This window comes from Malus sylvestris, chromosome 7 (genome assembly GCF_916048215.2).
Source record: "Malus sylvestris chromosome 7, drMalSylv7.2, whole genome shotgun sequence".
Taxonomy (NCBI): Eukaryota; Viridiplantae; Streptophyta; class Magnoliopsida; order Rosales; family Rosaceae; genus Malus; species Malus sylvestris.
Window position 1 is genome coordinate 18,845,087 of NC_062266.1, and position 72,089 is coordinate 18,917,175.

At 36.4% G+C, this 72,089-nt stretch overlaps 3 protein-coding genes and 1 pseudogene across 3 annotated transcripts; 2 read left to right on the forward strand and 2 right to left on the reverse strand.

The window, feature by feature from the left end:
* Positions 1–27,799: 27,799 nt before the first annotated feature.
* On the reverse strand, positions 27,800–29,158 carry LOC126630147 (uncharacterized). The gene has a single exon (XM_050300280.1). It carries the CDS (start codon positions 29,156–29,158, stop codon positions 27,800–27,802), a length of 1,359 nt encoding a protein of 452 aa, XP_050156237.1.
* Positions 29,159–29,224: 66 nt separating this feature from the next.
* LOC126630148 (uncharacterized) lies at positions 29,225–30,425 on the reverse strand. The gene is made up of 2 exons (XM_050300281.1): positions 29,703–30,425; positions 29,225–29,599 (listed from the first exon to the last, which is right to left on the reverse strand). Exons 1-2 carry the CDS (start codon positions 30,423–30,425, stop codon positions 29,225–29,227), a joined length of 1,098 nt encoding a protein of 365 aa, XP_050156238.1.
* Positions 29,818–29,924, forward strand: LOC126630863 (small nucleolar RNA R71; annotated as a pseudogene).
* Positions 30,426–47,354: 16,929 nt separating the features above from the next.
* On the forward strand, positions 47,355–51,224 carry LOC126629702 (1-aminocyclopropane-1-carboxylate synthase 1-like). The gene is made up of 4 exons (XM_050299804.1): positions 47,355–47,619; positions 47,751–47,882; positions 47,986–48,146; positions 50,019–51,224. Exons 1-4 carry the CDS (start codon positions 47,449–47,451, stop codon positions 51,064–51,066), a joined length of 1,512 nt encoding a protein of 503 aa, XP_050155761.1. The 5' UTR covers positions 47,355–47,448; the 3' UTR covers positions 51,067–51,224.
* Positions 51,225–72,089: the final 20,865 nt, after the last annotated feature.

Below are 72,089 nucleotides of genomic sequence, written 5' to 3' on the forward strand. Positions count from 1 at the left end.
TGAATGAAAATATATGGAGAATGATGACTAATGTTAGTGTATTAAATCTTTACTTTGAAGATATGTTTTGACATTTAGAAAAACATGGATAGTTTTGTATGGAGCTAAATTGTTCGAAGTAAAAAAAAAAATGTAATTAGTGGTAATAAATTAACCATGATTCTAAATTGGGCCTATCATCGAAATTAACTCTTGAAATAAATTTATTTTGGGGCGGGGCGTGACAAAATGGTATCAGAGCAAATGATCCTGCTCTATAATATATATGTCTCACATATACATATATAGGTTTTGCATAGTGGTTGTGGTGCAATTTACTTGGTAATTATATCGTTAATGGGAATTATGAGTTGTACTAATATTGCATATATTGTGAATTATGATGCTTTGAATTGAATTGAATGGGAGTAGGAAAATTTTAAAATATCATATTCATGTTATAGCTTTGAAGATAAGCATTTGATTAAAGTTTTGGATTAATCTAGAATTGAGTTGATATTATGCTATGCATTATGATAATGCTGAATGTTAAGATGATTGTGAGGTGGTGATAAGTAGGTGGAGAAGTTGTATTATACCTGGCACTTGAGAAATTGAATTGGGCAAAGAGGCCCGTTGATATAAGGGTGGATATGTGAATTGGGCAAAAAGGCTTGTGAATCTGAAATGGGGCGAAAAAGGCCCGTGAATGTGGAATTGAGCGAAAAAGGCCCGTGAATGTGGAATTGAGCGAAAAAGGCCCGTGAATGTGAAATTGGGCGGAAAAGAAAGAAGAAGAATAAGAGGAAGAACAACAACAACAACAACAACAACAACAGCAACAACAAGAAGGGTAAATAGCCAAAATGGTCATTGAGATTTGCATAATTCATCCCTTTGGTCCCTAACATCAAAGTGGTCCCTGAGATTGTCCACCATCCATCATTTTGGTCCTTCCATTAAAAACTCCATTAAGTGTCCTGGAACTCTTGGCCGGAAGTTTGGGCAATTTTCAAAGCTTCGTAACTCAATCGTTTCTTAACCAAATTCAACCCATAATATATCAAAATGAAGATAGTAAAGTGTAGAATAATATTATACATATTTGGAAGCCCAATGGTTGCCAAAGATAGCCAGAAAATAGCCTTAAAGTTGACTGGTCCGAGAGAAAACTGGAAAACTCGCCGGAAACTGGGTAAACTTTAAACATTCATAACTTCTTCAATACTCAACGAAATCAAGTGATTCAAAAACAAAAATCATACTTCTAGATGAAACAAAGAGAATGGTATCTTCTTAGATGGCTAACTCTCCGTGGTTTCGCCGGAAAATGGCTCGAAAGTGGCTGTCCATGGCCACTTTCGAGCCATTTTCCGGCCAAACCACGGCGAGTTAGCCATCAAAAAAGGTAAAATTATCTTTTTCTCATCGAGAAGTATGATTTTCATTTTTGAATCACTTGATTTTGTTTAGTATTGAAAAAGTTATGAACGTTTAAAGTTTACCCAGTTTCGGCGAGTTTTCCAGTTTTCCCTCAGACCAGTCAACTTTGAGGCTATTTTCCGGCTATCTCCAGCAACCATTGGGCTTCCAAAGAGGTATAATATTATTCTACATTTTCTTATCTTCATTTTGATATATTATGGGTCAAATTTGGTTAAGAAACGATTGAGTTACGAAGCTTTGAAAATTGCCCAAACTTCCGGCCAAAAGCTCCGGGACACTTAACGGAGTTTTTAACAGAATGACCAAAATGATGGATGGTGGACAATCTCAGGGACCACTTTAATTGATTTGAAATGTGAGGGACCAAAGTGATGAGTTATGCAAATCTCAGGGACCATTTTGGCTATTTAGCCAGAAAAAGAAAGTGTGATGTGTATTGACCAGGTATATTACAATCTTTTCCAGCCTACTAATCACTGATTGAAATAAAAGAAAATGATAGTGAAATCATTGTTCTGTCAATGATAAGTGTGGATAGAAATTTTAAAATGTTACAGCCAACAATAAATGTAGTTGGAAATGTTAATATTTTTGGAAGATATGGTGATTTGTTGAAGGGGAATGGAATTATAAACTGTGATTATGGTTTGCCATTATAATGAGAATGGTGGGTGGATATGAATGAAATTATGGAATGAAATTTTTGAGTTCGTTTAATACAAATGATTTCCCAACTGAATTTCTTCGTCTGATGAAAAGAATTGACGGGTAAAGTTGATAATTATAAACTTGATTGGTTTGGTTTTCCATTAATGCATTATGGTGTGAAATTTTGATATTTTGTTAGCCACGTTAGTCATGGCTTGAAATTTGGCATGTGACTTTGTCAATGTGAGATAAGTTAGTTCTATGACTGAGACTATCTTTAAATTGATACATGAACTGATTGCATAATCTGTTTTGGTGAGAAAATGGGAACAAATTGGTTGAATTATTACTATCTTATTCATTGTGTTGGAGTATGTGAAAGTTTATAAAATTGATGTTGCACAATTCAGCCAATAAATGATCTTAATATCGATGCTCGTCTTACCATTATAACCTTGATTCAAAACAAATTGGTTGAATGTGGCATGTTGACTAAAGTTTAACCCTTCATTTGTAAGAAGAAATAATTGTTGCCATGATAGCTATTCTTGATTCAAAGATTGTTTTCACAACATTCACATTGATACCTATAATCTCGTTCCTTGTGTAGTAAAATATGACATAGGTATGCTCTGAAAACAAAACTAAAGGAATGTCAAATTTTTTTTTTTTGACCAAAAGTAAGCATATAATAGATGATATGGAAATCATTTGAGTCAAATTTGATCAATGACTCATAATTCGATTCATTTGTGATCACTTGGTATTCTTCTTTCCATTACCTAGTGATGTGATTGGAAATTCCAATAATTTTGGTTGGAATTTTGGAACTTGATTTGTCAATTTTAATGGTTGTTGATATTATTTTGCCAATGAATGTGGCTAGAAATTTTGAGAAACAATCGTAGTTACGGCTATGTATAGCCAATGATGGTGGATGGTTTACCAATGATTGTAATTATTATGTTAGTATCCGTCTAACCAATAGTAAATGTGGTTTGATAATTTAGTAATTATTTTAAGTTATGAGGACTGTGGCTTCATGTGGGTTCTTATTTTTCCCATGGGAATGGCTAAATTTTTTATATTTATTATGCCAATAAATGTGACCGGAAATATGAGACTGTGAGTAAGCATCACGATTACTATTCTTTGGTTTAAATATTTACGGAGCTTGAATAAAATTGTAGACTGAGATTATAATTATATTCACCATAAAAGAAATAGTGGAATTAGTTTTAATTTCTTTTTGTAACTTGGTGGTTGAAATCTCAAGAACGAGATTTATTTTAACGGGGGGTGAATGTAATACCCTGAAAATTTAAATATATGTATATGTGAAGAAAAAATCAAAATAAATCAATTTAGGATTATGAAAAAAATTGAATTGAGAACGTTTAAGTTTTATTTCTAGGAATTTTTATAATTTACATTGGATTTTCCTTGTTGATAAGTGAAATGACGAAAATGCCCTAGTTGGCTATATTGAAATATATTGTCCTCGTATATTTCATCATTTTCTTGGCATATTTGGATAGAGTTCGATCTCACGAGCGTGTAGGCGAAAATCGTTCGTGAAACGGAATTATAACAAATAAAATAGAAACAGACGAACGTAGCGGCAGAGTAGTCATTTTGCTATGAATCTAGAAGGCTCCATAATTTTGGGAGCTTGTCGTGGAAAAGAGGGGAGAAAAAAGAAAGATAAAAGAAGAAAAAGAAAAAAAAAGGAAGGGAGAAGGAGAAGGAAGAAGGAAGAGAGTTGCAGGAGGGAAAGGAGGAAGAGGGAAGGCGAATTAGGAAGGAGAACAGGGAGGCAAAGGAGGGAGTGGAGAGGCACACAACCAAATCCATTTTTCCCTTCACCCATCTCCAATCTGTGACCCGTTTCCAAAACTGGTCACCTCGAGTTGATTCCGGTGCAATATTCATTATTTTTCCCAGCGAATTGGGACTTCCCTCACGATCAAGCATCATCATGCTCCTCCTCCTTAGTTAATCACCCATAGATTCGAAGCAAGGGTGTCCTTTTCATGGGGTATGGCGGCGACGATTCTGCGGGACTCTTGGGAAAAATTCACCAAATTCTTAAAGAAATCCCATCAATTTCCTCCACCATTAAACTCTTCTTGAGCCCTGGAACAAAGCCCAAGCATTGGTTGGGGCGTTGGAACGGTTTTGGAGTCGAATTTAAAACACCCTTTTCTAGGGTTTTGGTGGGTTTTAGTAAAATTGGAGCTTTTCCCGGCCAAATTGGACTTGGCCACAAGTATAAAGTTTGCTCTACTCTTTGAGATCTTCATTTCTGTAATTTTTGAGAATTTTTAGAAATAGTTAAATTTTCTGGCGAGTCGAGGCGGCCGACTGCCACCCGAGGGAGCTAAAATTGTGTTTTTATGCGAGTTTCGTTATTCTAATTATGCCTTTGAGATCCATCTGTTGTGGTTTGAATATTAACAAAATTGTGGTATATATTGGATTAATTGGATATATTAGGATTTGGTTTCAATTTTGGAAATGTGAACTATGAAAGGCTTGATCCCGCTCAAGGGTACGTAGGCAGTCTAAGAGAGTTTAGATGCAACCTTAAATATTCGAGAACTAATATTTAGATGGAAATTTTGATCTAAGAGAAGGAAATGGTTCTAAATTGGAAGTGAAATTGTATGTTTTGGTAAATGATTAATGGTTATGGATTAGATGTGGGATGAATGAAAACATATGGAGAATGATGACTAATGTTAGTGTATTAAATATTTACTTTAAAGATATGTTTTGACATTTAGAAAAACATGGATAGTTTTGTACGGAACTACATTGTGACGACCCATACTCTCTTGCCCTTGAGCGTTGGGTTGTGGTAGTATTAATGGATTAAGAAAATGGGGGAAAAAGGGCTAAAAAATGGACCAATTATCTAATTTCCTAAGTTTTGGGATCCAATTGAAATTGTAGTGTTGTTGCGACCAAGTTTGAATAGCCCAATTAGAACTTAGGGATATTAGGTGGGTGCCCAATCCAAGTCAACACATACACACACTCACACGTGCAACCTTTCCCGTACTCTTTCTTTAGTTCTCGAACCCTCTCCCTTTCCGTACACCGGAAACTAGCCTAAATCCCTTTAAACCATTGCAGATCAAGCTAATGGTAGTTACCTTCGAGTTCCTTGCAAGCTCAGGAGTCTAACCGTACCATTAGTTTGACGTGAGGACTTTGGGAACCTGAGAACCTATGAGCTCCAACGAGTTGCCCTGTTGCTCAAGCTTGATCGCCAGTGTTTCACGGGGTTCTAAGGTATGAGAAAGTCTTAAAACGACTTTACGAAGTTGTTAGAGGAATTTTGGAAGGTTTTGGACGGCGGCACACTCGAGTTCATTGAGTTGCAGACTTAGCCGGTTTCCATGAAATTATTCCAGCTAAATTCCATTGGTTTTAGGACTCCAAAGTGTTTCCAGCGAGTGTAGCAATGACTGGCGCCGGACTCCGACGAACCAAGGAAAGAGAAGGGGAATATTCCGTCAATTGCCTCCTGAATTATCTAAAGTGCATAATATGTTTCATGTTTCTATGCTTCTTCATTATGTCTCAAATCCATCACATGTGATACCTTCTCAACCATTGGAAATTAATCCAGATTTGACTTATGACGAGGAGCCGGTGACGATTTTAGATTGGAAGGATAAGGTTCCGAGGAATAAAATCGTGTGCTTAGTGAAAGTTTTGTGGAGGAAGCGACCTGGGAAACGGAGGATCGTATGAGAGATATGTATCCACACTTGTTTTACGAATATTAGTGGATACTAGGGGTTTGTATATTATTGTATGAAATTTTAGGGACAAAATGTTCTTAAGGGGGGTAGGTTATGACGACCCATCCTGAATTTATATTTATTTATCCCCGATAGCATGGAAGTGACTATTTTGCCCTTGAGCGTTGGGTTGTGGTAGTATTAATGGATTAAGAAAATGGGAAAAAAAAAGGGCTAAAAGAATGGACCAATTATCTAATTTCCTAAGTTTTGGGATCCAATTGAAATTGTAAGGTTGTTAGGACCAAGTTTGTACAGCCCAATTAGAACTTAGGGATATTAGGTGGGTGCCCAATCCAGATCAACACATACACACACTCACACGTGCAACTTTTCCCGTACTCTCTTTCTCATTCTCGAACACTCTCCCTTTCCGTACACCAGAAACCAGCCCAAATCCCTTCAAACCATTGCAGATCGAGCTAGTGGTAGTTACCTTCGAGTTCCTTGCAAGCTCAAGAGTCTAACCATACCATTAGTTTGACGTGAGGACTTCAGGAACCTGAGAACCTACGAGCTCCGAAGAGGTGCCCTATTGCTCGAGCTTGATCTCGAGTGTTTCACAGGGTTCTAAGGTACGAGAGAGTCTTAAAATGACTTACGAAGCTGTTAGAGGAATTTTGGAAGGTTTTGGACATCGAGACATTCGAGTTCATTGAGTTGCAGACTTAGTCGGTTCCCACAAAATTATTCCGACTAAATTCCATTACTTTTAGGACTCCAAAGTGTTTCCGGCGAGTGTAGCTGTGACCGACACTGAACTCTGACGAACCAAGGAAGGACAAGGGGAATATTCCGTCAACTTTGATGGAATATGCTAACGACGTCAAGTAAATTAAGCGGTATATTCTATTATTTAATGGAATATTCCCTAACACCGTTAGGGAATCCGTCAGTGTGCTAGGCATGTGCCTGCGCATGGGCGGCGCGTGTAGCCATGCCTTGGCTGGCGCATAAGGGTGCGTGGAAACTTCGAAATTTTTTCTAAAAATATGAGGATGTTCATGGGGTTGAGTAGGCCACGATGGTATATTCAAATACCCCAATTGAGCAACGTATGAGAAGTTATTACCTAGTTTTGATTATGTGCTTAAAATAACGTTAAAATAGTTGTTTCACATATAGGTGAGACTTTTCCTAAAAACAAGCCCAGTCAGGCAAGGCTCGGGGGTTACGACCCTGCCGCATACCAGTGAGTGGGCTTTTGGTTTTCAGTATATATATATGCTTGGTATTTTTCCCAGAAAACTTATTTAAATGGTTTGATGCTTTGAAATGGCATGTCAAATCTTTATTATTTAGAATATGCTTGTAGTAGTGGCATATGTTATTGTTGACGCTGCGAACACTCAGGTAAGTTGTAGGTGAGTTTATAGATTGTGAAGGTGAGTTGCATGGTTATAATTACGTTTGATGCATTTATAGCTCATAAACCTACACCCTGGTATTAGTGCTCCCACCCATGGCCAAGGCACAGTCCTTCACGTGATGTTCACCTCCCGCACCGCACGCTCACCTTGGATCCAAGTTGGTTCATAGTCCTGTTGTGCAAACTACTATAGGTGGTTCCGACTAGTAGGTGACCCGCGATTATTCGTACAGTCTTTACGTGATCGTAGCACTTGAGTGTATTTATTTACACCCAGTCCTGTCGTATAGACCACTTTAGATGGTTCCGGGCATATTTGATGAGCTATAGATTCAGCCGTACATGCCACCTTAGATGGATCCGGATGACATATTACTTTTCATTGAATTACTTTACCTGATTTACTTACCTCATTATATTGAGATATTTGGCATGGTATACACATGGATTTGGCTATTTCAAGTGTGGTTTCAAAATAGATATGTAGTCTATTTTCTGGGAAATTATACAGGTTTTACAACGATGGGTTATTACTTTGTTAAGTGAAATGATTTTGAAAAGCTTTGTTTTTTCCCACTCACACTTTTTGTTTTAAGCCCCTCCAGGTTCTAGGTAGAAGCATTCTTGTTAGTGGCTTACAAGGAGTTTATGGCAGTTCTAACAGATGGTATCTAATGTAGAACCATCCCCCTGGTATTGTATAATTAGTATTTATCTTGCTGGACTACACTTAGGCTACCTATGCTCTAATTGTGTGTATTTACACTTAAATCTCGTCGCATGCACCTATTTATTCGTCTAGTGTAAATTAGTTAGCTTGGTTTTTATTTACTCACATTTTTACATCTATATCACTTCCGCACTGCGCACATGGTTATGTCACCTTCACGTGACAGCTAGCACAACTTGATTTAGGTCGGGGTGTGTCATAAATTGTTCGAAGTAAAATGTAATTAGTGGTAATAAATTAACCATGGCTCTAAATTGAGCCTATCATCGAAATTAACTCATGAAATAAATATATTTCAGGGCGGGGCATGACAAGGACACTAGCCATACTTCATTGGCCATCATTCCCTCCCTTTTTTTTAATGTTTAATTTATTTTTGGAGAAATTAGTTTCCTATCTCTATTTTTGCTATCCTTTTCAATTTTTGATCAAGGTCCTTAGGTTTAATAAACATCATTAATGATTTTAATAATAAAATATTTTTTTTATTTCTAAATATATTCATTTAGTATTATAAATGTTACATTTGGTTTATTTATATTTATGGCTAAATGTTTTATCATATTTTTATTTTTAGTTTGTACACACTTTTAATTTGCAACCCTTTTTTAATTTATACCAATTTTTTTTTCAGTTTTAATTTGTACCCATTTATTAATTTCTTTTTGTGCCCATATTTTTTTAAAAAGTTTTATTTGTATTTGTACCCATATTTTTTAAATTTATTTGTTCCCATTTTCAATTGTGCTAAATGTACCCATGCTAATTATATGTATTTATTTTATGTTTCAAAATATATTAGTAGTTTTTTTTTTTTAAATATGTTAATAATTATGTGGGTACATTATTTTCTTGCTATAATTTTGTGAAGGACAATATTAGTTTTGTTGTAACCTATATTTAACTAAGGGGTGAGGCATAGAGAGAAAGAGAGTGGAGAATAGACTTGAGGAATTGTGTGTTAATTCCTTAGTCCTTCTGCCTTTATTTATCATAATAAGGAGGAGATAAACTTTCTCTCCAAGTAATACAAAGTCTATTAGGAAAGATCTTCTAGATCCCAAAGGATTCCTAATCTATCTCTACTTAGGATTTACACAATTACAATATTGATAAGAACATATGTCACAACACTCCCCCTTGAGTGTGCAAATACTCAAGTAGATGGTGCATCAGGTCTTCAGGCAAATGTAGAAGCAATTGATGAAGTCGTCTCGTCTAGATGCCACAAGTAGCGAATGCGAGTATCAAAACAAATGGAAGAATGTGTGGGTGGTAAAACTCACAAAACCTCACTATGGCAAAACCCAAGGTAGGACAAAAGCCCATAGTCAAAGGAGAAAAAGTGAGAAGTTGCATTAAATCAAAACTATCCATCTTCGGGATGCAAGTGGAACGTACACAAGGGTATGACCAACCCAGGATAGGTGCCTTGTCAAAATCTAGTCAGGTAGCAAAAACCCAAAGGGGAAAATGCTCATAATCGTAGGGAAAAATTATACATTAAGGTCAAGTGAGTATACTTATGGATACTCCCCCTAAGTTTGACAAAACTTCCAAATGAAACTACAAGCATCGCAAGTGAGAAAGTTACGCATACCAACTCCTCGACCATATCTCCCACGTGATGCGATACAATGAGTCTTGGAACGATTCAAAGGTTTCGCAACAAAGGTCTATCTGGTTGACCTCCAAGATATTTCGATGTTCCTTAATGGTAAAGACATAGCCATTCGGGAACATACCTTGTGAGGTCAGATAGGTAATCGGATTCAGCGAATCCCACAAGGTAGACATCATTCTGAAGATCAAGGGGGTGTGATCTTATTCTGAGATGGATAAGGATAGATAAGCCCAAATCCGTAGTAACGGAAAAAACGTCTTTAACACCAAATTTGGTGGTGGCGTGTAGGTGTAGTGTTGCTTTATGCCAAAAGATTATTAGCACATAAGATATCTGATTCTAGTGCATTGAGCTAAGTACAACAAACACCAATGGTACTTAGATATGGTTGCCTCACGTTCCAATATGGAACCTTATGCTTTATACCCTTCATAAAGATCTCATTTGCATTTACTGTACAGAGGATCAGGGTATACTTAGACGTAACACCTTCTAGGTCTAGTTCGACTAGTGGACCAGAATACCATTAGAACTAGCTGATGCTTAAAATAACTAAACACACAAATTAAACCCTCTTTTTGTCAATTGTAGTAAAGTATGCAAGTAGAGATCGTTCTAAACCGGGGATTAGGAGGGATTGCTAAACACTTGAAAACTGACTTAAAAACGTAAAAACAAAGTTTACAACACTAAACTAGACTCAAAGAATGCAAAACTAAAATTTAAAACACTAAAACAAACCAAAAACTCAAAACAGCAACCAAAAGACTCAAAACTGCCTTAAAAACACTTTTTGGGCAGTTTTGAGCACAAAGCACCAAATTGGACGAATTTGGGTTTTAACTTGTACCAAAACACTTAAAAACATAAACCAAAACATTTTCTAACTAATCTAGGACTTCAAAATAAATGGGGATTTGATTTGGACGAAAATAAACTAACAAAACAGATTGCAAAGTAAAACAGATTTGAAAACGATTTTGGGGTTTTAAATGGATGATGGATTAGTTAGAGGCTCTTTCTCCACACATGACAAGTATGCAAACGACTCGATTTCCAGTTATTCCTTCATTGAATTATGAATGACAATGCCCCAAATTAACCGTGACATCACTAGTTAATTCTCAAGTTTTCCTTGTGTTATTGGATTGGATGACATCATTCGACAACCCAAAGCATTCCTCAAAAGTTCCCTACATGACATCATGATAAAGATACAATCAAAGATCATTACGTTCAATGAAAACTATAAGCATTGACAAAGCATTTGCAACTATGACATCATGTCACTCATGCTAGGAATTGGACTTAACGCGATCGTGACTAGCGACCTTCACTACACATGAATATAAGTGTGTGACGATTATGTGAAACAACCTTATATTCTAGCATCATATTCATGCAAGCCAATTAAGTGTCGACCCCTAATTAACAAACACAAATAAGTTATTACTCGCACAGTTAAGCCAATTGCATTCACGATTCAAGAACTCATAACTGGAATTTATCAAATCAAATTGCACACATAGTCATGGCTTCGAAATCACCCCTAACCAATAAGGGTTTAGCCACTCATGTTCATAGAAAAACGAAAGGAAAAGAAATTAAACATTGAAATCATAAAATGAATTACACCTAGAATGCACCAACGATGAAGCTTGAGCATCCAAGAGTCCTTCCTTCTTTCTCCTTGCTACGACACAAAGGTGGGTGAAGTGTTTGGGATGTGTTTTAGGGTCAGAAGTTATGGAATTGGGTGAAGGATGGGCACGGCAAAGGTGTAGTGATGGCTGAAAGTTTGTAGAATTGTGTAAGGTTGTGTGAATTGGTGAATGGTCCCCTTAAGGCTGCGGCAAAGCTTGGTATTTATAGAACAAGGCTCCAAAATAAATTAGGTAATCAGAAATTAAACTAAAACATAAAGGAAATAGGAAATTAGAACCAAAATACTAAGGGAAATAGGTGAAAGGGTGCGGCAAAGGCTTAGGAAAGGGGTAAGTGTTCTAAAACTAAAGGGAAAGGTGATTCCTTGTGCGGCAAGGCAAGGAAATTGGTGGGAAAGGTGCGGCTGAATCCTAAGGACTAAGGGAAAGGATTTTTCAAAGTCCTAAGGGGAAAAGGAAAGGCTTTTACATGGTTTAAGGATAGGGAAACATAGCAAGGGGATTTGTTGCAACAAGGGAGACAAGGAGGGAACACAAAAGGGACAAGGCACCACCCTTGTAGGGATGCTTCAATTTGTATCTTTCTTTGTCTTCCAAGCTTCCAAACTGATTTCTTATGTCTTCTAACACCTTTCTAGCCTCATTTGATCTTCAATTTCGTCCATCCTTCTTGCTCTATGCATATGCAATCCATTTCAATCCCATTTTTGCTCCTAAAAGCTCCAAAATGCACCTTTTTGTATACTTTGACCATAAAACCTGAAATTGCACGAAAATGACTTTAAACACTAAACTAACTAAGGAAAAACAACATAAATGCATGAGAACAAGCCAATTAAGTCGCATAAAAATGCTCCTATCAAATTCCCCACACTTAGCTTTTGCTAGTCCTCGAGCAAAACAAAGAAATAAAACGAAACAAAACAAACAAAACACATCCTAAACCTTCCAACGATTGCCTCAGGGATTTCCAAAGCACATGACATGTTAAAGATCATCATTCCCACAGATTTGAGTCAATTTAACACTTAAGCACATACTTAATCATAGTCACTACTTACTAGTTCCCATTTAATAAATTAAAACAATGTTGTGAATGTAGTAACATGCCTTAGAGAATTCCCCCAATTCCTTACAAGATATGCACTCTATTTTCACTCAGATTTTCTAACTACACACCCTATACTAGTTATATGTGAGAAGATTGATGTAGATATGAAAACGAACACTCACATATATGTATCACAAAGAACGCAATTTCTGGAGTTAATAAGCATGTTTAGATATGATCTCATGAATGGAATGCTACTACTTAGATGCGAGAACCAGTGACACCATATGCTCATACCAAATTCAAACTCCACAAATTGAAACACATAACACTCAAGATTGAAGTCAAGGGTTGTAATGGGGCTTGGGATATTGGTTAACAAATAAAGGATAGGGAAAACAAACGTTCTTAAAGCATTAGCAAGCAAAGTAATGAAATTGAGACTTATAATTCACTTTAGAATGCAGAAATTAACTTTGAACACAGAGGGAAGAATTAAGCAACACTTAGGGTCAAATACAACTTTTTGGACCCTTTCTTCAACAAATACTACTTTAGAACTCTTTTTCACATCTTTTCTTTTTTTCTTTATATTTTCCACAAATTTTTTTTTTCTTTTCTCTTTTTTTTTTTTTTTTTTTTTTTACCCGTCCCTATGGCACACAAATCCACATAAAAAAACACTTCCCCCACACTTATTTTCTGCCAAACATTAATCAAAAGGAATTCAATTTAAATCATGCTTTACTATGCTTTTAAGAACAAGGGTAAGGATGGTCCTAATCTAGGCTAGGTGAGGGTAATGTGGGTTAACAAAGAAAAGGCTAAACAAGGCTCAATGAGGTTAAAACCTACAAAACATAATGACATAGGGGATTCACGGCTTTTTGGTTATGGTGGTGGTCACTACACAACTTTATCTTGAATATGTGTTATGCAAATCAATAACATGCTTTGAATGAAATGGGCATGAGTTCTAGCATTTGGAACTAAGTGATAAAACGCCTTCTAAGTAGCAACCAAGCAAAGAATAATGAGATCATGCAACGACTTAGAAAACAATAATGCACAGATTATAACTCTCCAAATAAACGTTTAGGCTCAATTCTCACAAGGTTGTAGCGTTAATTCGAGTTCCTTCCTTCAAGCATGTTACAAAAACTGATTTTTTTTTTCTTTAAGATTGCATGCGAATTCATAAGTTATAACCACAACCAAGCATGAACAAAGAGTAAATCAAACTTTCATCCATGTTTATAACTCTCTTTAACAGCCATGTAATTACAAACCAAATCCTCATCATTGTGTTGGAAGGTACCCTAAGACACAAACAAACACACAAAAACAACTTGAAAACAACTCTTTTTGGGTTTTTTAAAACAATTTTTCAAATTTTTATGTGATTTTCGGATTTTTACTTCAAAACACACCAAAACTGCTTAAAACCACTTAAAAACAGTAAGGAACACGTCTTTAAGTAAAGGGTGATAAAATCCCACGAATTTGCATAAAAAACACTTAGTTACCCCCCCCACACTTAAATCAAACATTGTCCTCAGTGTTTCAAGCATAAAATCACACCAAACAAAAGGAAACACACAAACAGCAACTAAAACAACTAAATAGGCAGATTCGAAATAAACAACAAAGTGAAGAGTTTAGGAACGCAAATCTGGAATTGGAGTGATTCCTTGGTCTTCCTTTGTTGAATTGCATGGGTTGCCTCCCAAGTAGCGCTTTCTTTAACGTCTTGAAGCCGGACGAAGAACACAATCATGCCCCATTGGAGCCCACAGTATGCAGTGAGATCTCCTCCACAACATGCTCAACAAAGTTCTCATACTTTGAATCCTTGAATGGAAATGGATAGTGATGTTTGCGGATGAGTGCGTTGTGTTGCCTACGGTTCATGTAAATGCGCCCACCATCGTGGATTTGCTTGGGTACCTGCACCAAAGAAGGGAACCACCTATCAACTTTAATGGGAATTGGATTTGGATTAGGTGGCTTACCTATGTGTTGTGATGAAGTGGCAGCAATGTGAACATTCTTCCCCATGGTGCTTTCGGCCAATTTGAGCACTTTGAGGGCAGTGGCCGTATGGTCCTTGTGCTCCACTCTAATTCCCTCGTCTTGCATGGTTCTTGATGCATCCTTTGTGCTTGGTGCTGAACGGTTCGATCCTATCTTTTCTATTTTATCAATGGCACAACAAGAATGAACAACATTAGGAGTCTCAATGGATTCAGAAATTTTAAAACTAATCATGTCACCACCAAATGCCATAGTTACTAATCCTTTGGCCACATCAATCTTGGTTTGAGCCGTTTTCATGAAAGGTCATCCAAGTAAGAGCGGTGATTGTGAAGAGTGACCTAAATCCTCCATATAAAGCATATAGAAATCTGCAGGAAAAATCAAGTGGTCTACCTGCACCAAAACATCTTCCAACATTCATTTTGGATATGCGTTAGATCGATCGACTAATTGAATAATCACACCATCATGTTTAAGTGCTCCTAACTTCATAGATGCATAAACAGAATATGGCATGACATTAATTGATGCACCTAAATCTAACATAGCATGCTCAAACCTTGTATTACCAATTATGCAAGGAATTGTGAAACTACCCGGATCTTTACATTTAGGTGGCAGCTTCCTTTGCAACATTGCGGAGACATTCTCGCTTACATGTACCACTTCTTTCTCCCAGACACGTTTCTTTGTTGTACAAAGCTTCTTTAAACACTTGGCATACTTCGGGATTTGCTTTATGGCATCAAGGAGGGGAATGTTGACATGCACCTTTCTAAACGTCTCTAGAACATCTTTTTCCTCCTCTTCATTCTTGGATTGCAAAAATCTGCTAGGAAAGGGTACATTGGGTGGAATAACATTAGTAGGAACCGAATTGGACACATTCTTACCTTTGTTAGACAGATTGGATGGTATTTGTGCCATGGGAACCTGCAGCAAAGGTGTTTCTACCCTTGCCGTGGGTTGAGTTGCTTCCTCCTCCTCCATTTTCAACATTTCATCATCTTTGTGACCTGTTTTTTGATGAAGAACCTGCTCCAACCTCCTTGCCACTTCTTAGGGTGATTGCTTTGGCTGATTCAAACCCTCCCTTCAGATTTGGAATGGTAGAACTAGGAACCTTTCCTTGGTCTCTAATCTGCCCAACAACTTCAGCAATCTGCCCCATTTGTTTCTCTAGTTGGTCCACCCTTTTGTTTTGATTTTCTTACCCCTGAGTCAAAGTGGTTAGTAACTTAACAAGTGTATCATTATCCAAAGCATTACCTGAAGTAGTTTGGGCAGGTTTTGGAAGAGCTTGAGGGGGTGTGTATGGTTGAGTGTAGAAGCCCGGGGGTTGTTGCCTAAAGCCTCCTTGTGGTTGGGGTGGTTGTGGCTCCCTCCACTTGAAATTTGGGTGGTCTCTCCAACCGGGATTGTAGGTATTGGAATATGGATCGTTTCTTGGTTGATTTTGGCTTTGAAACCCAATGGTATTCGCGCTCTCCCATCCACCATTCTCAATGAGTTGAGGACACTTTTCGGAGGCATGTCCTTGGATAGAACATATGCCACACACCATTGGTCCTTGAATCTTCATTCCCTCGGCCATCTGTGAAACAATGGAAGTAAGATTAGCTAACTGAGATTGAATATTGGATGTGGAACTTACCTCATGCACTTGTTGCCGTGGGGATCCTCTTTGGCCTACGCCCTCGTATTGTTGAGCGTTCAACGCTCGATTAGCAATCAAGATCTTGGCAGCCATGGGTGTTTTGTCCACCAATGCTCCACCCGCCGAAGCATCGAGCATTTGACGTTCAAGTGGTAGGAGCCCTTCGTAGAAGTATTGCAAAAGCAACTCATCCTTCATCTAATGCTGTGGACAAGAAGCAACAAGTGATTTAAAACATTCATAATAAGTGGGAAAAGACTCACCTTCCTCTTGCTGAATACCACTTATCTTTTTACGAAGAAGGATGATTCGAGAAGTTGGGAAGAACTTCTCCAAAAATGCCCTCTTCATACTCTCCCCAGATGTAACTGTTCCGGGAGCCAATTCGTATAACCAATCATTGGCTTTGTCCATCAAAGACAATGGAAAAGCCTTCATCTTCAAAATACTTCCGTCGACGTTAACCAGAGTCATACTTGAGCAAACCACCTCAAACTCTTTTAAATGCTTGTTAGGGTCCTCCATGGACATCCCATGGAACTTTGGAATGTGGTGGAGCAAACTTGACTTTAACTCGAACTCTTCGGTTTTACCTTGAGCAGCCGTGGGATATTGGATACACAAGGGTGCGGCATTATCCAATCCCGAGGCAGAAAGCTCCTTGAGTGTACGATTGTCCATGGCCATGCCTTGAACTTCTCCACCCACTTGTGCCGTGGGATCCTCCTCCTCTTCTAGAACTTGTTCTTCAAGGTCAGGTTCCGGGCTAGGTGGGTTAGACTCTTGTTGGTTCCTCCTTCTTCTCAAAGTTCTCTCAAAATCGTCGTCAAAGTCCAAAATATGCTCACGAATAGGTTGGGAACTTCGAGTCATGCACTAGTACTTAAAAACAAAGAAACAAAACAAATCAGCAACTAAGATAGAAAACAAACGAAAAATAAAAAGAAATAACAAGGGATTAGCAAAGTTGCTAATCCCCGGCAACGGCGCCAAAAATTTGATGCTTAAAATAACTAAACACACAAATTAAACCCTCTTTTTGTCAATTGTAGTAAAGTATGTAAGTAGGGATCGTTCTAAACCGGGGATTAGGAGGGATTGCTAAACACTTGAAAACTGACTTAAAAACGTAAAAACAAAGTTTACAACACTAAACTAGACTCAAAGAATGCAAAACTAAAATTTAAAACACTAAAACAAACCAAAAACTCAAAACAGCAACCAAAAGACTCAAAACTGCCTTAAAAACACTTTTTGGGCAGTTTTGAGCACAAAGCACCAAATTGGACGATTTTGGGTTTTAACTTGTACCAAAACACTTAAAAACATAAACCAAAACATTTTCTAACTAATCTAGGACTTCAAAATAAATGGGGATTTGATTTGGACGAAAATAAACTAACAAAACAGATTGCAAAGTAAAACAGATTTGAAAACGATTTTGGGGTTTTAAATGGATGATGGATTAGTTAAAGGCTCTTTCTCCACACATGACAAGTATGCAAACGACTTGATTTCCAGTTATTCCTTCATTGAATTATGAATGACAATGCCCCAAATTAACCATGACATCACTAGTTAATTCTCAAGTTTTCCTTGTGTTATTGGATTGGATGACATCATTCGACAACCCAAAGCATTCCTCAAAAGTTCCCTACATGACATCATAATAAAGATACAATCAAAGATCATTACGTTCAATGAAAACTATAAGCATTGACAAAGCATTTGCAACTATAACATCATGTCACTCATGCTAGGAATTGGACTTAACGCGATCGTGACTAGCGACCTTCACTACATATGAATATAAGTGCGTGACGATTATGTGAAACAACCTTATATTCTAGCATCATATTCATGCAAGCCAATTAAGTGTCGACCCCTAATTAACAAACACAAATAAGTTATTACTCGCACAGTTAAGCCAATTGCATTCACGATTCAAGAACTCATAACTGGAATTTATCAAATCAAATTGCACACATAGTCATGGCTTCGAAATCACCCCTAACCAATAGGGGTTTAGCCACTCATGTTCATAGAAAAACGAAGGAAAAGAAATTAAACATTGAAATCATAAAACGAATTACACCTAGAATGCACCAACGATGAAGCTTGAGCATCCAAGAGTCCTTCCTTCTTTCTCCTTGCTACGGCACAAAGGTGGGTGAAGTGTTTGGGATGTGTTTTAGGGTCAGAAGTTATGGAATTGGGTGAAGGATGGGCACGACAAAGGTGTAGTGATGGCTGAAAGTTTGTAGAATTGTGTAAGGTTGTGTGAATTGGTGAATGGTCCCCTTAAGGCTACGGCAAAGCTTGGTATTTATAGAACAAGGCTCCAAAATAAATTAGGTAATCAGAAATTAAACTAAAACTTAAAGGAAATAGGAAATTAGAACCAAAATACTAAGGGAAATAGGTTAAAGGGTGCGGCAAAGGCTTAGGAAATGGGTAAGTGTTCTAAAACTAAAGGGAAAGGTGATTCCTTGTGCGGCAAGGCAAGGAAATTGGTGGGAAAGGTGCGGCTGAATCCTAAGGACTAAGGGAAAGGATTTTTCAAAGTCCTAAGGGGAAAAGGAAAGGCTTTTACATGGTTTAAGGATAGGGAAACATAGCAAGGGGATTTGTTGCAACAAGGGAGACAAGGAGGGAACACAAAGGGGACAAGGCGCCACCTTTGTAGGGATGCTTCAATTTGTATCTTTCTTTGTCTTCCAAGCTTCCAAACTGATTTCTTATGTCTTCTAACACCTTTCTAGCCTCATTTGATCTTCAATTTCGTCCATCCTTCTTGCTCCATGCATATGCAATCCATTTCAATCCCATTTTTGCTCCTAAAAGCTCCAAAATGCACCTTTTTGTATACTTTGACCATAAAACCTGAAATTGCACGAAAATGACTTTAAACACTAAACTAACTAAGGAAAAACAACATAAATGCATGAGAACAAGCCAATTAAGTCGCATAAAAATGCTCCTATCACTAGCTTGAAACTTCAGGTCAAAGTAATGTCGAGTTCTCCCAAGATCATTCATCTTAAAGTCTGACTTTAGGTGCGAGTCAGTTTTCTCAACTTTAGCAATTTCATATTTTGTACATGCAGGGGCATATATCCTTAACTGCTCAAATACTCACTTAAACGGGTGTACCACATCCGCCCGGATTGTTTTGCATCTTCAAAGTGAAAGCCTATTGAGAACTGAAAAGGTGTTTTTGTGGTTTAGAACTATTTGAATAAGTACATGTAAGTCCTTTGGAAACTCCATGTAGATTTCGTATCAGGATCCCAGAGATACTACAACCATGTTTGTAATGCTGCAATCAATCACATGGCGTATAAGAGAAACCTTACGCCACAAGGCGTTATATCGCATTATTTCATTCATCTAATTTGTTATCAATTGATTCTTTTAGTTGACCAATCAGTTCTACGTTGACATTAATCAATGGAACACGATTCGTTATCGTTGCTTTTCATTTATGTCGGTAGTTACCATATAAATGAAATATCATTTATGATATTCTCATTCCAATTCCATATCTTATCCAAACTAGTATACTAGACCAAGAACTTCAGGTCTCGAGAGTAATATGGATTTAATCTTATGAGATGAAAAAGATTGAGACAGTGATTGAGGGGTGGATTTGTTTGTGCCACGTTCCTCCACTTTTGGGGAAGTGAATCCTTGAACCGAGTGATCTGCCACGCTTCTGGCATAGGACAGATTGATTGGCTAGTTGCCAATGTACGAAAGTAGGCCACAGTAGTGGCGTTCCTGCTTTCGGATGAAGGTCCGTCGTACATTTGGTACATTCATCTTTGTAAGCATATTTGCAGTTGGTATATGTGATCTCGTCACTTTTTACTAAATCAGAGGAAGTGTCTGGTTATACTCTGATAATCTAGATTGGGATCGAGATGAGACATAGTGGGAACGTCCATGATAATTTGTGTTGATCTTTATGAACGTTGACGTTCTTATCTCCCCCTAACGGCGGGAAGACTGCCTCATAAAATTGACAACCCGCACGGTAAAGAGATCGCCTGTCAAAGATTTTAAGTAACGAATATTAGAAAGAGAATCATGACCGACATAGATTTTCATCCTTCCCTGATAACCCCTTTGTTCTTTTGTACGTAAGGGCAGGGCAAAATGGCACATAGACCGCACAACCAAAGACGCGCATATGCGATATGTTAGGTTCGTATCTGGTAACCAACAAACATGCGCTTTATAAGGTTGGGTAGTGACGGGCCTCAGGCGGACCAACATGGTTACTTGCAATATTGCATAGACCTAAACAGACATCGGGAACTTGGTACGTATAACCAATCGGTCGCACAATCATTTGAAGTGTTTAATGAATGCTTCTGCTGGGTTGTTCTGGATATGAACATATGGTATTAGATGTTCAACTTCAAAACCCAACCGACATGTAATATCCATCGAAAGTTTTCGATGTAAATTCTCCAACTTATCCAATCAAATAGATTTGATCAGATAATCAAGGTGGTGAGCCTTAAGCTTGTTAATCTGAGCCACCAGTGTGGAGAATGCAATTTGTGGACAATAGCCACACATGTGACCAACGTGTATAAACATCAACCAATACCATAAAGTATCTAAATGGTCTGCAAGGTGGTTGAATCATTCCACAAATGTCCCCTTTGAATCCTTTGTAGAAAAGATAGAAAGTGCTAAGGTATAGTACGCATCCAGGTATGATGTCTTTACTTCTGGTAAGAGGATGCCCAAAAAGGCACATCACGGATCATCCTAGATATCCCAAAAGTGAGTAGTAGCAGTATAAAGATGGGAAATTTAACCAATTCTCAAATCTAATTACTACCACACCTGTAAGAGAAAGGTACCCCAACAATTCAGCTGGGAGTTACCGAACGATATAGGCGACAATGGTGGAGATGAGCCAGACCATCCTTTAGAAGTCTGCCTCCCAGCTTCTCCTAGACACTGTTATCGAGTCTGTGGCTCTGTCTGAGGATGCGGGGTTTCAAATTTTGACTGAGACCTTGGATGCAACTCTCGAGTGGAGACTGGGGAAGTATTGTCAAGGGATGGGGCATGCTTGTTAGTGTTATTGGGGCCTCATCATCATCGCAACCATAGGGCCTTGGCGTCACTGAATTGACGCATGAGGTGGCCAACCTAAAGAGTAGCTCGCGTTGATCGTTAAGGCCTTCAGCTCGAATGGCATCATTCTCCCACTCGGTGTTGCTATCACCTCTGTTGTTGATAATTGCAAGTGTACAATATCGTCCAAGTAATATAGTGATAAGTAGAGTGTCGTTCAAACAAGGATCAGATTAACCTAAATTTACTATTGAGATTGACTTCAAACTAAACTTAAATAAAAGATGGATTACGATGACAAATTCAAATATGCAAAGAACCCAAACGAAAGTGAAAATATCAATTGAACAAACACGAAGTAAAAGTGAATGAATTATGAAAAATTAATATATTGAAGCACTAGGACATCAGGTTCCTCGTTCTCAATCCCATCTAATCCCGTTATTCATATTAAACTCAAATTATTCCCATGTTGCTAGCAATTATCCCTTGATTCGTCAATATTTCCTTTCAGAATATACTAACTGTGTTTCTAACTATCTACCCATGCTATGTCTAGCCACAAAAGTAGATAATCGAAACCCTTTACGCTAAATGGATAATTTCACAATACTACACAAGTCATAACCAGTATGTCTACTCAATTATGTAATTCATGGTAATTGTTATGAGAAGCAATCTACTAAACTCAACCTGTCAATCCCAATTTAGTTCTTCACACAAATAATGGCCAGTTATTTGATAACGATAAAGCACAATAACAATTACTCAACATGGAAACAACCGAGATCAATATGAAATAATAAGAATTAGATGTTCATGATAAGAGTACACCCTAATCCTAGCAAAAGGACTTAGTTCATGATCGAATTAAAATACACCACGCTAGAATTCAAAAACAAAGAAGGAAACAACTGAAATTCCATTCTCCACTCCACAGCAAAGCTAGAATTCTCCAATTGCTTCTTCTTTCTCTCGGCTTATGTATGTGTCTGCGCTGTGTTCTTTTTTATTTTTTATTTTTGTCTCCCACTCCCTTGTGGCTGCTGGATTCCTCTTCTTTTAATCTGCCCTCCTTTTCCTTTAAAATCCCCCTCCTCTTTTCCTTTCCCGCAACCTTCTTGATAAGGGGATTAAAAACCTTCTCCTCCTTGGAATAGTCCAACGCCAGTTTTTATGAAGCCCAAATTGGACTTAATTTGATAAAGCCCAAATTCCAGCACCACTCTCACATAGCATCAGTCCACTTCGTTATTCTTTCGTGCTTTCCTTGTAATTCTTCTAAAAATCCAGTTTTCTCCGAAAAAATAACTTCTATAAAATTCACACAAAATACATCAAATCCAACTGTTTTATATCAAACCATGACTAAATTAATAGGTAAAAGAGATACAAAATATACCTATCATATCAACCTAACAAATACCCCCAAACCTATCTTTTGCTAGTCCTCGAGCAAAACATAAAATGAAAAACAAATAAAATTAACTAAAAACAAAAACCTAATTAAGCCCACTTTCGCTGGCGAAACGATTGCACTGAGCATGTGCAACAAGCCTTTAAACCCCTAGGTGTCCCTAGTCGGAGGAGTTGTGTCTCCTGAGGGTTTACCAGTTACGCTACCCACAAACGCTTTACTAAAAAAAACAAAGGTGTTACAGTTATCACTTCCATCAATTAATGAAAACCAATGCATGCCAATCACACTTCCAAAACTAAAGTTATGCCCTTATAAATCAATGTATCACAATGGAAAGTATGAAGCCAACATCCCAAGCACTCAGGCTTAAAAACATCCACACTTGGCGTGTGTACAAATTCGCCTCGACTCTAAGCCTCACAAGATATCACTCAATTTTCTCATAGAACCTAGGCTTTCTCTCTTAACAAGCATATGTGATGAGTTTATGCAAAAGGAATCAATATATTATCACATATGATCAACATTGAAAAACAGCAATTTCTGAAAATAGATCTCATGAAAGGAATCGAATACTAAGAACATAGGTATCAACCTTCACCAAATAAGCTAGACTTCCCTATAAATCCGTTAGGTCTTTGAAACGGTTGTAATGTAAGGCTAGGTATTTGGGCTAAGAAAGAAACGATAAGGAAAAAAAAACAAAAACTTGAGAAACACCAAGACTTTTCTTATGTAGTTAGGTTGGCACCCCTTTGAAACTTGATATATGATTTGTGGCGTCCAGGACTCATGTTATAATGAATGGTACAATTTCTCTTTTTTTTTCTTTTTCTTTTTCTTAACTCTTTTTCTCTTTTATTTTTTTTTTTTTTTTTTACTCTTGAAATAACTACAAGAAATAATAATAAGAACCATGGTACCTCGGTACACGCCACTACTTTGATGTAGAACTCAACCTTGATTTCTTTTGATATCACCTTGGTATCTCTCAAGCTATATGGTATGGCTAATATAGGGTAGAGTGGATAAGAATTTATGTGGGTAATGAAAGAAAAGGCTAAGTGTTTGGCTTCAATGGGGTTAATGGAGCACACAAAAGGATAGGGAATAGGCCTTTTAGCGGTGGAAAACATGCATAGCCTAACATCGTTTCTATAGTTCCGTCTAACCCAATGGCAAGAATACCCAACATATATTAAAGTTCTTTTGTACCCAATGCAAATTAATTTTAATGAGATCATGAAAATTAAAGAAAGAAATTGGAAAGTGTTTAAGAGTAGAAACAAATTAACCCTCTCAAGAAAAGCTTAGGCACAACAACTCACATGGGTAGTCTCCACTATTTCTCCACATCATCCAAACATGGACAGTTTGTCCACCAAAGTACTTGAGACATGGCAAAATGAATGGTAAAAAGAATGTGATGCAAAAACCTTCTAGGCAACCCTTTAGCAAAGGAAGAATTCTTAGCAAGACATATACATCGCCATTAATAGAATAAAGTGATAACCTTAACAACTTATGCTTCCAAGTTCTTATTGTTTCCAACAAATTCTAACACTCAATCCCAAAATTTTAATTCCTACCTCATCCTTTAAATGTTAGCAACACAATTCATCACATAAAGATGTATAAATAAAAGCATGAAAGAAAATGAGATAAAGGAAAAGAATACACTTATTTTTGGGCATCATGGACGAGGGAATAGCTCTAAAAGTAATGAATTCCGAGCCAAAATTATTGCCTTCAACGTAGGATAAAAATCTGCAAAAATAAGCAAAATTGACTTTTACTGACAAAAATAATTCCCAGAACCGTTGCTAAAAGTATGAACATGCCTTTTGTGACAGAGAAAGTCTTTGAAGATCGTCACTAAAGCTCTTTTATGACAGAAAATCTGCAGAAATTATGCAGCAAATTTACAAGCTTATTTTCACTTTTTGAGCTTCTAAACGTCCCAATTCACAATGTAGGTCGAATTTCTGTCCCAACCCTATTCCAACACATCATATTAAACATTCTAAACATGTTGGCATCATCAAATTAACTTGAAAAACATCCAAAATTAATTTAGGTAGCTAAGTTGATTATGACCAAAAGATGAACTCAAAGTGCAATTTTGCAATTTCTTTGGCACATAACAACAAAACCACTCCAAACACATTTGAAATAACAAACTAAACATGTTCAAATCATCATGTGGGTGAAGAAATCAATAATATTAAACTTGGAACATAAAAACCTTAACTTTTGACCTTAAAAACAAAAATGCAAATGAATCAACCAAACTAACAAAAAAAACTAGGCTCTCCCCCCAAACCTAAACTAAACATTGTCCTCAATGCAAAATCACAACAAAAAGATGCACAATGAGTAGTATGGAACAGAAAGGAAGAAAATGCAAAACTAATAAACAAGGAAAGGAACGAATGAACCTGGTTGGGTTGCCTCCCAACAAGCGCTTAGTTTAAAGTCCTCAGCCCGACTTGGCATTGCAATCAATCGGGAGAAGCAAGGGTCACAACAGTCGTGTTTCGCTCAAAACTGGCAGCAAGATATGGCTTCAATCGCTGTCCATTAACTTTGAATGTAGCATCCGTTGTATGATCACGAATTTCAATCGTTCCATATGGAAACACTTGAACAACTGTAAAAGGACCAAACCATCGTGTTCGCAACTTCCCAGGGAAAAGTTTCAGCCGAGAATTAAACAAAAGAACTTGCTGGCCAATATAAAACTCACGACGAAGAATATGTTGATCATGCCACTTTTTGGTACGTTCCTTGTAAATTTTAGCATTTTCATATGCATCATTCCGAAATTCTTCCATCTCGTTCAATTGAAGAGCTCTCTTTTCTCCCGCTGCGTCCATCTCAAAATTAAGCTTCTTCACTGCCCAAAATGCTTTATGTTCCAGTTCCACAGGTAGATGACATGTTTTTCCAAACACCAATCGATATGGAGACATGCCAATTGGAGTCTTGAATGCAGTCCGATACGCCCATAGCGCATCATCCAACTTTGCAGCCCAATCTTTGCGTGAAAGTCCCACGGTCTTCTCTAAAATATTCTTGATCTCTCAATTGGAAATCTCAACCTGCCCACTAGTTTGTGGATGATAAGGTGTAGCAACCTTATGTGTGATTCCATATTTCGCCAAAAGAACATTGAAGTGATGATTACAAAAGTGCTTGCCTCCATCACTAATAATGGCGGTGCCAAAGCGAGTGAAAATATGCTTCCGGAGAAAATGAACAACAACCTTAGCATCATTAGTAGGTAAAGCAATTGCTTCAACCCATTTTGAAACATAATCCACGGCTACCAAGATGTATTGCTTGCCATAAGATGATGGAAATGGTCCCATGAAGTCAATACCCCAAACATCAAAAAGTTCGACTTCTAGAATATTATTCAACGGCATTTGATGTCTACTTGAGATATTTCCAATACGTTGGCAGCGATCACATGTAGAAACAAAAGTATGAGCATCCTTGAACAATGTAGGCCACCAAAAACCAGATTGTAGTACCTTGGCAGCAGTCTTTGTGGCACCAAAATGACCACCACATGCTAGAGAATGGCAATGTCGCAATATTTCCTCCATCTCGTCATCAGGAACACACCGTCTTATACATTGATCTGGACAATGCTTCCACAAGTACGGCTCATCCCAATAGTAATGTCTGACTAACGAAATGAATCTTTTCTTCTGTTGCCAAGTCAAATCAGGAGGCATGATATCACTAACTAAATAATTGACATAATCTGCATACCAAGGAGTGACTGAAGATTTGATGGTAAAGAGCTGCTCGTCAGGGAATGTTTCGGAGATAGGAACTAAGTCATTATCACCTTCATGATGCATAATTCGAGAAAGATGATCCGCCACCACATTTTCAGACCCCTTCTTATCCCGTATCTCTAAATCAAACTCTTGTAGTAACAACACCCATCGAATCAACCGAGGCTTTGCATCTTTCTTGGATAATAAATACTTCAAAGCTGAGTGATCAGTGTAGACAATTACCTTTGAACCAATGAGATAAGAACGGAACTTGTCTAAAGCAAAGACAACGGCTAGAAGCTCTTTCTCGGTAGTGGCATAATTCAATTGTGCGTCATTGAGAGTTCGACTAGCATAATAAATCACATGCAGTAGCTTATCTCTCCGCTGACCCAAAACTGCTCCAATAGCATAGTCACTTGCATCACACATAATCTCAAAAGGTAATTCCCAATCCGGTGCAACTATCACAGGAGCTGTCGTGAGCTTCATTTTCAACACATTGAACGCCTCAAAACATGATGAATCGAATACAAACTCCGCTTCTTTCAGGAGCAAGTTACACAACGGTTTTGTAATCTGAGAGAAATCCTTAATAAAACGTCGATAAAAACCAGCATGACCTAGGAAACTTCGAACTCCTTTGATGGAAGTGGGTGGCGGTAACTTTGAAATTGTCTCAATTTTCGCCTTGTCTACCTCAATGCCGTTGACCGAAACTTTATGACCCAAAACAATCCCTTCTTGCACCATAAAGTGACATTTTTCCCAATTTAGAACTAAATTGGTTTCTTCACATCTTTGCAACACCGAGGACAAATTATCCAGACAAGAATCAAACGATGAGCCAAAAACTGAGAAGTCATCCATGAATACCTCAATACAACGCTCTACCAAGTCAGAAAAAATACTCATCATGCACCTTTGAAAAGTAGCAGGCGCGTTACACAACCCAAAAGGCATACGCCTATACGCAAAAGTACCGAAAGGGCATGTGAATGTCGTCTTTTCTTGGTCTTCTGGTGCAATCGGAATCTGATTATAACCAGAGTACCCATCTAAAAAACAATAGTAAACATATCCAGCAAGTCTATCCAACATCAAATCAATGAATGGAAAAGGAAAATGATCTTTTCGAGTCTCATTGTTCAATTTCCTATAGTCAGTGCATACTCTCCATCCTGTTCTAGTCCTCGTTGGAATTAACTCATTCTTGTCATTCTTAACCACTGTAACTCCACCCTTTTTCGGTACCAAATGCAAAGCACTCACCCATTTACTGTCCGAAATTGGATATATTATTCCAGCGTCTAATAACTTCAAAATCTCAACTCGTACCACCTCTTTCATATTTGGATTTAATCTGCGTTGATGCTCAACTGAAGGATTGTAATTGTCTTCCAACAAGATCCGATCCATACAAATGGACGGACTAATTCCTTTGATGTCAGCAATACTCCACCCAATTGCCATTCTATGCCTTCTTAACACTCTCAATAGTTTTTTCTTCTTCAACTTCACTCAAATATGCAGAAATTATAACAGGTAAAGTCTCAGCAGCTCCCAAGAAAGCATACTTTAAATGTGATGGCAATGGCTTCAAATTTAAGGTAGGTGCGGCTATGATACTTGGCAGCGATTTTGAAGGTACAGATCCAAGGTCTTCGAATTCCAATCGTCCACTCTTTGTAACTGATTTGAAAGCATCCAAGTAAAGAGCACATTCCACTAACAGTTGATTTTCATCTTCTGAAGTAGCAGCATGAACTAGTGCAGATTCCATAGGATCACTGGGCTTCTCAACTCTGAATTTTTCAGAAATCGCGGTCTCGACTAAATCAATGCGAAAACAATCTTCCGTTTCTCTTGGAAATTTTCCAGCCTCGAACACTTTGAATGTTGCTTTCTCTTCCCCAATTCTCAATGTCAAAACCCCTTGTTCCACATCAATTAAAGTCCTAGCTGTGATAAGAAATGGCCGACCCAAAATCAACTGAGTCTCATAATCTTCTTCCATATCCAACACCAAGAAATCTGCTGGAAAAATCAGCTTGTCAACCTTCACTAACACATCTTCGATAATTCCCTCTGGATATGCAATTGATCTATCCGCCATCTGCAAAGAAATAGTAGTGGGTTTAATTTCACCTATTCCAATGTTCTTAGCAACAGATAAAGGTAATAAATTAATACTAGACCCCAAATCACATAATGCTTTTTCAAAAAAATTAGTGCCAATAATGCATGGAATTTTGAAACTCCCTCTATCTTTTTGCTTGAGCGGAAGCTTTCTTTGAAGGATTGCATTGCATTCTTCTGTCAACTGAATCTTCTCATGATCGCTAAATTTTCTTTTCTTTGAGATGATATCCTTCATGAATTTAGCATAATTCGGCATCTGCTCCAAAGCATCGGCAAATGAAATATTAATCTCCAATTTCTTAAACATCTCTAAGAATTTGAAATACTTCTCATCTAACATATTCTTCTTGAGCCGTTGAGGAAAAGGAATAGGGGGCACATATGGCTTCACGGGTTGGACAACAGGCTTAGGGAGTGGCGTGGCTGCAATGACTGATTGTGGTGAAGCTTTTGAAGTGGTTCCCAGTATAGCTAGTGGCTGTACAACATCGGACAGTGGCTGCTCCTCTTGTGAAATGGTTTCTACCTTTTCTTCCTCATTGTTTTTCTCAAAATCAGCTGTTGTTTTCACTTGTTTCCCTCTTCGAAGAGTTATTGCTTTAGCTTGCTCATGGTTTCTCGGATTAACTTCAGTTTGGCTTGGAAAAGAACCTTTTTCTCTAACTGCCAAAGAATGAGCTAACTGCCCCATTTGAATCTCCAAATTTTTTATTGAGGCAGCCTGGTTCTGAAGAGTTGTCTCAGTTTTGCTCATAAATTAATTTGTATTGACAGAAAGAGTATTCACGTTACCAGCAAGCTGTGCAATGACATCTTCCAAATTATTCTTCTTATCTTGAGGTTGGAAACCAGATGGTGGCTTTTGTACATTCTGATTATTGACCCATGAGAGATTTGGATGGTTTCTCCATCCTTGATTATAAGTATTGGAGTATGGATCGTTACCAGGACGTCTGTAAGCATTCACCATGTTTGCTTGCTCTTGAACAAATTCTGGAAAATCAACACTATATGGACAACCAACTGTGGCATGACCAGGAACTGCACATATGGAACAAACCTCTTGAACTGATACTCTCCCATTCATAGAAAGCAAAGTGTCAAGTTTACTAGCAATCGCATCGACTTGTGCCTTTGAAGCAAATTCAGTAGAATTATTAATCTCAAAAACTCCTGCCCGTCTTCCTCTTGCTTTCAGAATGTTGTGTTTCGAGTGCTAGATTATCAAAAAGTGCTTGACATTCGGCTGGCGTCTTGTTCTTAATTGATCCCCCTGCATAGTTGTTCACTGCAGCTTTGCTTGAAACTGTTAATCCTTTATAAAATATCCGCATGAGAACTAGAGTAGGCAAACCATGGTGCGGACACTGAATCAACAAATTATTAAATCTCTCCCATGCCTCAGAAAACGTCTCATCTGCCTGTTGAGTGAACTGCATGATATTATCTCTAAGGGTATCGGTCTTCTGGGTCGAAAAGAATTTCTCCAAAAATTTATGCTGAATATCGTTCCAACTCGTCAAGGTTCTAGACCTCAAAGAATTCAACCAAGTCTTCGCTTTGTCTTTCATAGTGTATGGAAAGACCTTCATCCTGAGATGTTCCTCGGTGACTCCTTCTACCAATGCCATGTTGGACACCATATTGAAGATATCTCTAATATGTGCCAATGGATCTTCAGTGCTCATGCCATGAAAAGAAGGCATCATATTAAAATGGATAGTCTTCAATTCATAATTCCTTGCAGCTGCAGGAAGAGCTATGCTCGACGGTGATTCCGGAATGGTTGGCATATCAAGATCTCCCATCGTTTCATTTTGAACTAACGCCATCTTGCTCTCTTGCTGCTTTTCTTTCTCACTGACTTCTCTTTGTTCTCTTCGGATTTCACGGAGTATTTTCTCAATTTCTGGTTCAAACTCAAGTAGTACACAATCCGACGAACGAGTACCAAGCATTCACCTTCAAGAAACAATGAGACAAGGTGAGAATACTCCGAGAAAAAAAAATCAAAATAAAAAAAAACGAAAATAAAATTTAAATAAACTAAACAAAATCACAAAAGTAAAATAGAATTAAATTCGATCCGAGGGGGCGGCGCCAAAAACTTGTTGTTGATAATTGCAAGTGTACAATATCGTCCAAGTAATATAGTGATAAGTAGAGTGTCGTTCAAACAAGGATCGGATTAACCTAAATTTACTATTGAGATTGACTTCAAACTAAACTTAAATAAAAGATGGATTACGATGACAAATTCAAATATGCAAAGAACCCAAACGAAAGTGAAAATATCAATTGAACAAACACGAAGTAAAAGTGAATGAATTATGAAAAATTAATATATTGAAGCACTAGGACATCAGGTTCCTCGTTCTCAATCCCATCTAATCCCGTTATTCATATTAAACTCAAATTATTCCCATGTTGCTAGCAATTATCCCTTGATTCGTCAATGTTTCCTTTCAGAATATACTAACTGTGTTTCTAACTATCTACCCATGCTATGTCTAGCCACAAAAGTAGATAATCGAAACCCTTTACGCTAAATGGATAATTTCACAATACTACACAAGTCATAACCAGTATGTCTACTCAATTATGTAATTCATGGTAATTGTTATGAGAAGCAATCTACTAAACTCAACCTGTCAATCCCAATTTAGTTCTTCACACAAATAATGGCCAGTTATTTGATAACGATAAAGCACAATAACAATTACTCAACATGGAAACAACCGAGATCAATATGAAATAATAAGAATTAGATGTTCATGATAAGAGTACACCCTAATCCTAGCAAAAGGACTTAGTTCATGATCGAATTAAAATACACCGCGCTAGAATTCGAAAACAAAGAAGGAAACAACTGAAATTCCATTCTCCACTCCACAGCAAAGCTAGAATTCTCCAATTGCTTCTTCTTTCTCTCGGCTTATGTATGTGTCTGCGCTGTGTTCTTTTTTTTTTTTTTTTTTGTCTCCCACTCCCTTGCGGCTGTTGGATTCCTCTTCTTTTAATCTGCCCTCCTTTTCCTTTAAAATCCCCCTCCTCTTTTCCTTTCCCGCAACCTTCTTGATAAGGGGATTAAAAACCTTCTCCTCCTTGGAATAGTCCAACGCCAGTTTTTATGAAGCCCAAATTGGACTTAATTTGATAAAGCCCAAATTCCAACACCACTCTCACATAGCATCAGTCCACTTCGTTATTCTTTCGTGCTTTCCTTGTAATTCTTCTAAAAATCCAGTTTTCTCCGAAAAAATAACTTCTATAAAATTCACACAAAATACATCAAATCCAACTGTTTTATATCAAACCATGACTAAATTAATAGGTAAAAGAGATACAAAATATACCTATCATATCAACCTAACAACCTCCACCTCCGAGCTACAAAACCCTTTGACCTCCGAGCCCATCCACTAGCCCGATTGTCATCCTCCCCAGCACACCGACTTGCCGCCGACTTGCAGCCCGTCTAGCAGCCCAACTCGCACGCCGACCCCATACGATCCCATATATGACCCCATTTAAAGACCAAATAGATTATAAGTTTCTTTTTTCTTAGTTTTAAACTTTTTACTTGTACGTGCATTTTTATTTGATATATAAATGTTTTTTTTTCCTCCATTCATTACAGTTGTAATTGTAGTAAAAAAAAAATTAATTATTATTTAAATAAATTATGTAACCAGAAGAAAAAAAAAGGAAAAGACAAATTAACAAAAAAAAATTAATTAAAAATTGATCCTTGCTCAATAACTCGTTCGTCGCATAAAGTAATATCGACAATTTCTTAATATTTTTTTAAGCTTAAATTAATTAAAAATTTGACCTTGCACGACAAAAGTTTCGTCGCGCAAACTTACTGGCCATAAACGCCAACCATCCCATGTACTGTATCTCGTCAAGCTCACTTTGTTGCATCAGATTACGTGCGACAAATTGCTTTCGTTCTCTTAAATTTTGTGCGACAACACCTCCTTCATCACATAGGTTGAATATTGCGCGACAAAATTTTTGTTCTCGTTCCGCAAAGTTTATTTTCACGACTCTTGCGCGAGGATGGCTGCGTGACGAATGTGTGGTTGCTTAAATGCCAATGCAATGTTGTTACGCTTTACGCGACAAATTGCCCTCATTGCAAAAAGTGTTAAATGTGGTAGTGTATATGGCCATGTTAATATAAATTATTATTAATTTATATCCATTAATAATAATTTTATTTCCTAAATTAACACGAATCCAACTGATCGAGTAATGTGGTACACTAATATATATGAATTTATACTCATTTGTCATATCAGATGGTACACTAATAATGTAGTATAAAAATATCATCTCCATAATGTCACAGATATACGAGGGTGCAACATATATTAAATACTCAAGTTTAGCAATTACACCTAGTGAAAAAACTCGAGTCGAACCAACCGTCTGTGAGAGGGGGACCACGAACACACATGAGTTGGAACTTTCGTGCACGTATTTGGGACGTAGGATGGTGAGTTGGCTACTTAGAATTGCTTCTAAGAGTTTCCCGTTAAGTCTCTCAACCCCCACCTTGGTGAACTGAGAGTGTTTTGGAAAGATTCGTGTGTGAGGAAGAAATTCCACTAAGGAATTTCGGTTATCGCTGTTGTGGGGTGTGTCTATAACGCTCTCCCTATGACCTGTATTTATAGTGGTCTAGTTAGGGTTAAGATGGATGCTAGAAGGCTAAGCCAAGTCCATTATACCAAGCATATTGTTTAATTATTTGCTAATAATTAAAAATATATTAAGAGAGATATTAATATAATCCATCTCCCCATTTGGGTAGATAATTGTTTATTTAAACTTTAATTAAATAAAACTTTCTAAAAAAATACATTTGTGAGAAGTGAAAAATGAGAATTTTGAAGTGTCAAACAATTCTCTTAAATAAAACTAATTTTGAAGTGTCAAACAATTCTCTTAAATAAAACTAACACCTAACATTTTCCTTAACCTAATTATGAGTGGTCATCTCTCCCAGACGGTTCAAAAATGTTTTTGGTTGTTTCTTTTGCTCCATATCCACTTGTTTCCTAAACCCTAGAGAATAATTTTGGTGGAGGAGAAGAGGGTTAAACCGCATTAAAGTTCCTTGGTGTTGTTGTGTACTATTCTTGTGTTGTTTGCGATTAGACTTGTTAGTATTTATGCTTTGATTTGTTTTGTTTTAGTGTATTTTATATGTATCAATGAAATATTACTTTTTACTTGAAAAAATGCTCTTCATATTGTTGAAGTGGTTTAAATTTTCGATCGGGCACCCCCTAGATGTGCTCCCTTGGTTTGGCTTTCTCTGTTTTGCCCCTGATGTGAGAGGTTAAGAAGCGAGTGTGAAATAAGCTCCCAACTAAATAAACAGAAGGAACAATAAGAAGACAAGTAATTTTTGCATGATGAAGTATGTAGCGTGCGTAAGCCATGCACATATCGATCTCAATCTCAGTCTCATTTTTCATAAGAATTTTCTGCTCTTTTCTTCTGGTCTGAACAGTATTTTTAGCTTGTTAGAATTTGGTCTGAACGTACGTATAGTTTGACTGACTTCTGATACATTTATCATGCACCGTCACCCCTCCGAAAATTTTGAACAAATGATTAATCTATACGCTATGCTTTCAACTGCAACTGCAAGAAATTTTTAATTGTGACAGGAACACGGATGGTACATCACGTTTTTTTATGTAAGTGGTGATAAAATTTATTTTTTAAGTTATTAACTTTTTAACACACATCCCACTATTTATATAGCGACACATGGTGTGTCATTCTGTGTGACGGTCACACTGAAAAATCTCTCTTCAAGTGCATGACGCATCTTTATGCGAGAATTTTGTAATAAAATGGACAATTTTTTGGTTGTGCATAATTTTAGGGTCAATTAGAGAATTACATTTCGCACTCATGTGTTTTAGATCATGTTACAATTCGTTTCATTTTTGTAAAAAAAAATGGCAAAATCAACCCTAGAATTTACCAAATAATGAGTCTGTTTAAGTCTAATTGTCAAATTTATAATCATGCTGATAACAGAAATTCACATGCGGTTGTCACTAGAATTTTATTTGTTTTTTTTACTCCATGTATATGTTTTGCGTGTTATGGTACGTGACACTGCATCATGTGAACGAGAGCATCAAATTAAACAACATTATTTTCGGAGAGGACACTGCACCATGCACAATGTACACAACGTATGAAGCTGTAGTCAGAAGAAATGGCAAGAAGAATTATTGTACTATACATAAGAAAAATGGAAAGAGAAAAAGAACTGAGATTTTCATTACATAGATGAGCAGCAGCAGCTGATAGGGATGGTTGCCCATCGATCCATGCGGGCGTGGGCTGCAGCTAACATGCTGCTGCTGCATGCTGGGAAGTTTTCCCCCTTGCCTTGCCGGGTCTAGCAAAAGATGTAGATTTTTTTTTATTGAATGAAGCTAAAGATGTACATTATGTGTGTGTATTTCTGGACTAAGGACCACGCTTAATAGAGACTTTACGAGACTTACATATGTACGATATGTTGAGATCGCCAAACATAATAACGTGACATAAGATTTTGGGTTCCCCACTCATTTTCTGATTGATTTTATGTTAATTAGAATTCGATCGCTTAAATTTACCATCATGATATATACGAGAACATACGATAGATATATTCTTGTATCACTTACTACACATGTTGGTGTCACTTAATACACATATGTATTCTTATAGATCTACCAAACTTATTTATAACCAATATTGTCCTTATTATTGATGCTGCAACGAGTTTTAATACTTTACATGTCTATACTAAGAGCAAGTCCACCTCTAAAAAAATACGTTGGCACTCAGCCCATTTAGGGTTGGTTTGGTATTGATGTGCTTTGAAAAAAAACTGCTTCTGTTATGCTGTGAGAATAAGCTTATTTTTGTTGCTTCACGTTTTCAGTTTTTTTTCACCAAAAACTGTGAAAATAAGCTCTTTTTAAGTGTTTATCAAATAATTTTTCGAGCTCAATTTTTTTTATACCCACTTTTTTTATAAAAGCACCTCAGTACCAAATCAGTGCTTAATCCACTCAGTGAACAGTGATAGACCCCATGAACAATAAATTGGCCAAATGCTTCCCCACCCCTAAAAAATGCGCTGGCACAAACGATCTTCACCCCTACAAAATGCGTTGGCACCCAACCCATTTAAAATATTATTAATTTTTTATAAAATAATAAATTTTAAATTTAGTTTTAGAGGAAAATTTTTTACGTATTTTTAACAATTTTTAATATTTTTTTATTAATTTTTATTTAGTAAATTAATCTGAACCATTGAATTTGAAAAAGATTCAAATCCAACATCCATTGTGCCTTTTTTTTGGCAAAAAATGTGGACCGTTGATCTGTGGATCAGACCGCCCAAATCATGCCACGGCACTAGCCTTTGGTTTTCAAATTCAATTTTTTTTTACCATTGAAAATCCAACAGTTAAGAAAACTAGCCGTTGAAAATCCAACAGTCTAGAACGAGCCACGTGGCCACCCATTAGAACCGGGAGTGCTCCTATTCATGCGGGCCCCACCCACTTTTTCTTGTCAGGGATGCGCGGCCACTTGACGTCACGCTGGTATCAGCGTAACATCACATAGGCCGCGCCTTGGCTCAGCACATTCTAGGCCGGCCTATAGGACGGCTTGGGCTGGGTGCCAGCCTATTAGGCTGGGCTGGAGGAAATTGGCTAGGTGCCAGGCCATTTTGACTACTGTGAGCCGGCCTATCACCTCCCGGTGGACTTGCTCTAATAGAATGTACGCAAAATTTAAAATTTTATGAAAAACCTCAATAGGCACACGAATCGATTAAACATTTTATCCAAAGTGTATAGCGGCATTGTCCCTATAGATTATGGGTAAATCTTCTGCCAGTGAAGTTTTTCTTATATACACTTGTGTTAAGTAACAACGCGATTGAAGGAAATTGAAATTTTATGATAAAATTATTTGGCATTATAGGAAGTAGTTTAGTAGTCTGACTTCTAATAAGCATTTGATGTTAAATTTTTATTCACGTCCTCACACGTCTCCTCACATATGACAAATTTTCAAGACTAACATGTGGGCAACACAAGTTGGGCAAGGTGAAAAATGTGTGGTTGTTGAGCTTCACCGTAAGTCAACATGTTATAATACCATGAAAGAAGTTGAGATTCTATCATAAAATTAATTTGAAATATAGTAAGGAGCCCAACTCCTTATTATAATCACAAACAATGTTTGATAAAATTATAATGTTCACTATTTCTTCACATCATGACACACATATATCCGCCACTACATATTCACGTATGTATCTATATATGAAATATGGTGTAAGTACGTATTATCCATGCATGGTGTCACTACTAGAAATTACTGTTTGCTCGACAAAATTTTGCCTGTCAGAAACACATTCATTGGGCAAAGACATCTAACTGTTGGAGTATACATTCTTATTTGATGCATTGCAGTCACTAACATTGGTGAATTAGGTGAAGAGAAGGGAAAGAGGGATTCTAACCCTCGGTAAACAAAAGTCTACATATCAGTTCCAATGCTACGTCTTGAACCACTCGGCCACCTCTCCTACATAATGATTATGGCCAAAAAACCTAGTTAATAGTGAGTCATTCATATTATTTTGAATAGGTATTTACATTGAATTAAAATTATTAAAAAATTGAACTCTAAAAGAAAACTTTTCATCAAAGACAAACCCGACGAAATCGAAAATTTTGTCCGGCAAAATTGGTCAACTTTTTTTTTTGTCAGAGGCTTTACCAGACAAACCATTTCGTCGGGCAAAACTATTTAAATAATACAATTAAAATTTAAAAAGTAAACGTTACCCGACAAAATTGTTTGTCGGGCAAAACTGTTGAATTAAAAAATTAGTTCTTATACTATTAAATTAAAAAAACTAAACATCACCTGACGAAATTGTTCGTCGGGAAAAATTAGTTCTTATACAATTAAATTAAACAACTAATTTTACAAACAAAAAATAAATTTAAAAAAAAACTATTAAATTTATACAATTAAATTAGAAAACGAAACCGACAAAAATTTTCATCCGCAAGATCATAAAAAGTGATATACCTAAATTTAAAAAAAAAAATTAAAGTCATACAATTAAAATTTTTTTTTTAAAGTAATACGATTAAATTAAAGTATTAAATAAATTATAAGTGTTTGAAATATCTATTATTTTGATGAGATATATAGTCTAGGAAACTAATTTCAACGATCCAACCATTAAACTTGTTTGATGATAGTAGGAGATCACATGCGCCTAAAATCACCAAAAACAAATTTTCAGGGATTAGGTAATGGGCAAAATCTTTCGACGGCTAGAAACATATCATCACGATTTAACGACTATTTTAACTTAGAATAAGATGATTATTTACAAATACATTCCTCGACCCTAAAAGAATACAATGAAGGGAGCCGATTATTAGTTTAAAACATTTACACTAGTGGTTACAACAAATCTTACTTTCTACTTAATAGAAGTATAGAATAAAACTCTAAGTTTTTGATGAATCTATTGTTTGGATAGGATACGCAATCTACAAAACCAATTTAAAGGATCCAACCGTTAAACTTAGTTTAAATAAAGTACGAGATCACATACGCCAAAAATTACCAAAAACAAACTTTTGGGAATTAGGTAACAGGATAAATCTTTCGACGGTTAGAAACATATCATCATGATTTAATGGCTATTTTAGCTCCGATTTGGATGATTTTACAAATACGCTAACTTAAGGTAAAACAACACACTAATATTACCTGATGATCAAATTCAATGATCTTTTATCCTTATGAATATAAATAAAAATATTAGGAAATTTTTTAATTTTGGGGTTTGGCCTAACGAAATAATTCGTTGGGCAAAGGTACTACATTCCCACCAATTTTTTTTGACAAAATTTGAACCGCCCGGCATTTGTATGCAACCTTTGCCTAATGAATCAACTTAGTTTGCTGGACGAAATGGTTCATCAGGCAAAGGTATTACATTCCCACTAATTTTTTCGCCAAAATTTAAACTGCATGGCATTTCTATGCAAGCTTTGCCCGACGAACCAACTTAGTTTGCTTGACGAATTGGTAATTCGTCGGGCAAACGTTCTGATATTTTAAAAGTACTGAGTCCCTTTCTTTTTCCTTCTTGACCTGCAACTATCGTCTCTCTCTGCAACACTCTCTCTCTCTCTCTCTACAACTCTTTTCTCCTTCTCTCAAGCTACTCAACTCTCCCCTCTCTCTCTCTCTCTCTCACACACACAGTCTCTCTCCCTCTGTAAATTTGATGAATATTACGTTCAACCACAAAATCTCTTCTTCTTTTTCTTCTGCAGTCATGCAGCATTGTTCCTCTCGCCAATTGCTCCAGCTACTTATGAATTTGTGTATGTGAATTGATATGAATTTGAGTTCGTAAATTGTTACTTTTGCATTTGAAAATTGGGTTGTGAGTTGGTATGAATTTGTGTATGAAATTTGGGTTTTTAAATTGGTATGAATTTTTAGTTGTGAATTTACATCTGAAAATTTTGGGAATTTTTTATTTATTAGAACTAAAAAAATTAATTAAATAAAAATAAAATAACGATTTATTTTTTAAATTTAACCTATTTAGTGGGGAAACAACTTTTATTTTTTTAATTAAATAAAAAATAAATTTTTTTTTTAAATAAATACTAGCATTTGCCTACACACTTTGTGTGTATGAACACACCTTTTTAGAAAATGAGAAGAAGAGTGGGAGAGAGAGAAAACGTGGGGGACTGTGGGAGGTTTTTGTTTTTGGAATTTTTTTTTTATAATATTGGAGGTATTTTATTACCGGTAAGTGAGGCTTCAATAAAAACAGTACAATTTGAACCTATGAAATTACATTATTGCCCATAATTTTTTTTGTGTGATAGAAGACTAAGTAATCTTTTCACCATCTTTTGGTTGACAAAGAGGGTTTTGTTAATTAATAGAGATTTTTCCCAACGAAATTTCGTAGGGCAAACATGGTCAACGCGCTTTTCTCAACGACACAATTGTTGGAGCAATATTAGAAAATATGAAAAATAACAATATAATTCCAATGATAATAATCATAAAGAAATTCACAACATCAATTATATATGAGATTAATATAAACAACTAGAGTGAAAGTTAGAATAATTGACAAACTTGGAGATTGAGGCTTGCATAAATGCAATGTCCTAAAGATAGAATTTCGCCCATACTCTTGTGCTTGTAGTTCAATAGGCGTCCATCTCCCAGGATTCAACAATCTATAATCCGAAATCAAAGCACTTCAATCTTCGGATTCTGGCGAACTTTATATATTATGTACTCTCAAGACACGACTTGGAATTTGACACACGACACACGAAGCATGAGAGAAACAAAGTGGGGAAACCCTATTTCTCAAAAGTAAAAATTAACTCTAATTTTCTATCTTAATGATGATGATTTCATGAGTTTATATAGAACCCAAGTACTTCTTGTTAAAGTGATGTAACTTTTCATCTATAAGTATACATCATTTAACAAGGGAATGCACCTAAATAACATAACATTTCTAAGAAATATGGTTAACACTATTTTTCATTCAATTATTAAAATTATATATTACAATATTTTATACTATAATATATAATTTCCAACAACAATTTTGTCAGCCAAACATAATTTGCCCGACGAAAATTCTAAATTCGTCGGGCAAAACTTTGCGCCACCAGTTTTCTGTAACAATTTTTTTTCTGAGAAAAGTCGATTGGGTAAAACCTTAATGGCGTGTTTACCAACCAAGGTTGGAATGAAATGAAAGGGAACATTCCCGATTGAAAGGACTCCAGTGTTTACTAAAATTTTAGGGAATCAAAAACACATGGGGCCCATCTAAAATCCGGAATCACACTCCGGAAATTCTCGGATTTGGATTCCTAGGAGAGACCTGGTATTTGGATTCCTGGTAAACTCTTCATCCGGATTCTAACTTTTATACCGAAACGACCCTCATGATTTTTGGCTAATCCGAAAGCACCCAAACAACTTTACCTTTCCAACCCATCACAGAGTCCTACAGTTTCATCTTTATCAACTCGCAGTGAGCTCCAACAACGATGGCGGTGCAAACAAATACAAAACCACATACAATGATACAAATCAAAACAATCATGAGAATCAAGTTTTTAACAAAAACCAGAATGATAGAGAGATATGGATTCCTTCGCACCTTTGTTTTGAGAACCAAAGAGGATGGAGAACATTTTTTTTCCCTGAAGACGGAGACCGTCCTGTTTTGAGAACCAAAGAAGGCTCTGACCTCTTTTCTTCTTACTACTTATTGCAATTTATTTTTCTCTTTAATAAATTACTTTTATGAAATGTTTTTTTTCTTCTTAAAATCAAATAGAGATAGATGTGCTTCTACAGGGTAATAAAATGTAAAAATATTTGTTAAATGTTTGTCCTTTGATCTTAACTCCCAACTAAAATATTATTAAAAATAAATATAGGATAAAATAAAACAAAAAACAATAAGGGCATTTCAGTAATCTTATTCATTTATATTCCGATTCATCTGAATTAGTAAACAACTTATATGAACTAAAGTTCATTCATACTCCGATTCCAAAACATTTAAGTAAACAACTTCAACAATAATCCGATTCTGATTCCTCCTTAATCCAATTCCTCCTCAATTCAATTCCTCCTCAATCCAATTCCTCTATTTTGATTACGGTTACGTAAATGCGCCATAAGCGACGACACTTACTGACCCGATGAAATGATTTCGTCTGGAAAGGATATCTCTTTTGTAGTGTGTAAAAGAGTAATCACTAGAAGAAAAAAGCTCATCTATCACGGTGAATGTCCGTGATAAATTGTAATCCACTACGAGCACTGTGCCCGTTAGTAATCTGGACGTGATAAAAAGTCTTAGTTTCTACCACAGGCTATGCCCGTTGTCAAACATAATGTAACCACGAAATGTGCCTGTGATAGATTGGAATTTAACATCACGTGTTACGACCGTTGTGAATTATTTATTGACCATGGTTAATGCCCGTTATAAAAAAATTTCCACAAATAAAAAAAATATCTATTTAATAAATATTTATTTAAATATTTATATACTAAATAACCAACAAAATTTCATATTTATTACAATATAATAAATTACAGAATAACCAAAACCGAAAAAGAAATCAATATGATAATTAGGAAAATTTATACTATTTATTAACAGAAGGTTCTTTATCAACCAAAATTGTAGAAAATTGAGGTAAGAATCACTTCACTTCAATTCAATTATGATTATGAATAAATATGTAAAACACAAAATAAAATAAATGAAATGTAAAAGGAGGGAAACCGCACGTCTCCCTTCTTCTTCCCCTTTTCTCTTTGCCCTTATCTCCAAATACATAACTGCTCCACGTTTTCCTCATCACAATAATGTTTCTTTCCCCGAAGTCACGTATTTTGCAACCCAAACTGCTTCCATACTTTATAATGTTTAATTCCTTTCGAACTCTACTGAAGTAAGAATTAATCTGCAAGTTTCAGTTTGTAAGACATAAAAAGTCCACCCATTGATGCACTCAAGTGGCTAACATTTCATGTAAAATTTAGATAACCCTATATTTGTTATTTGGTATAACTTATGATATGTTGGATCGATGCATGCATACCACCATGGCGATCTCTGATTGCAACACAAGGGAGACACATACCCAGCACAAAGGAGGAGGCAAGCATGCCGCCATGGCGACCTCTGATTGTAGGTTGGCTTTTCCAGTCAACATAGCCTTCCCATTTAGTGCTGAGCTGCTGTTCTTGCCCCTACAGTAACCATTACCAAAACTCATGAGGTTTAGGAAAAACCAGGCATGAAAGGAAATAAAGTGTAAGGGATGAAAGAAAAAAAAAAGGATAAAGAAAGAAAGAGGAACCCACCATTTTCTCTCTTGTGCACCCTCCTTTTTTTTTTTTTTTTTCCATTTGGGGATTCAATTTAATTTGGATCCGATCCCTGATGCCATAGGATTTTGATTAGAAATAAAAAGGAGCGACTGGAGATTTAAAGAGTTGTGAAATTTTCAAATATCAAAGATGTTTGAAATTTCACAAAATTTCGGTGTCCCGCCTTTTCTAAATATTTTTCATTATGTGTATGATTATACCACACATTATGTCCATGGTTGATAACAAAAATGCACCGTAGAACTAAAAATATTGACCACGAGCATTGTCCGTGGTGGGTTAGTATATTTACAATTGGCAACTTTGCACGTGGTCATTCACTGTTATTTTATAATGGGCTAAGATTTATCTGTGATGAAAAATTATTTTTTATGACGTGCTTATTATGCTCGTGGTAAATTTTTATTTTTACAACGAGCTCATAAAGTCCATGGTAAAATTGTCGTGATAGATGTGTTGTTTTCTTGTAGTGAATGTAATGTACAGTCCACACATGCACATAGACAATGTAGGAACGAGGAATTTCTGGGGCCCTTTTATTCAAACTCCGACCAAAACAGGTACATACAGAACATTGTGAATCTCGTTTATTCAAACAATTCGACTATGAGACCCAGGCATGGATGTGTCAATTATTTATCATGTGGAACGCAACGAGAACGTGATCGTGTAAGCTTAAGTACTAAGGCTATAGTCTATTCCTGAAAAAGTGTGATGAATTACATACTCACCAAGGTTTAGTGATCAAATAGTTGTATTGACTGTCACTTGTCAAATAGTTAGTGAATTTGTTATCATTGTATTCTTAGATTCATCATTAATCAATTATAGTTTCTTTTTCTTCTTTCTTCACTCTCTAGAATTCTCTCGAACTTGTTTGACTCTTCTTCTTCCTCTCTATTTTTTCTATATGGTTTACATGGTATCTTCGCCAATAAAGCTAATCGCTTGGTGAATTTTTCCAATCTTGGTTTCTTCTACTGCTTCTCAGTTTCTGTGATCTCGGTCTCTTATTCTTCTCCTTTCTCAATTCTGGGGTTATTCCTCAATCTTAATTCTTCGATTTCTTGAGTAATTTTTCAACCTAGTTCTAACTTTTGGACTAACAATAATTTAGTGGTAATTTTATATGAAGTCCACCCTAATCAGTGAAATTAGCTGCATCCTAAAGAAAATTGGTCCACTTCACCCCACATGTTCACAGAACAGAGTCAGTCAATCATCCATGTATAATAGACGGAAAATATCATAGTCTGTCTCCTCTTGTGAAAATTCTTGATTTCAACAATTGTCACCTTGCCACACAGTTTATTAGAAGAATTTAGAATTTTTTGGGTGTGACATTACCAAATAAAGTTAACCAACATGTTCTGAATTAATATAATGTTGAATAATAAAAATCACGTGTTTCAACATGATCAAATCAGGGATAAATAACACGGCAGTGGTGCGTTGCCTCTCCTTGGCGATTGGCCAAATCCATGACTGCTGCTCGTAATAGCCACGAATTGAAAAGATTTTTCAATGTATTGAGAATAATTCGGTATACTAATTGTCATAAGTGATTGGATATTTTAAATATAAAATTTCAACCAGTTATATTATCACACGATATCTAAGCCGATTGATAATTTTATCTACGGAGTGAGCATATTGTTCGGATTTTTTGTAGTGCTGCATGGTGTGCATGCTGAGCCATATTTCCGTACAACGTAATTCAACTCTGAAATATATCTAAAAAAGAAAAAAAAACGCGGTTTACACAAGAAAAGGAGACCATGATGAAATTGGAATCCAAATCTTGACCCACTTGTGACTATCTACCCAAATTCTATATTGGGGCACTTAGTATATGCTCACTCTGTTGCATTGCCGCCTCAGTCTTTTTGTTTTATTTTATTTTGAATAATGCTAAGGGGACCAAAACCAAATTTACATACTAAATGATGTGATTGGTGATTATTGAATTATTATTTAAGCGTTAATTAACATGCTTATTTTTTATTGATAATAAATTATTTGGTTTGTAAATTTAGTTTAAATTTTTTGTCTCCCTAGCATTACCTTTTTATTTTAGTTTAGTGTGTAAAAAATGCTTCACAAGACAGCTCTTTTCTAACTACAGGGAAAAGTTGAGAGTTCTATAAATCATACAATTTTTTTTTTTTTTTTGCATGTGATCCAATATCCTAGTAGATAACGTGTTGCGTTCTAGGTTCGAAACTCCCATATCCCCTTGAACTCTCCCCACTTCCCCTCATTATAGTAAAAACAATTTAAAATAAAATATAGAAAATCTAACTAATTAGGAATATGATTATACCGAAGCAAAATTTGATATTTCTTTATTTTTTTCAATACATAAGATATTATCTACACTAAGGGATAAAAGAGTGGGCTAAGCCTCACAATGGGCTAGCCATTATAATTTGGTTTGAGTTCGTCTTTGATAATAATCAAACATAAGACCTCTTACTTACAAATAAAGAGAAATATTATTAGACCGTAATACTAAGTGATTGATTTTTCTTTATGTGACAGGTTTATATATATATATATATATATATATATTTGTGTGTGTGTATAAGGCAAATGACTTTTACACTCCATTTTTTCTAGGTTGTTGAATTCGAAAAAAAAAAAGTACAGAAGAAAAATGAATGCGCAGAAATCATTTTTTTATATATAACCAGGGTAAGTACGCTTTCTCACTAAAACTTTGAACCCTCATGGTTTGAATTTTTGACCTGCAATTAGAACTGCTTAAAAAATAACAATTATGTTTCACATACCACCATACTGAGGAATTTGTTAGGTGCACGCATGCCTCGCTAAAACATGCTTAAATGCTTAGGAGGAGCAACTTGCACGTAATAGTTAACTGCTGGTCAGCCAAATATGATTGCTGTGCGAACTTGGTTCCGGTGAAAAATATTATTCAAGTATCTTGGTAAGTAGATACCGACGTCTCTTAAATGTATGAACACTCATAAAGAGGTCAAAAAGTAATTTTAGCATCTTGTTAAAAAAATTAAACCAATCATATTTCGTACTTTAGAAAATTATAATGACTACAAACCAATAAAATTTAGATATATTGGTCTAAAGTAATATATTAAAACAATCGCCATTAGAGAGCTACTGGAAGTCATCTTCTCTCTTCTCAAATTTAATTAGCTAGCTCTTGAAGAATCCCTTTGTTCTAATGGAAGTACAAAATGGATAAAGAAGTGTGGGCTTGCACAGCACGACAAGTGTATAGATTTTATCACAAAGTCTCAGTACCATTATAATAGAACCATTCATTAATTATTGGTTCTTATTTCATCATTGATTACATGAAGTCATATTGAATAATTGAAAAATTGAATGTACATTTTGACAGTCTTGAAATATAATGTACTATAATGTTTAAAGGTGCGATACAGAAATATTTTGAGTAGATGATTTGAAAGTATATATGTAAGTTGTGTGACATTATACTAGTATGATAGAGCAAACCAATACGTACGTATAGGAATGAGAGTTGGTAGTATCTCAAGTACCTAGCTGTGCACCCGTATTAGCAAATATGAAAGGGATGCTTAAATTCAATGACAAATATGCCCTAAAGTCAAATACACAATCATCGCCTTCAGTTGGTGCTATACTACTTTTGGGTGTACATGTTTTATCTTTCAAATCTGAAATTTGAGATTTGTATTAACCTATAGAGTAACAAGAAGCAACCCTCTCCACCCACCCACAGCCCACAGACCACCTTTAATTTTGCTTGGCCTTCAGAGACCACCGCGTGAACTAAACCAAAAGGTTAGGGGGCCGGAAAGTACATTCATTTGAGATGTTCATCAGCTATCTGTGGCATGGATCATGGAATAAGTCGATTTCCAACCATTTAGGAACTATGTAATTGCATTGTCATTCCAGCACACGAGGGACTTGGAATTTTAGTAAAGATGGCAAAGTAATGCAATTGATCAAATTAACGTGGAGGAAAAGTCCACACAATGTGTGAGTCTTGTGCATTTACGATCAAATCACAAGTTCTAACTATACGCTTTCAGTCAGCGCCAAAATCTTCGTTCTTTCTCTCATGGTGTTTCAGGGAAGCTTCGTTCCTAGAAACATAAACACCACGCATGCAGCGAACAAAAAAAATTAACACAATAGAAAATACCTAATTAACAAGAAAGTGAAAAACAACTTTCTATATGAGTGAAAAACCACAAATAATGCGTCTGTATGCTATATATATCGGTATCTTATTCATTATAAACAAATGAAGTTGAGATTAATTTGAATAAATGATATTGTGTCTGTGTCTTATATTGTGTATGACGACATTATCATATGGTATATCAATTATAAAAATAATGTAACTGTCGCATCGTCAATCGTAAGTGTTTTGTGAAAAAGTGATGTATTATACAAGGATCACCAAGAGGTACACTACTGGTGTACACGTGGTTGTGCAGGGTAGTACATGCTTGATGGTTCGGTATCATAGACAACATGCAAGCTTTACGACTCATTGACCAACGCTACCATAATTAAATTTGTACTTCCATTCTTCAAGAAATTTTTATTTGTGACGGGAGCACACATGGTACACTACGTGTTTTTATGCAAGTAGTAAAAAATTTTAATTTTTAAATTATTAACCTTTTAACACACATAACCCACCATTTATATAAAAACACGTGATGTAGGAATATCAAAACGGACTTTTCCCTCAAATTTTGGTTCCTGTGCTGCTTGCCAATCAATCTTCCACTGCCTATAAATTCCAGAACTGCCTTACCCTTTGCCTCACACTTTATGGCTTGAAAAAACAATCACTACTGTCGTTCCAGACTTCCAGCAACAATATTATATATCATTCCCCCTCCAGCAATATAGCTTGTGTATTTGTTCTTTGAAACCAAGAAAATGGCATCATCTGCAAGTGAAAATAGCTTACTGCTATCGAAGATTGCAACCAATGAACAACATGGTGAGAACTCGCCGTACTTCGACGGATGGAAGGCGTACGATCAAAACCCTTTTCACCCAACTGAAAATCCTGAGGGTGTAATCCAGATGGGCCTTGCAGAAAATCAGGTTTGTACTGCTCCGTTGTTTTTCTTCACATTTTGCACTGCCGAACACAAAATGCATAAGTTATTACATTATAGTTAAGAAGTAATTAATAACCTAACAAAATGCATGGTTTAACTTTCGTTTGTTTCCAGCTTTCCCTTGATTTGGTTGAAGAATGGATTAGGAAAAATCCCAAAGCCTCTTTATGCACTGCTGAAGGAGTTGAGAAGTTCAGAAGCGTGGCCAATTTTCAAGATTACCATGGCTTCCCAGAGTTTAGACAGGTATACATACACACACATACGCATGCATGGAATGGTCCATGGAAATCAATTATTCAGTAATTAGCATTATAATTAATTTGCAATAATCCTAATTAATTTTCAGGCCATTGCTACGTTCATGTCGAAAGCAAGAGGTGGCAGAGTCACGTTTGATCCTGACCGCGTAGTGATGAGTGGCGGAGCCACTGGAGCAAACGAGCTGGTCATGTTCTGTTTGGCTGACCCCGGCGATGCTTTCCTTATCCCCTCACCGTACTATCCAGCGTATGTCATGCTTCCTTCATATCTTTCATTTCAAATATTGTGTTAAATTTGTTTTTAGATTTTTTTTTTTTACGTACGTACTTTGCAAATTATATTCCGTGCTGAATAGATGAGTGCTTAATTCCTCCGAGAGCCACCAATTTTTTTTTAAAAACATTTTAGAAAAAATGGTCTTTGAGATTAGTATAACTCCACACTTTAGTCTCTGAGATTTTAAATCAATAGAACTAGTCCCTAAATTCATTCGCTGTCAATCATTTTGATCATTCCATAGAAAATTCATGTTAAGTAAGGACCAAAATGATAAAAATGCATTTAATTTAATAAACAATAAACCAAAATGCTTTAACAAAAATTGAGGGTATTTTTGTCATGTTATTTATTTAACATAGATTTTTTACAAAATGACCAAAATGATTCATGGTGGACAAACTCAGTGACTGGTTCTATCGATTTTAAATTTCAGAGACCAAATTGAGGAATTATTCCAATTCTAAAGGCCATTTGGCTAAAATTTTAATTTTTTTATTTCATTCGTTTGGTTGACTACGTGTGTTTTAATTTGTACACACAATAGAGTAGTGAGTTTAAGAATTTGGTAGAAAGAAACTTGTGGAGTCCAAGTCATGGGCTTGACCACAAGGTTTTGAATCCTTAAAGTCACTATTCTAAAAATCTTCACCTAGCACCGCCTAGGCATCAGATAGCTGACCACCACCCCAATTAATGTCTATGCGTTTGATAATTAAGAAATGGTGCCTAGACCTGCTGAGGCGCCCGCCTAGATCACCTAAGCAACCGCCTAGTCCGCCAAGACCCACCTATGGACTTGCCTAAGTTGCAACTCACTTAGGCAGAAAATAGATAACTTTCATTTTGCATTTTATTTTTTTCAATAAATTGTAAGAGACTTGTTGAATACTTAAATGAGCACACATTATATACTTGGTCCCCATATTTTCATTATGTTTCAATACTTCATAATATATGTGTCATTCTATTTTGTAGTTTATGATGAAATTATATATATATTAAGTATAAACAGATACTTATTTACATGAAATATAATGGATTTAGTTAAATCCGCCTAGCCGCCTAGCCGCCTAGTCGCTAAGCCCCAGCTCACCATCCGACTAGCGCCTAACATTTTTTAGAACCTTGCTTAAAGTAAGCACATATTTGGGTTTTTATATTAAAGATCAACATATTTGGTCCAACTGAGAAAGAGAGAATTGTAATATTTAAAAAAAATTATGTTTTGGTCAGGGGAATTTCCATATCTGGAACGCCCCCGTGCGTTTAGGGTCATAATCAAGTACAAATAATAAGGATTATCATCGGCGATCACATACTTTTCTTTTATATGTATATGAGAAGGTTTAAACTTTGAATCTAGTCTACTCTTACTCATTTCTCTACATTTGATTTTAACGATCATGTACTTTAATTAGTATGATATGATTCTATCAAACTTGCAATAGTATTAAGGTAGATCATAAGAACTAGTTAAGACTTTTGAGTCCATTGTTGAAATTTAGTATAATATCAAAGCCACACGCATCAATCCTCAACCATACATTCACATTGGATGATAATTCAAATCAGATTACATAGTCTGCGTAGTTTACAGCTGGATGTTTAGGCAAAACTCCAACTTCGTTTTCTTCTCATCATGAGTTGTATAAAGTCTTAATCTTCGTACCGTTATGTTAAAATTTTCCAATTAGCTTCAATTTCTGTTCTCATGTATTTCTTACCAAACTTAATATGCTCAGTGGGCTAATTGCAAGTCACCAAGCTAATTTAGAAGCTTAATTAACTAATTTTACTCATAATTAATTATTAATTAAGAATTCATATTTCTAACTGCAGATTTTACCGAGACCTCGGATGGAGAACTGGAGTCCAAATTGTCCCAGTCGATTGTGATAGCTCCAACAATTTCAAAATAACCAAAGAAGCAGTGGAAGCAGCTTACGAAAAAGCCAAAAACAGCAACATCAATGTGAAGGGCTTGATCATAACAAACCCATCAAATCCATTGGGCACAACCCTTGACAAAGACACACTTGAAAGCCTGGTCGCATTCATAAACCAAAACAACATTCACTTGGTTTGTGATGAAATCTATGCAGCCACAGTCTTCAGCTCCCCAAAATACACATGCATCACCGAGGTCATACAAGACATGGATTGCAATCCCAACCTAATCCACATTGTCTACAGTTTGTCCAAGGACATGGGGTTTCCCGGTTTGAGGGTCGGCATTGTTTACTCCTACAACGATGATGTGGTGAACATCGGTCGAAAAATGTCAAGTTTCGGGCTGGTCTCATCCCAAACACAACACATGCTCGCATCAATGCTATCGGATGAAGATTTTGTCGAGAAGTTCCTTGCGACAAGCTCAAAAAGGCTTGTGAAGAGGCACGGGGTCTTCACGAAGGGGCTTAAGGAAGTGGGAATTAGCTGTTTGAAGAGCAATGCAGGCCTCTTCTGTTGGATGGACTTAAGGAGGCTGTTGAAAGATCAAACATTCGATGGAGAAATGGTGTTGTGGCGTGTGATTGTGAACGAAGTGAAGCTCAACGTTTCGCCGGGCTCTTCGTTTAAATGTGTGGAGCCTGGTTGGTTTAGGGTCTGCTTTGCCAACATGGATGATGACACTGTGGAAGTTGCACTCAAAAGGATTAGGGCACTTGTAGGGCAAGGAAAGAAAGCTCAAGAACAAGCACAAGTGAAAAGTACTAAGAAGCGTTGGCAGAGCAATCTAAGGCTGAGCTTTTCATCGTCAACAAGAAGATTTGAGCAGGAAGGTGTTAGTGTTATGTCACCACACATGATGTCTCCACATTCACCAATGTCTCACTCGCCTTTCGTTCAAGCTAAAGAGTATTGGGACCTATACTCTAGTGTGTAAGGGTTTTGGATAATAATTAGTGAGGTTGATTATGTTTTTAATTTCGTTTTGGACGTACTCATGATAATTTTTCCCCTTATAATTACTTTAGATGCTGATTATGCAGCTGACAAGTCACAAAGGGTAGCTATTAGCTAGATTGATATATTAATTTTCTATCGGTGTAATGACTTGGACTGTGTAATTAATTCAGGTAATGAACCTCTTAATTAGAATGAGTATAATAATTTTCTTTAGTCCAGGATATAGTATTTAATTTGCTTGGCCCCGTATGACTCTCAACTGTATAAACCACTAATTTATTTTGGAAAAAAATGTTACAAAGACTCTGTTTTTTATTGTATTTTGTATGACAGATAATGTGACGGTTGATAGTTGTATATTTTTTTAATGCTTAAATAAGGAGTTAAACCATCAAATATCACATTATGTGGTATGCAAAATATGATTCAAGTAAATAATCTCTCTAACATCATATCACTCGTTTATCTTTAAAGGAAAGGGATCCCTTGCACCAAATCCACATAATCCACCAATCTGGACCCTTGAAATTTGATCCAACGGAGCCCCTTTAAATGTTATAATAACTTTAACCGTTGGATCAAGTTTCAAGGGTCCGAATTTGTGGATTATGTGGATTAGGTGGAAGGGATCCGGAGGATCCCTTTCCATCTTTAAAATGCATGCGCAAAATGCATGCATGCTTGTATGACTTTGAAAGCTGAACTAGTATTAACTCGTTTGAATGTGCTTTTAAAATGACTAAAAATGCTTTGGGTGAACATGTTTTTAGAATTAATTCTTAGTAAAAATGCAAATAAATCTTGGAAAAGCACTTAAAGTGCTTCATGAAAGAAGCACATAATTGGTACTTCTTACAGAAAGCACTTTAAGTGCTTTTGGAATCCAAAAACATTTTTTCTAAAAGCGTTTTTAGTTATTTTAAAAGTACATCTAAACGAGCTATATATCTCTATTATCTCCTCTTTTGACAATTGTAGTACAAGTATAAGTAGGGATCGTTCTGGATTGGGGATTAGGAGGGCTTGCTAATAACCTCTAAACTGACTCAAAAACATAAAACTAAACTTAAAAACACTTAACAATACTCACAAGACTCAAAGCAAACTTAAAATACTCAAACCAGCTTAGAACAACTAAATAAACTTAAACTAGACACTAGGAATAACTTTGGACGAAAATTGACTTTTACTTGAATCAAAACATTTAAAAACACAAATTAAAACAGATTATAACTAATTAGACACACTAAAGTAAAGGGGGATTGAGTTTTGGACAAAGTTGAAACAAACAAACAAGTATGAAAAACTAGACAGATTGTAAAACAAATTTGAGAAATAAGATGATGGATGGGATAGCTAGAGACTTTTTCTCCACACATGACATGTATGCAAATAACTCGATTTCCAGTTACTACTTCATTGAATTATGAACGACAATGCTCCAAATTAACCGTGACATCACTAGTTAACTTTCAGATTTTCCTTGTTTTATTGGATTGGATGACATCATTCAACAACCCAAAACATACTTCTAAAGTTCCCTACATGACATCATAATGGAGATACAATAAAAGATCATTACGTTTAATGAAAATCATAAGCATTGACAAAGCACTTGCAACTATGACATCATGTCACTCATGCTAGGAATTGAACTTAACGCGATCGTTTATAAGCGACCTTTATTACATGTGAATATAAGTTTGTAACGATTATGTGAAACTTCCTTATATTCTAGCAACGGATTTATGTATGCCAATTAAGTGTCGACCCTTTGTTAACAAATACAAATAAGTTATCAATCAAATAGTTAAGCCAACTGCATTCACGATTCAAGAGTTCATAACTGGATTTTATCAAATTATATTGCACACATAATCATGGCTTTGAAATCACCCCTAGCCAAGAGGGGTTTAGCCACTCATATTCACAACAAAACAAAAGAAAATGAATTTAAACATTGGAAACAAAAGAAAGAAAGCACCTAAACGCTCCAACGATCCAAGTTGGACAACAAGCACGTCCAAGCATTTTCCTTCCCTTCCTTTGCTACGGCACAAGGTGTTGGTGAGTGTTTGAAGGTTTGTTTGTATGGAGGAATGGATGTGTTTGGATGAAGGTTGTATTGAATGCGGCAAAGAGTGGAGAATTGTGTAGATGATGTGTGTGTGTTTTGGATCGATGTCTTTTTTCTCCCTTGTTATGGTGAAGGGTGGATGTATTTATAGGCTAGGGAGAGGACCACCATCTAATTAAGGTGGTAGTGGTGTATATTGTGGTAATGAGTGGATGTAATGGGTGTAGTGGGTGAATGTTGGGTAATGAGTGGATGTAATGGGTGTAGTGGGTGAATGTTTGGTAATGAGTGGATGTAATAGGTGTAGTGGGTGAGTGTTGTGGTAATGAGTGGATGTAATGTGTGTAATGGGTGAGTGTTTGGTAATGAGTGGATGTAATGGGTGTAGTGGATGAATGTTTGGTAATGAGTGGATGTAATGGGTGTAGTGGATGGATGTTCGTAGTTGTAGGTCAACACACTTGCACACATACATGCTGATTTCTAGCCTTCAAATCTTCAAAAACGTCCATCCTCATGTCTCCATGCTTGCACTATCCAATCTTGGCCTAAAAATGCTCCAAAATGCTCCAAATAGCACTTTGTTGCTAACTTTGTTATTTGAACCTACAAACACACGAAAATAGCTTAAAGTACTAAAATAACTAGAATTAAACTAAGTAAATTCCAAGAAACAAGCTAACTAAGTTGCATAAATATGCTCCTATCAAATTCCCCCACACTTAGCTTTTACTAGTCCTCGAGCAAAACAAAAGAAACAAAACAAAACAAAACAAAACAAACAAAACAAACAAAACACAACCTAACCTTCCAACATTTGTCTCAGGGATTTTTAATGAAACATGACGTGTTAAAAATCATCATTCCCATATATTTTCGTCATCCTTACACTTGAGCACATACTTAATCATAGTGACCACTTACTAGTTCACAATTAACCAATTAAAACGATGTTTTGAATGTAGTAACATGCCTTAGAGAGTTTGCTCAATTCCTTACAAGATACTCTCTATTTTCACACACATTTTCTGACTACACACCCTACACTAGTATATGTGAGAAGATTGATGTAATCACGAAAGATTAGGACTCACATATGTTATAACAAAGAAAGCAATTTTATGGAGTTATTAAGCATGTTTAGATATGATCTCATGAATGGAATGCTACTACTTAGATGCGAGAACCAGTGACACCATATGCTCATACCAATTTCGAACTCCACAAATTGAAACACACAACACTCAAGATTGAAGTCAAGGGTTGTAATAGGGCTTAGGGGTAATGGCTAACAAAGAAAGGATAGGGATAACAAACGTTCTTAAAGCGATAGCAAGCAAAGCAATGAAATAGACACTTGGAAATCACTTTAGAATGCAGAATCAACTTTTACATACAAAAGGAAGATTCATGCAACACTTAGGGCCGAATTCAATGTTTTGGACCCTTTTTTAACAAACAACACTTTAGAGCTTTTTTTCATACTTTTTTTTTTCTTTTATCTACCCATGCCTTATTAAGGACTCTGGTACACACACACACACAAGAATCACTTGCCCCACACTTGCTTTCTGCAATACATTGATAAAAAAGGAGTTCATTTTAAGTCATGCTTTACTATGCTTCAAGAACAAGGGTACGGATAGTCCTAACACTAGGCTAGGTAAGGATAGTGTGGATTAACAAAGAACATAGGTTTAACAAGGCTCAACGGGGTTAAACTTAAACACATAATGAAATAGGGGCACGGCAATTTGGCTTTGGTGATCACTACACAACTTCATCTTGAATATGTGTTATGCAAATCAATAGCATGCTTTGAATGAAATAGGCATGAGTTCTAGCGTTTGGAACTAAATGATGAAACGCCTTCTAAGTAGCAACCAAGCAAAGAATAATGAGATCATGCAACGACTTTAGAAAACAATGAACTCTCCAAATAAACGTTTAGGCTCAAGTCTCACAAGGTTGTAGCGTTCATTTGAGTTCCTTCTTTCAAGCATGTTACAAAAACTGATTTTTCCTTTATGATTGCATGTGAATTCATAAATTATAACCACAACCAAGCATACACCAAAGAGTAAATCAAATTTTCATCCATGTTTATAACTCTCTTTAACAGTCATGTAATTAAAAACCAAATCCTTATCATTGTGTTGGAAGGTACCTTAAGACACAAACAAACACACAAAAACAACTCTTTTTGGGTTTTTCAAAACAATTTTTCAAATTTTTATGAGATTTTTGGATTTTTATGTCAAAACACACTAAAACACTCCAAAACAGCATAAAAACACTTTAAAACAGCAAGGAACAACACTAGAAGTAATGGGTGATAAACTTCCACGAATTTCATGCAAAACAACTTGGTTACCCCCCCCACACTTAAATCGAACATTGTCCTCAATGTTTCAAGCATAAACTCACACAAACACAAGCAAACAATCAAACAAACAACGAATAAATATGATAAGTATGGCAAAGTAAAAACCAGACAGAGTAGAGTTTAAGAACGCAAATCTGGTTTTGGAGATAGATGATCTTGTTGTCTTTCCACAGCTTTGATCTCGAACTAGTTCGGAATTCTGAGCGAGAGTTCCTTGGTTTCAAATCAGACTTCTTCTACTGGTTGATTTGATTGTGCAGTCTGCATTCTTCTCTACTTGTTTCTTCTGCACGGCAGGCAAGCACGAGGTAGAGGTGATGATCTGTTTCTTTCTTCAATCTTTCCAAGTGCCCACCTCTTGCTTTCTTTCTCCTTATCCCTAGTTGATGATGAATTAGCACATTGTCTCCACATGCTTCGAGGTATCATTTTCACTTCCCTTATCTGTTGCCCAGGCAGATGTGGTAGACGAAGAGGAAGCATAAGATGTTGAAAATGAGTACTCAAGAGCAAGGCTAGGTAAGCAATCAGGAAGGGGTTCCAGGCAGTCGGTTCCAGATCAGAAGATTGATACCAAGTGCTGGCTGATTGCTCTCTTTCTTCTTGTCCCGCAGGTGAAAAACAACGACAAAGAGAAGGACATGGAGAAAGCATGATATGAGATACTTTTGCTTTCAACCTTTATGATATGAAATACTTTTGCTTTTGATGGGTTGTTTGCAGAGGTATCCCAGGGAATAAGGAACACTTAGTGACTCGAGAGACTTTGTTGGGAAGGCATTCTCGGAGATGAAGAAGGGTTATGTATGTCTGCCTTGCAATGGAGGGTGAAGGTCGACATTTATATGAATTAATAACCGGTATTATTCTTTCACTCTTGTCGGCAACCGTTGGATGATTGAATAGTAATCTTCACGTGCTTTCTACGTCACCAGAAATCTTCGACAGATTGCCCGTAATTTCCGCAAGGCTAAGTGTGCATGTGACAGATGTTGACACGTCTGGAAAAGCAAATGCCTCTTCGATATCTGAAATAGGCGCTTCGACAAATTGCTCGTGATTTTCGCAAGCTGAGTGTGCATGTGACAGATGCTGACACGTCTGGAAAAGCAAATGCCTCTTCGATTTCTGAGCCCCGTCGAGTGCAGAGGTTGCATATGACAAGTGCGGACAAATCTGGAATAAAGGATGGCCCGTGGTTTCTGAGTAAGCCCAGCTTTTAAGAAAGCTAGCGCCTCTTTGATTTTTGAATTGGCCTCTTCGATTTCTGAAATCCCGTCGAGTACTGATTTTTATAGAGGATAAGCAGTTTGTTTCTAAGCACATTTGAATTTCTGCTCGTAGAAACTCCCTTCATTGCACTTCTAAGATATCGATTTGTCCGACCTCTTCTTTCTTCAACTCCTTTGAAAATGTCTGGCCCCTCCGACCGTCGTTTTGACTTGAACCTTGGTGAAGAGGCATCCATGCCTTCTTCAGATAACATATGGCACCCATCCTTCATATCCCCTACTGGTTCTCTTACCGTTAGGGATTCGGTGATGAAGAATGACATGACCGCTGCGGTGGTAACCCGGAACCTTGTCACTCCCAAAGATAACAGACTACTTTCCAAACGGTCTGATGAGTTGGCTGTTAAGGATTCTCTAGCTCTCAGTGTGCAGTGTGCGGGTTCTGTGTCTAATATGGCCCAACGTCTATTTGCTCGAACCCGTCAAGTTGAATTATTGGCGGCTGAAGTGATGAGTCTTAAACAGGAGATTAGAGGGCTCAAGCATGAGAATAAACAGTTGCACAAGCTTGCACATAACTATGCTACAAACATGAAGAGGAAGATTGACCAGATGTAGGAATTTGATGGTCAGATTTTACTTAATCATCAGAGGTTTGTGGGTTTGTTCCAACAACATTTGCCTTCGTCTTCTAGGGCTGTACTGTGTAGTGAAGCTCCAAATGATCAACCGCTGATACCTCCTCCTTCTGTGGCTCCGCCGACTACTGAGACTTCTCTTAAGCAGCCTTTGTGAAGGCTCCCTCTTGTATTTTTCTGCCTCCTGTTCATTTTCAACAAATTTTAATGTAAAATACCTTGCATATATGTCAATGTTTCAAAAATAAACCCACACCAAAAACAATTAAACAAGCAACAAATAAAAATGACAATCATGGCAAAATAAAACTGCAGAAAAGGGAAGGTTTTCAGGAACGCAAAACCAATCGTGGAGCAATTCAAAAATCTTCCTTATTTGAATACATGGGTTGCCTCCTAAGAAGCGTTTGCTTTAACGTCTTCCAGCTAGACGAAACTTCCTTCTAAACTTGGATAGGGCCCATAGCATGGAATTGATCCTTGAATGGAAGGTGATACTTGACGTGATCCGGCAATGGTTTAAATTCTAGTGTAGGTGTCTGAATCATCAAAATCAGCAAGTTAGTATATAATAAAATCGAAGTTGGAGAAGTTGGCTTACTTGCTTGTTCCAACACAAACTCAATTACGAACACCACATTAGGGATATGGGACTTGGCCAGATTTGGTGTTTTGAGAGTTATGACTTTTCCCGTGTCATAAAATCCAACTTCTTTGGGAATTTTCGTCTCAAGTGTATCTTCTTTGATGAATTCTAAACATTCCCCATCCACTTCTTGCTCTTGATTCTTTGGAAAGGTTTCGAAGATACCTTTCTCACCCTCTTCTTCCTTGGATTGCATGATCCTGCAAGGAATAAGGACATTTGGTGAAACGGGGTCGGGACAAATTGAATTTAGGCTTACCTTGGTTGTAGTGGACGGCATAGAGGGCATATGGGGCTACGGCAAGGGTGGTTCTTCCCTTGCCGTGGCCTTGTTATTCTCCTCTTTTTCAAGCAGCAGCTGTTCATCCATGTTTTGGCTTGGTTTGGATGTCTTGGGTTCACCTCAAACCTCCATAGCACTTCCCAAAGTGATATCATCATGGATTTCAAAATCTTCCTTCAAATTTTCCATAGTTGAGTTGGAGAGTTCACTTTGCTCTTGAATTTGTGTCGTGAACTCCACAATCTCTCTAAGTTGATTTTTCAATTCGCTCATCTCTTTAGCTTGATTGAGCATTGTTTCATTTTGATTTTGCTGCCCCTGCACTAAAGAGGTTAGTAATTGAAAAATTTGATCACTATCCGTGGACATACTTGAATTTGATTGGAATTGTTGTAGGGGAAGCTGTGGTGGTTGCATAGGTGTTAAATAAAACTCCTCAGATTGCTGCCAATATCCATCTTGTTGAGCCTCCTTGGTTTGATTTTGTGAGCCCTGCACCAAAGAATTTATTTCATCAAAAATTCGATCATAATCTATTGACGAACCTAAGTTTGATTGAGCATATTGTATATGAGGTTGTAATGGTTGGTAGTTCGATTAGCCAGTTAGGTGGATTATTGAAAATTAATTAGTTGAATGGTGATTGATAAAGGCCAATTTGTGACATCGTGGTTATGTTGGCTTCCCCTGTGAGTGGCCCAAATATTAAACAGATAAGGCATTAAGTATATGATAATCCAACAAATTAATCATGAGCCGGGCCTTCTATGTTCATCATCATCGTCATAGAATGTATATAGTTTTATATATAAATATATAAGGTAAATTACATAGTAGCCCATCAGGTTTAAAATCTATTATAACCTCATACAACATCTTTAAAACATTTCAATTTCATACATCACGTACTATTTTATTTCAAAATAATATTTCCGTTACATTTTCCATCTATTAATCCGTTAAGCACTAACGTGGCTGCCACATTTGTGCCATGTGGCTGTCAAATGTGTACCAAGTGACAAAAATATTAATTTTTTAATTTTAAAAATCTGAATCTTCTAAAATCAAAAAATCAAAATGAAAAGCTAAAACCTTATCCCCCTCTTCCTCCTCTCTTCTCCCTGCAACCCCTAAACCCAGAAACCTTATCCCTCCTCCTCCTCTCTTCTCCCCCATCTTCTTCCCCCTGCAACCCAGAAATTAAAATAAAAAAAAAATAAAAAAAAATAAAAGATAAAAAAGCCCTTCAATTTGTCTTCCCCACCCCTCCTCTTCCTCCTCCTCCTCCTCCTGTCTTCTCCTCCATCTTCATCTTTTTCCCCCTGCAACCTAGAAAAAAAAAAAAAAAACCTTCAGTTCGTTTTTCCCCTTCCTCCTCCCCTCTCTTCTCCCCCATCTTCATCTTCTTCCCCCCCCCCCCCCGACCCCCTACCTGCAATCCAGAAAAAAAAAATAAAAAACCCAGATCCCATCTACGCCACCATTGCCTGGTTCGTGAGGTGGGAGGAATGGATGTGGATTTAAGGAGTGAGGGGTGTGTAGAGGAGTGGGGGGTGTGTAGAGGAGGGAAGATGGTGGGTGCGGAGGGAGGGATGTGGGTTTTTGGGTGAGGTGGGTTTTTGGTTACTAATGAGAAAGTTCCTAACAAAAGTTAATTGTGTACTTGGAAAACCTGATATTGTTCTTCCTACCAAATATTTCTTCTTGAAGCATGCACTTCGAAGTGCTTAAAAGAAGCATTGGGATTTTTAATAAAAGTTCCAACATGTTTTGAATCAAAGTAATTTTAGCAGGCGTTTGTAAGCATAGGTGTTTGGAGTGCTAGCAACCTTTGCATTAACATTTGTATTTGGACATTTTCACTTTATCAAATGTCATTTTCATTTTTTTCAGAACAAATGATATTACCTATACTAAAAGGGAGAGGGGTGACACTACTACAATATTAGCTTTAAGTGTCGGATGATGGTGGCGGTTAACGAGTCATTATGTTGGATAAAAGTAAATTTATGTCGCATATAACCGACAGGAATTACTGTCGGATTTTTATTGTCGGATTAAACTGACACAAAATTTTTATAACCGCTAGGAATTTTGAATATTTTTTAAATTTTTTTATTTTATATTTTGGCGATTTTGAAGTTCATTGTGTCGGTTATAACCGACAGAAATTTACTACTTTATTATTTTAGTATTCTAGCCATTATTATTTGAGTTTTCTGTCGGTTAAAACCGACAGAAATTTAATAGTTTATTATATTTATGCCAAAAGTTTTTCAGTTTCAAATTTCATTCTCTTCTTCATCTTCAACCCGCAATCTTCATCTTCAATCTTCAATCTTCAATCATTTTCTACTCTTCATCAACAATCTTTTTGTTCTCTTCATCTCACAGTAAGTTTTTCATTTCTTTTGCTTTCATACTTTTTATTTATTTCTTCATCAAGCACTTAATCTTATTCTTCTCTTCATCTCATAGTAAGTTTTTCATTTTCTTTTGCTTCCATACTTTTATCTTCTATTTGTTTCTTCATCAAGTACTTCATGGCATATTTTTATTTTATGATTTGATTTTGCAGGTTCTTTATTTAGGTGGTTGACTACATAAAGAGTAAATCGACGACATAATTCTTCAATAGTTCAGGTTTTATTACTGAACTTCTTGATGTTTAAATTGTTTGTTTAACTAGTAAGATAAATTAGGAATATTTGTGTTCCATTACTTTATTTGATTATTTATTTAGAGATTTTAATTTAATTAGTAATATAAATTAGGAATATTTGTGTTCCATTACTTTATTTGATTTACTTAAATTGTTATAAAGAAATTGATATAAATATTATTTGTAAATATTTATGTTTAATTGACAATATTTAATATAACATAAATTGGTAATATTTAGTAATATAGGCATATATTATGTTAACTAATTAAATATTTCACTCATGAGCTTAGACTCAGAATGAGCTAATAATAATGTAATTCAAATTCGATTTTGACAAGAATCGAACTTAAGACCTCTAATTTACAAATGAAGAGGAATACCACAAGATTTCTCACTTACAAATGCCATTTTCATTTTGTACACAAAAAAGAGACATTTTAATGTTTTTGGCTTGGGATTGAGGATGAAAAATTAAAAATATAGAGAAATGATAAGGGGTCTGACACACCCCGTCCCGAAGGAGGGCATGCTGGCCGTCACGTGAGAGTGACGTAACCATTTACACAGTTCGGAAGCTTTAAAAAATACAATTACTAAGATGAAACACCCGAGGGTGAGTCCTACTTTTGTGAATTATGTCAGAACACCGTTGGATTCCTCGTGGCCACCAAAGCTCTGCTATCTAGAATCTGGAGGGGCGCAAAATAAAATTGAGTGGGTCAGTAAAACAAAGTTTTTCGAAAACATTTCATTTAAAACATTTCTAATCCCTCGTTGTAAAACCTGTGTACTTTCCCAGAAAATAACATAATAGCATATACCTTCAAATATCTCAAATCACCAATCTTTATCAAAACCAGAAAGTATGCCATGTCATAATGTCAAAAACAGAATATGGATGCATCAATATAACAGGTGAAATAAGGAATCAATCGGAGACCCTGCAGTTGGTCCTGTACGGTTAATTCTATAGCTTAATATCCAATCCAACCGAAGTCACCACGGTGACCTGTACGGCGCTACTCTGCACATAAGTCGAAACTACCTGAAGTAGTCTGTACAACAAGAATGGTGTAATAATACGCTCTAGTGCTTCTCTCATCAAGCATCTGTGCACATAATCTAAGGTCACCTACCAGTCGGAACCACCTCTAGTGGTCTGTACGACTAGCATGTCGGAACCCTCTCATGGTCTGTACGACATGCACCTACTTGGATCCAAGGTGAGCGTGTGGTGCGGTGAATAATATAAGCACTAACACCAGGGGTGCAGGTTATGAGCTCTCAACATAATTCACATCATCAATGATTCACATGAATAACATAAAACTTACCTGATACTCACCTGTGCGTCCACAACACTAATTCACATATATATATATATATATGCATCAATTATCAATTCATATATCTCATAATATGCATGCATGGCATTTTAAAACGTACTTTCACCCAACAACTCCCTAGCACCACACATCAAGGCGTCATGATGATCGGCGCCTAGAACAATAATCAAATCCAACCTCAAAAATCATATTGATAGAATATATAACTTATATAAAACACGTCATTACGTAGTTCGATCCGGAAGATCTGCAACTCAGATTTCCAATCCATAACTTCCAGAGGTACACAATATACCTCTAGGACAACATCCTAAAATTTCATTACCATCCAACGGTCGGATCTCCGTCAATTTCCAGAACCAAGTGACAGTTAACATTCTATTTTATGAACTTACAACTCCAATTCCGAAAGATCCGTAAATCGGATTCCCGATCCGTAAGTTCCTATAATCCTCAAATATTACGTATTACAACGTATCAAAGTTTGGTGACGATCTGACCGTTGGATCGTCGATTCACCTTTTGGCCTAACCACGAATCGTAACAAACTTAGGTTCAATTACTCAATTTACGTCCATCAATTATCAAAACTGAACCTAGAACCTTAAACACATGCTAAGAATGACATTGGTGGGCCATTGGCCACGCGCCACCGTACGGGCCGCCGCGGGTGGCAGTCGGCCGCCCCGGCTCACCGGAAAATCCAACTATTTCAAAAAATTCTCAAAAAATACATAATTGAAGATCTCAATGAATATAGTAAACTTTATACCTCAGGCTAAGGCCAATTTGGCCTGGAAACACTTCAATTTCACCTAAATCCGTGCGGAACCCTAAAATTGGGTGAGTTCCAATTCGTCTTCAAATCAACTCCGTTGTCCCAACCAATTCTTGGGCTTTGTTCTAGGTCCTAAGGGAATGCTAAAGGTGTTAGTAATTGAAAGAAAACATTTCAAGATTTGAAGAATTTGAACAAGAAAGTCGCGACACCCACGGGTGCGTTCTTCACCAATTCACCATCAAATTTCATGATTTTTGGGGTGAAACATGAAGAGGGAAGGCCTAGGTGTTGATTGGAAGTGGTACCTTGATCCAATTTGTGAGAATTCCGGTGAAAATCGTCGGAATTTAGGTGTGGGTGTCGCGGGTTGAAACGGGTCGCGGGTGAAGACCCATTTTTCTTCCTTCTCTCCTCCGCTTCTCGCCTTCTCTCCTTTCCTCCTTTCTCTGTTCCGATTGGCCGGTCTCCTCTCTCTCTTCTCCCCATTCGCCAGCACTCTCTCCTTTCTCTCCCGGAGCTCCTGCTTTCTCTTCCTCTGGTTGGGCAGTTTTGCCCAATCTCTTCTTTTTCTTCTTCTTACGCACACCCACACACAAACCTTCTTTCTTCTCATCCTAGCCATCCATTTATTTCTTCATTAAATCTGGGCCGTCCACTTTCATAAAAGAAATTCCAGATTTTACTAAATTATAATTCCTAAAATGCCCAAATTTCAAACGTTAATAAATTCTTCGATATAACTCCAAATCACGCACCGTCTGCCCCCACGCATCCGTAGCGATGAGTACTACGAGGATATGTCAAGAAAACAAATCTTAGATGGCACGACACAATGATTAACCTCGAATAATACGCGTGCCTCAAAGGGCATTTTTGTACAATCCTTTATTAAAACTTTAAAACTCTTAAAATCAGGGACGGGCTGTCACAGGGTCTATCTCAAATTATGACTCTCCATGAACTCTCTATCAGCTCACTGTTCAACGTCAAATTTCATGCTAACATTATAAAATGTTATGCTAAAAACATAAGAATGACAAAAAAAAATCCATAGAGTTCCACTTTTAAGAGACTCTATTTATCATTTTTCAAAAATATAATTTCAAGGATATTACACATGTTTGATTTCAATCCCAAATGACATTAAATGTCTTTTTATTTTTGTGTGAAAAAAATGACACGTGACATTAAAGTGAAAACGTTTCAAATATAAAAATTAATGCAAAGACTAGTAGCATTTTTCTAAGTGTTTTACACATAAACGATCTCAAGGCCCTTATTGTCTTTATATGTTAAAAATTAGAATTGTCGAACAAACTCTAAATTTTGTCAAGCAGTAAGAATTAAAAAAATAATAAATGAAAACTCCATTTATACACATGATTGCGCATATTTGATTGCCCATCGTGGTTTTTACAAACGTTAGAATTTTTCATCAAATTGTGAGGTGGCACAGAAACATTAAAAAGTCTCACTTTGAGGAAGTAGAGTCTCCTTAGCATTTCTCTACAAATGCCTATATACTACAAGGCTCGGTTTGATTGTGTACTTGAAAACCCTAATTTTGTTGTTGCTTAATCTACATTTAACACGACTTGCTTTATAACTATTAACAACACTTTGAGACGTTAATGAAGATATTTTTTTTCTATTAATAATACACTTATTTAAAGAGTTTGTTTGAAATTGCTTCTTAAATGAATAAAAACATATTATGATAACTAAAAAGTGCTTATGGTTGCATTTTGTAGAGAGAAATTAAAATTGTTTCTAGGTCATAACACACTTCCAAACCCTTTCTCATAATGCACTTGAATTTTTTAAAGAAGTTTCAACATTTTTGTACTAAAAGCAATCCTAACAAAGGTGATCATAAATATAAATGTTTTCTAAAGAAACACCCCATGTAATGAAGATTGATGAAGCAGTTGGTGTTGCGGACGGCACTTGTGGAGTAGATGCTATAGTGCGTGATGCTGATGGTGAATTTAAAGGTGTTGTTGCTATGCCGACACCTCCATTACTCTCGGTTCTTGCGATTGAGCTCCATGCAATCAAGGTTTGGACTTTACACTGGACTTACGATTAGTGCCACTGGTAGTTGAAACAGATTCTATTAGAGCCGTTCAGTTGCTTGCTCAGGATGTTGTTTGCTTGGCTGCTGAAGGAGTGTATGTGGATGTTATACGTTTTCTGTTACAAACTAATCAGGTGGTGGTGACTCATGTATTAAGCGAGGTGTATAGCGTGACTCCGTTTAAGATCAGTATAGTTTGCAATGTCCGGAGTTATTGTTTTGGGTAGATACGGAACCATCATGGTTGACGCAAAGTATCCATGTTGAATCTGTAAACGTGGGTTAAGTTTGTCTCGCATGTGATGTCTCTATTTTCAGAGGCCACCTTCTTGGTATTATGTTTATGTTTGGTTAATGTTTGAATGAAATCCAATTTTACCTTAAAAAAAAAAAAAAAAAAAAAAAAAAACACTCCAACGAGCTTTTAATAATCTTATTTCTAGACAATTATTGAATACTTTTAAATGTTGTCAAAACTAAGAAGTATTAGTCAAATGAATGAATCAAACTACATGCATTATTGGATATAAACTTGAGAGTCGAAACGTACGAGCACTGTGTCATTGTTACAAAGGCAGAATTTTTCACCGAACTGTTGGAAGGTAGAAGGTGGAAGGTGAAAGACAAATGTATATGTATACGTATTTATGTGTGTGTGTTTTTAAATTTTATTTAGTGGGGGTTGATTGATGTGAAACACAGTGGGATGTAAATCTGAAGTCATTTTCATGTAGCTGATGAGGTGAAGGTTTGATGAGACAGTGTGACCCACGGCGGGACATGTTTCTGTTCGATTTTGGTTCATATGCCGAAAGTTATCGCATTTTTTTTTTCTCAGTAAAACCTCTATCCATTAATTAATATGGTTTTTTTTATATCCATTAAAATTATTATTTAGGCTAAAAGTCCATGCATAATCATAATCATAACGCAGTACTCTTTGCACCACAAACCCACAATCTTAAATATTGGGTCAACTTTTTCTTGCCGTCCAAAACTAGGTGCTGTTGGTTTCTTTGCGAGGAATTGGATCCTCGCCGGATCTAATTGTTGGGGATCCTAGGGATCAACCTATGTGGGCTGTTGATAAAAAATCGTGCAGTCACAATTAAATGTTTTAAAAGTAAAACAATCTCGTTTTGCATGAAAAATATAAAAAAGAAAAAAATTATGACCGCACGATTTTTAATCAATGATCCATATGAGTTGATCCCTAAAATCCCCATGAATTAGATCCGGCGAGGATCCAATTCCTCTTTGCGATGCTGAACATGAAACTTATACTAGCCAAATGGATTCTCTACTTATTTTAGCGTTGTTTGCCTGTTAAATAATTCTAACAGTGTTATAATTACTCATGAAAGGCATTTATAAGAAAACAATAGATAAGGCAAACTCAAAACGTGAAATAAAGCAAACCTAATTGAACAAGAATACCTAAATCCATAGAAACAAAGGAAAACTAAATATAGTTTCTTCAAAATTGGCTAACTTAGAAGTGCTTAAAGTCTGCTTATTGTTTTGCATTTAGTTATCATTACTGTAATATTTTTAGTATAGTTTGTAAGAATCCTTTTAGAGTTTAATTGTTCATGAATATATCTTTTTTAAGTCCCTTATTGGATGAAATAAATATCGTACTTTAGTGAAAAACAAAAATAACTTAGAAAATAAAATATATCCCAAAATCTCAAGACCGTAGAAGTGATAAATATGTATCATGACATTTTTAGTGTATTTACATTAACCTTAACATAAAAGGTGATCATCATCAAATTATAATCTCAAGACAAGGATAGATTGCTGACATGGCTAATATAGTTCGTTTGGATGCAAATTAAGAGTGGATAACGAAGGCATTATAGAAGTTTTAAAATGTCACACGTCTCCTTAATTAAGTGAAGTTAGTGGGGGGATAAGGCCATGTCATATTCCAGCTGATGGTATGCAAATTGTCGAGCGCAGCCAGCTGCGATGCAGAATCGTAGCTTAAATTCACAGATTGTAATGATGTATCCCTGTACATTTGATTTTTTTTTATTGATAATAAATAAACAGATATTAGAACCAAGGAAATTATTATTTCCCTTTATTAAAAAAAAAGTCACTTAAAATACATAAATGAACATTGTAAGCAGTATTAATTTGTACGAATCATGACAACAGATCGACACTTGTTTCCAGCAGCATTGATTCTACTGTATATATCATTGCATAAGCTGTACACAACTTTTATGTAGATTACACAAGTCAGCATATGGTTATTGTTTATACGTAAATTCGATAACGACATTCCACTACAAATATATGTGTATCAAAGTTTTGAAGAACTAAGCATCGTTCGACATTGGTATGATGGTTGCCAATTTGACAAAGATTGGCATATATAATCGATCTCTTTTTATTAGATAATGTAAAGTTTGCTTGTACGGATGTGTCACCACCACTACCAGAAATTAGGGCTTGTCCTACAAAATTTTGCCCGACGAATGAAATTTTGTCTGGTTAAGGCACTTGACTAATTTTTTCGTTGATAGGGCAAAACTGGTTAATAATTAGGTTTACTCAAAACTTTACACAATGGAAGAGGGTCGTAGGGCAAGGTAATATTCGTCGGGCAATGTTTTGGCGCCAAGAGAAAAAAAATTGGCGCAGAATATCTTTAGGTTTGCTCAATGAAACTGATGTTTGTCGCTAGATTAAGGCCTGGTTTGGTATTGAGGTGATTCTGAAAAAAACTGATATAAAAAAAGCTGTGAGCTTTTTTGTGTTTGGTAAACATTCAGCTTCAACTTTTTTTCACAGTTTTAAGTGAAAAAAGACAAAAACAAGAAGCTGCAAAACCCAGCTTTGAAAAACCGGTTTTTTTTCACATATATTTTACATAAAATTTACCAAACACGATAATACTGTTTTTTTTTTCAAAAGCATTTTTACAAAAAAATTTATCAAACACTCTACAGCTTTATTTCACAGCCGCTTATTCTCACAGCACAGCAGAAGCAATTTTTTTCAAAGTACAGCAATATCATACCAGCCCTAATGTTGCTCGAATGCCCAGTTCGTCGGCCCAAAGGGCAAAGGCCCACAATGACGTGTAAAAAATTCATAGACAAAACCTTTGCTCAATGTTGTCTATGTAAAAATCTTCTTTTGCCGCTCTTCTTTTTTTCTTCATCCTGCCGCTACTGTTTTCTGCTCCCTCCCTCCCTCTCTCCACACTCACACCCTCTCCTCCATCTCTCCCTCTCCCATTTAATTTAAGGTTAGTTCTTTTAAATGGTTGAATAACTTTTTACTTAAATGTGTGATTAATTAATTTTGATTGTTGTAGGTTTGTGATAGGATTGGAAGTAAATTAAAGGCAGGGAATGTATTTGTCCATTAATTATAAATTAGTAAGTTTGAATTTGTTTAATTGTGATGTCTATGTATGTTGAAATTATGTGTTATGTGAAATTATGAGTTCATGTGTTAATGAAATATATGTAGCTTAGGCCAATTTAACTGGGACAACATTAGTCTAGGAAATTGTGGTTGAAATTTATTAAAATTTCAATATATGAAGTTAAATATATTGATTAACTTCGTATACTAAATTCGTAAAATCCTTATACCTGTTTGAGATTCTGTTGGATGTGTGTGTAGACGCAGTATGCGGCTCCACGATCTAATGGATTCTTGAATTGTCCAGTTCGAACAATTTGGGAGTGCATTAGTATGTGTGGTGAACATTGCTAAGTTTCGTTCGTGAAAAATTTGGTTGTATTCCTGTAATGTTCTTCGAGTGCATACTAGATATTTGTTTATAATATCTACATCGTGCAATTAGGGAACCCTAGAGAGATGTTGCCGAATTTTTTGTGATCCGAAATAGTTGAGTGACCGCAACACAGAAAGTATACTTTTGAATGTGATATGATCATTACCAAAGGTATTCCAACTAGCATATCGTCATGGGGGTAAATGAGAATACTTATTTTCTAAGAAACTTTTTAAGTATGATTCAATTGTTATACACAAATGAAGTCATACTGTTCAAATGTCATTGGGGTGATACAAACCAAGACAAAATAGACAGTCTCATTCAAGATATGTACTTGTTGTCGGTTAGAATAAACACCCAGTGGTTTGAGGATGATCCGTACATCCTCGCCAAAATGGTGGAACATGTATTTTACTTGGATGATCCAAAGCCGAGGGGTAGTTTGAAAATAGTACAATAAATATTAAAGAGAAATATTTGGGACTTGACGAACCCAAAGCAGGACGACGATGAGGATGTGGAGCAAAAAATATTCACAAGGCGACATGTGGATTTTTGAAAAAAGAAGACAAAACTACCCTTGGGGCATACCGGGATTCCCACGCGCAAGCAGCAGGCAATTATCCTTCAACCAAGTCAAAAGTGCCCAAAATAGGTATCAACTTAAATCCTAATTTATTCATATATTTCCTATTTCATTATTTAGCTAATCAATTAGCTAAATATTATACCTATTCCATAATTCCTAAAACATTCCTTCTAAAATAATGATAATTAGCTAATTATTCCCTTAATTAGCATTTAGACCATCTTTCATCCATCTACCTTTTTTCCTTTATATGACAAATAATTAGCCAAGTTAATTAGGGAGTTATTGGGTAATTATTTTGTAACTCCTAATTAAACCCAAAAAACCCTAGCCACCTCCTATCCCTATAAATATACTCCCATTCTCACCAAAAAGAGGAGAAAAAATTCCAACACTTTGGCAAAAATCCCGAAATTCTCTAAACACTCTTTCTCTCTAAATTCTAAATTTGGCATCGGAGGTTCTTCGGCCAAAGCCCCCCCCATTCATCGTGGGCGCGTGAGGCTCTTGGCCTTAACCTAAGGTGTTAATTGTTTTGTAGGTGCAAAATCGTCCAAGATCGAGGAGGAGAAAATTTGCATCCACAAATTGATGCTTTCATTGAGATTTGAAATCCATACTCATAGAAGACTCTGGCACAAAAAGGTTTTTTCTTTATTTTTTTAGTCCATTTGAATATTTTTCATACGTTCTTATTATTAGAATTTTTTACTTGCAAAGGTTCTTTGATAAAACTGTAGACATTGAAATTTCGGTGGCATAAATGTTAGCCATTGCATTAAGATTACATTTGTAAACATTGAAATTTTGGTGAAATAAATGTTGACCATTGTATTAAAATTACAACCTTCATTCACTTCACCTACATCATACACTAAGTTCACCTACAACATCCACCAAGTTTCACCTACAAAAATCCACCAAGTTTCACCTACAACATCCACCAAAGTTCACCTACAACATCCACCAAAACAAATGGATGGTGGTGATTCGTTCCCAAAGCCTATAAATAGGCTCCTCCATCAAAGAATCAAGAAACCAATTCACAAATACATTTCTCTACTCCCAAAATGGAAGAGAATACTCCCCACACATCCAAAATCCTTGAAGCTTTGAAACTCTAAAGCTTTCAAGCATCCAACCTCCCAAATTCAAGCAAATCCCGAAGGATCAAGAAAGCCCTCTTCGTTCTTCGTCAAATCCTCCTTCAAGATCAAGCCCCAAGGGCCCTTGAAGAAATTCCTCCTTCAAGATCAAGCCCCAACGACCCTTGAAGAACTTCCACCAATTCAAGATCAAGCCTCGACGGCCCTTGAAGAAAGTGTTCAACAAATCCATACAACTGTTCATCCTAAGATCAAGCCCCGACGACCCTTTTGGATCAACAACATCACCAAATCCACATAACTGTTCATCCTATGATCAAGCCCCAACGACCCTTTGGATTAACAACATCAACAAATCCACACAATTGTTCATCCTAAGATCAAGCCCCAACGGCCCTTTGGATCAATAACATCAACAAATCCACACAACTGTTCATCCTAAGATCAAGCCCCGACGGCCCTTTTGGATCAACAACATCACCAAATCCACATAACTGTTCATCCTAAGATCAAGCCCCAACGGTCCTTTGGATCAACAACATCAACAAATCCACACAACTGTTCATCCTAAGATCAAGCCCCAACGACCCTTTGGATCAACAACATCAATAAATCCACACAACTGTTCATCCCAAGATCAAGCCCCGACGGCCCTTGGATCAACAATCATCCATCTTTAAGATCAAGCCCAAAAGCCCTTGAAGATCCGTTCATCATTATTCTTCAAGATCAAGCCCCGACGGCCCTTGCATCAACAATTCACCAATTCAAGATCAAGCCCCAAAGGCCCTTGAAGAACTTCCACCAATTCAAGATCAAGCCCCGACGGCCCTTGGATCAACAAACATCAACAAATCCACACATCCAACCGTTTTTCAAGATCAAGCCCAAAAGCCCTTGAAGATCCGTTCATCACCGTTATTCAAGATCAAACCTTAACGGCCCTTGAAGAAACACTCATCCTCAAGATCAAGCCCCAACGGCTCCTTGAAGATCCGCTCAAATCCACCTTCAAAGATCAAGCCCACGGCCCCTTGAAGAAACTTCCAACAGTTCATCCAAGATCAAGCCTCGACGACCCTTGGATCAACGAAACATCCACAAATCAACACCTTACGAAGATCGAATCAGAGGATCAAAATAGAGAGAGATTGTAACCCAAAATCATCAAACACAAATATTATTTTGTGCACGTTGTTCTTGTCTCTTTCGTTTCAGGAAATTTTCGTGTTCATAAAAACGTATAAGCAAAATATAATGGCTAGAAATTTAGAAAATTCCACAAGTGAAAATTCTAATGTTCAAGAAATGGGATTATGGAGATCCGTGAGGCTAAATGCGACAATAAGTTGAGCAGCACCACCACCACGAGTTTCCACCATGGGAACCACCACGGTGGCTACCTCGG

Excerpts from the sequence above, each read along its gene's own strand:
- LOC126630147 (XM_050300280.1), bottom strand. The coding sequence starts at position 29,158 with ATGGGGCAGTTAGCTCATTCTTTGGCAGTTAGAGAAAAAGGTTCTTTT.
- LOC126630148 (XM_050300281.1), bottom strand. The coding sequence starts at position 30,425 with ATGCTTGGTACTCGTTCGTCGGATTGTGTACTACTTGAGTTTGAACCA. Across the intron at positions 29,600-29,702 it reads AGACGCCAGCCGAATGTCAA|GCACAAGTCGATGCGATTGC; the intron begins GCACTTTTTGAT and ends TTTGCTTCAAAG.
- LOC126629702 (XM_050299804.1), top strand. The coding sequence starts at position 47,449 with ATGGCATCATCTGCAAGTGAAAATAGCTTACTGCTATCGAAGATTGCA. Across the intron at positions 47,883-47,985 it reads GCTTCCCAGAGTTTAGACAG|GCCATTGCTACGTTCATGTC; the intron begins GTATACATACAC and ends ATTAATTTTCAG. Across the intron at positions 48,147-50,018 it reads CCCTCACCGTACTATCCAGC|ATTTTACCGAGACCTCGGAT; the intron begins GTATGTCATGCT and ends TTCTAACTGCAG.